The sequence below is a fragment of the Bufo gargarizans genome, chromosome 6 (assembly GCF_014858855.1).
Source record: "Bufo gargarizans isolate SCDJY-AF-19 chromosome 6, ASM1485885v1, whole genome shotgun sequence".
NCBI classification, from domain to species: Eukaryota; Metazoa; Chordata; class Amphibia; order Anura; family Bufonidae; genus Bufo; species Bufo gargarizans.
In genome coordinates, this window is record NC_058085.1 from 28,139,420 (window position 1) to 28,211,508 (window position 72,089).

Consider the following 72,089-nt stretch of genomic DNA (forward strand, 5'->3'; position numbering starts at 1 on the left):
GGTTTTCGCATGGACCCCGAGAAGGTCCGTGCTGTGCTTGAGTGGGAGCTTCCCGAGAATCAGAAGGCGCTGATGCATTTTTTGGGCTTTGCCAATTATTACAGGAAGTTTATTTTGAATTATTCCTCTATTGTTAAACCACTTACTGATATGACCAGAAAGGGGGTAGATTTTTCTTCCTGGTCGGCAGAGGCGCGTAAGGCCTTTTCTAATATCAAGGAGAGAGTTTTGCTTCCGCTCCCATCTTGGTACAACCTGATATTTCTCTACCCTTCATAGTTGAGATTGATGCTTCTGAGGTGGGTGTGGGTGCGGTCTTGTCTCAGGGTTCCTCTCCTGCCAAATGGCGACTGTGTGCCTTTTTCTCGAAGAAACTCACCTCCGCAGAGAGAAATTACGATGTGGGAGATAGGGAATTGTTGGCCATCAAGTTGGCTTTTGAGGAATGGCGCCATTGGCTAGAGGGAGCCAGACACCCTATTACCGTGTTTACAGACCATAAAAATCTGGCCTACTTGGAGTCAGCCAAGCGTCTGAACCAGAGACAGGCCAGATGGTCTTTGTTCTTTTCAAGGTTTAATTTTGTTGTCGCGTTCCGCCCTGGGGTTAAGAATGTGAAGGCAGATGCCCTGTCACGTTGTTTTCCGGGAGGTGGGGATTTTGAAGACCCGGGTCCCATTTTGGCTGAAGGTGTGGTGGTCTCTGCTCTTTTTCCTGAATTGGACGCAGAGCTGCAGGCAGCCCAGTCAGAGGCTCCTGATCTTTGTCCTCCTGGGAGGTTGTTTGTGCCTCTCGTTTTAAGACAAGATTTTTAAGGAACACCACGATACGGTCCTTGTTGGGCACCCGGGGGCAAGAGCCACAGTGGATCTCATTGCTCGGAGATTCTGGTGGCCTGCGCTTCGTAAGTCGGTTGAGGGTTTTGTGGCAGCCTGCGAGACTTGCGCTCGTGCCAACGTCCCTCATTCACGGCCATCAGGTCCTCTCCTTCCCTTACCCATTCCTTCCCGTCCTTGGACACATCTGTCCATGGACTTCATAACTGTCATGGAACCATGAACCAGACGTACAACAAGAGATAAGTGGAAATAAGAAGGCTTTATTGAAAATCAAGCTGTAAGGCAAAAGTCCAAACGGATGGCTAAACCGAAGCAGGGTCTTGCGAAGCCAGAGGTCAGGAACCAGAAGGGTAGTCAGACGAAGCCTGGATCAGGAACCAGCAGGGTATTCAGACGAAGCCTGGATCAGGAACCAGCAGGGTAGTCAGACGAAGCCAGGATCAGGAACCAGAAGCAGCAGCAGTCTTAGAAGCATGTGAACACAGGAGGACCAAGCAAGGAACTGAAGCCACAGACCTATATATATGAGCTAGGCATCCAGCTCCTCCCAGTGGGAAGGAGAAGCCGCAGGGTGGGAGGCTACAAGAAACCCAGAAACCAAGATGGCCGCCAGCACATGTCAAACAAAGGAGGACAGCAAGAAGGTAAGACCATGACAGTACCTCCCCCTCAAGGGCCCCTCCTCCGCGGAGTAAAGAACGGTTTCTGAGGGAAGCGTGCGTGGAAGGCTCGGAGCAAGGCAGGAGCATGGACATCTGCGGAGGGAACCCAGGAACGCTCCTCTGGACCACGCCAATAACCACGCCAATGGACCAAAAACTGCACCCGACCGCGGACCAGGCGTGAGTCCAGGATATTGCTCACCTCATACTCCTCACGATTGCCCACTTGGACCGGACGAGGCCGAGGAACCGAGGAAGTGAAACGATTACACACCAGTGGCTTCAACAGGGAGACATGAAACACGTTGGAGATCCGCATGCCAGGAGGAAGCGCAAGGGCATAGGCTACCGGGTTTACCCTGCGAAGCACTCGGAAGGGACCAACAAAGCGAGGCGCCAGCTTGGGAGTGGGCACTCGAAGGTTGAGGTTGCGGGTGGACAACCATACGCGGTCTCCGACCTGGTAGGAAGGAGCGGGCGCTCGTCTGCGATCAGCCTGGAGTCTCTGGCGCTGCGCAGAGACCTCAAGGGACCTCTGGATCTGTACCCAAGAAGCACGTAGGACGGAAAGGTGATCCTCCACAGCCGGAATATCCTGGGGAGAGAATACCTCCGGTAACACGGCAGGTTGGAACCCATAATTGGCCATGAAGGGAGACGTCCCAGAGGAAGAGTTCACCGCCGTGTTCCTGGCAAACTCAGCCCAAGGCAGGAGGTCAACCCAATTGTCTTGGTGATCGGAGACATAGCAACGAAGGAATTGCTCCAAGGCCTGATTGGATCGTTCTGCGGCCCCATTGGACTGAGGGTGGTAGGCCGAGGAGAAAGAGAGATTAATCCCCAACTGGGAGTAAAAGGAGCGCCAGAACCTGGACACAAACTGACTCCCCCGATCCGACACAATCTCCTTGGGCAAACCGTGCAACCGGAAGACCTCCCTGGCAAAAATCGTGGCCAACTCTTGTGCAGAGGGTAACTTCTTGAGAGGAACACAGTGGCACATTTTGGAAAACCGATCCACAATCATGAGAATGACCGTATGGCCTCGGGATGCAGGGAGGTCCACAATGAAATCCATCCCCAGGTGTGACCATGGACGCTCCCCGGTGGCTATGGGTTGCAAAAGGCCCAACGGACGGTGCCGAGGGGACTTACTCTGGGCACAAACGGAGCATGCCGCTACATATGCGGCGATGTCGGAACGTAGAGAAGGCCACCAGAACAGACGTGAAACAGCCCAGGACAGCTGATTCTTTCCAGGATGCCCCGCGGCCTTGGAGTTATGGTAGGTTCGCAACAACCGAGTGCGCAACTCCTCAGGCACAAAACATCTGCCGTTGGGTCTCCCAGAGGGAGCACCAGATTGAGCCGCCAAAATCTGCTCACCCAGGGGAGAGGTCAGGCTGGTGCGAATGGCGGCCAGGATCTGATTCGGAGGTATGACCGAAGTCGGAATCGACTCCTCCCCGGACAGCTCGGAGTACTGCCGTGATAAGGCATCCGCTCTGATGTTCTTGGAACCGGGTAGGTAGGAGACCACGTAATTAAAACGTGACAAGAACAGAGCCCATCTGGCCTGACGTGGTGTCAATCTCTTGGCCTCAGAGAGGTAGGTCAGATTCTTGTGGTCAGTCAGGATGAGAACCGGAACCACCGAGCCCTCGAGCAAGTGCCTCCATTCTTTAAGGGCCTGCACGATGGCCAATAACTCCCTGTCACCAATCTGATAGTTGCACTCCGCGGAAGACAGTTTCCGGGAGTAAAACCCACAAGGAAGCAGAGGACCCTCTGGTGTTCTACGCTGAGACAGAAGGGCGCCTACTCCCGTCTCAGACGCGTCCACCTCGAGGACAAAAGGCAACCCAGGGTTGGGATGCGACAGAATCGGAGCCGACACAAAGGCGGACTTTAGAGCCTCAAAAGCTCGGATGGCCTCGAGCGGCCAGACCTGGGGATTACTGCCCTTCCTGGTCAGATCCGTGAGAGGCTTGGCTAGCATGGAAAAGTCCCTGATGAACTTCCGATAATTGGCGAAGCCCAAAAAGCGCTGCAGGGCACGAAGACCACTGGGCTGGGGCCACTGTAAGACAGCCGAAACCTTCTCAGGATCCATGGAGAACCCCTCAGCGGAAATGATGTAACCTAAGAAGGTTACCTGGGATCGGTGAAATTCGCATTTCTCAAGCTTACCGAACAGCTTGTTCTCTCGTAACTGTTGCAACACTCGTCTGACATCCAGAATGTGGGCCTCCATGGATTCAGAATATACCAAGATGTCATCCAAATAGACCACCACACACTGCTGCAACAGGTCACGGAAAACATCGTTGATGAATTCCTGGAAGACTGCGGGCGCATTGCACAACCCAAAGGGCATAACCAAGGATTCATAATGACCGGTCCTGGTGTTAAACGCGGTCTTCCACTCATCGCCCGCCTTGATCCTTACCAGGTTATATGCCGCCCTCAGGTCGAGTTTGGTAAAGACCGTGGCCCCTTTGAGGCGATCGAACAGCTCGGAAATCAAGGGTATCGGGTAAGCGTTCTTGATCGTGATGCGATTGAGACCCCTGTAATCGATGCAAGGCCTCAACTCACCGCCCTTCTTTTTCACAAAGAAAAATCCAGCCCCTGCCGGGGACGAGGATTTGCGAATGTGTCCGCGTGAAAGCGCCTCCCTCACGTACTCCTCCATGGCCTCATTCTCCGCTACCGACAGTGGATAGACTTTGCCACGAGGAGGAACGGCACCAGATTGTAACTCTATGGCACAATCGTATGGGCGGTGCGGAGGTAGGGCAACCGCGCGCACCTTATCGAATACATCCCGGTACTCCTCGTATTCAGGAGGCAACAGAGAGTCCGAGGAAGTACACAGCAACTTGACAGACCCATGGATGCAACTAGCCCCACACTGCGGTGACCACGAGAGGATCTCGGCCGATCTCCAATCGAAAGTCGGATTATGCTTCTGGAGCCAGGGGTACCCCAAGACCACCGAGTAGTGTGGAGATGAAATAAACTGGAGACAGACCGACTCTCTGTGAACGGCACCAATGGCCATCCCCACTGGAAGGGTCTCATGAGTCACGTGTGGCGGCAGAAGGGGTCTGCCGTCTATCGCCTCAAGAGCCAGTGAGGAACCTCTAGGCTGCAGAGGAATGGAATTGGCAGCAGCGAACACACTATCAATGAACAAACCACCAGCACCAGAGTCCACCAACGCCTGGGTCATCACCGAGCCCCCGACCCAGGAGAGGACAACAGTAATCAGTGGTTTGTCAACACGGGAAACCGGGGACGAGGAGACTCCACCCAAGATCTGCCCCCGACAGGATCTCAGGTGCGAGCATTTCCCGGACGGTTCGGGCATGCCAACCGAAAATGCCCACCGAGACCACAGTACATGCACCGGCCCTCGCATCTCCGGAGTGCCCTCTCCCCCTCGGACAGGCGAGCAAACCCCAGCTGCATGGGTTCACCCCCAGACAAGTCATCCCCAGGAGGCGTGGGAGGAGAGGGAGGCACGGGTGGGACAGCAAACGTAGGCGCCAATCTGTTAGAAGGCCTCCGCAGGCTCTCCTTAAAGGAAGGTCTCTCCCTGAGTCTGGTGTCAATCAAAATCAGGAAAGAAATAAGAGACTCGAGCTCCACTGGTAGGTCCTTAGCTGCAACCTCATCCTTCAAGGCATCCGAGAGACCATGAGAGAAAGCAGCGACCAGAGCCTCATTATTCCAGCCCACCTCTGCTGCCAGGGTACGAAACTCAATGGCGTATTCAGCTACGGATCGTGAACCCTGTCTGATGGACATAAGGAGCTTCGCAGCAGAGGCAGCACGAGCCGGCACATCGAATACCTTCCGAAGAGAAGCAACAAAACCGGAAAACTCGGCAACCACCGGATTGTTGTTCTCCCATAAAGGGCTGGCCCAGGCCAAGGCCTTGTCCGAGAGCAGCGAGATCAAGAAGCCCACCTTTGATCTCTCAGTAGGAAAGGCATGTGGCAGCAACTCGAAGTAAATGCCCACCTGGTTAAGGAAACCTCGGCACTGAGTTGGCTCTCCCCCAAAGCGCTGTGGAAGGGGGGCAGAACCGGTCATACCCCGAAACACCGCAGGCGCAGCAACAGGTGTCGGGGTAGACTCTGGCGCAACAACCGGAGCGGCAGTAGGAGCGGGCCCAGGAGCGACAACCGACCCATCGGCAACGGAAGCTAAATGAGCCGTGCGTTCAAGCAGGGTTTGCAACGCCAAAGCGAACCGACCCAACAGGTGATCCTGCTGATCAAGTCTGGCAACCAGCGTAGGTAGCGAGGATGGCCCTGTACCGTCAGAATTCATGGCTTGGTCCTAATGTCATGGAACCATGAACCAGACGTACAACAAGAGATAAGTGGAAATAAGAAGCCTTTATTGAAAATCAAGCTGTAAGGCAAAAGTCCAAACGGATGGCTAAACCGAAGCAGGGTCTTGCGAAGCCAGAGGTCAGGAACCAGAAGGGTAGTCAGACGAAGCCTGGATCAGGAACCAGCAGGGTAGTCAGACGAAGCCTGGATCAGGAACCAGCAGGGTAGTCAGACGAAGCCTGGATCAGGAACCAGCAGGGTAGTCAGACGAAGCCAGGATCAGGAACCAGAAGCAGCAGCAGTCTTAGAAGCATGTGAACACAGGAGGACCAAGCAAGGAACTGAAGCCACAGACCTCCTATATATATGAGCTAGGCATCCAGCTCCTCCCAGTGGGAAGGAGAAGCCGCAGGGTGGGAGGCTACAAAAAACCCAGAAACCAAGATGGCCGCCAGCACATGTCAAACGAAGGAGGACAGCAAGAAGGTAAGACCATGACAATAACGGACCTGCCTCGTTCCTCGGGGAAGACTGTGATTCTGGTGGTGGTTGTGGACCGTTTTAGCAAAATGGTGCATTTCATCCCTTTTCCTGGTTTGCCCAATGCTAAGACGCTGGCGCAGGCATTTATTGATCACATTGTCAAATTGCAAGGTATTCCTTCAGACATAGTCTCTGATAGGGGCACGCAGTTTGTTTCCAGATTCTGGAAGGCTTTCTGTTCTCGCTTGGGGGTTCGGTTGTCATTCTCTTCTGCTTTCCACCCGCAGTCGAATGGCCAGACAGAGCGCGTCAATCAGAATCTGGAGACATATCTGCGCTGTTTTGTGGCGGAGAATCCGGATTGGTCGTCAGGAGTCCTCTGATAAGTCACCATTTTTTGGTGCATATGGGTTTCATCCGCAGTTTGGGACTTTCTCGGGAGAGGGGTCTTCTGGTTTACCTGATGAGGACAGATTCTCCTCGCCTTTGTCTTCTATTTGGCAAAAGATTCAGGATAATCTAAAGAGCATGAGTGAGAGATATAAGCGTGTGGCAGATAAGAGACGTGTGCCTGGTCCGGACCTGAATGTTGGTGATCTGGTGTGGTTGTCTACCAAGAATATCAAATTGAAGGTTCCCTCCTGGAAGTTGGGTCCTAGGTTTATTGGGCCTTACAAAATCCTGTCTGTCATCAATCCTGTTGCCTACCGTCTTGATCTTCCTCAGACTTGGAAGATCCATAATGTTTTTCATAAGTCCTTATTGAAACCTTATGTTCAACCCATTGTACCCTCGCCTTTGCCTCCTCCTCCGATTATGGTTGATAGGAATCTTGAATTTCAGGTCTCTAGGATTGTGGATTCTCGTCTAGTCCGCGGTTCTCTCCAGTACCTCATTCATTGGGAGGGTTATGGTCCTGAGGAGAGGATGTGGGTCCCAGTGACGGACATTAAGGCCACTCGTCTCATCAGGGCTTTCCATAGGTCCCATCCTGAGAAGGTGGGCTCTGAGTGTCCGGAGTCCACTCGTAGAGGGAGGGGTACTGTCACAACCAGACAGCTGAGAAGCTCTGACAGAAGCCTTTCAGAACCTCCTCCTTGAGTTTCCTTTGTTTTGAATTTCAGTTCCTCATCTCGTTAGCCTCTCTCAGCTGTCATGTAGTTGGACTGATTGCATCCCTTTAAATTCCTCCCCATAATGCATTAGTGTGCGACTTATACAATTTCCTGGAGTGTGTGTGCATGCTGATCCTATCTTCCAGCCTTCTACAAGATAAGTGCTGTACATTTATTTGTGATTTTCTGTTTGCTGGATCCCAGGTGACCCTGACTCCCTCCGTGTCTAGTGTAGGGAGCCGGTGGTCGTGTCCCCTCACTATTGTAGGGTGTTCAGGTGGTATATAGTGAAGGTACGTGGATATGCGATCATCCACCATTGGGATTTTCGCATAGGCTGAGCAGACAGGGAGAGAGCCAGGTCTTATGCAGGGGTCTCCCTTTTGTTCCTTAGTTTTGGATCCAGTGAGTCATATATTCATTTTGCATGGTCTTGTTTCCTGTACACCTTCCGTGACATATTGATTGCCTATCCCCAATATAAGTCTAGTACACAGCCTGCTTTCCCTACCTACTTGCAGTACAAGCCCTAGATAGCTAGATGGCAACTGGTTGACAGTCCCTACGCTATATAAGTGCAGAGACAGACTGACAAATAAAGACAGACAAACACAATACAGGGTAGTACGTAAATCGGTCAGTACTAGTCAGTCTATGCAGTATCAAATGAGAAGCAAAGAGTAATCAGAAGATAACCCGAGATAAGAACCAAACAAGTAAAAGAGAGAGGAGAGAAGACAAGCAGGTGCGAGAAGCATGAACAATCCAAATAAGCACAGGAATAAGAACCAGGAACACAGCTAGTGAGTCAAAAACTATCACTGGCACTGATATATGGCCAGGAAGGGATTTAAATAGAGCACCGAGTCCCAGGATCAGAACCTAATAGGTCCATTGACTCAGTGCTCCATTAGTACTCAGTAATAGAGCAGCTGAGCAATCAGCCCATCGTTAATCTCCCATAGCACACGCCTGTTGCGGGAGAAACAGAGCATTGCATCCTTTTACTAAAGATGAAGTCACACCGCTGGAGACTGGACAAGCAAGTTTCTCACAACAGGTGAAAATTTTATTTATTTCACAAATAATTCATTTTAAAAAGTGTTTACTTTGTACAAAAAGTGCTCCAGATAAAAAAAAATGACCTAGGGGCCTTTGGCTTCTAAATGAAGAAATTACTATTGAGCGAAGCGTGTTTCAGATGCTTCAACCAAAGTCGCTTTGTTCAAAACTTTGGAATAATACTGTACATAGATTAATCTCCATACAGTATTAGAATGTATAGGTGGAGGGGCGAATCTGCACGCCAACTGAAATGGCTGCCTAAGCGCTCGGCTCCTGCCTGCACCTCCACTACTTGGCTACCAACAACCGCACGAATGGACATATGGGAATAAAACCGCACCTCGCAGGTCTTCTCCTCCAACCCAATCCTCCTCACCGCCCAGGACGCTGCAAGATGCGCTGCGCAACAAGGAGCCTCCCACCATTGCTCCCCTCTATCCCAACATAGCGCTCGTGCGGGAGCACAGGAGATCACAGGGGAGGGAAGAAATCAACCACCCACCATCAGTGAGGTGGGCCAGCCGCTCAGGGACCCTGTATACCAGAGAACCGGCTTAGAGCTCTCCTCTGCAGCAAGGGAAGGTACTGTGCCCTCACCCATACCACAGACCCCAGCCTTTTTATGCTCCCCTGGAAGACCACATGTGGACCCTTCTGGAGATCCTAGGCCTGCCCCCCTGGAGGGTATCCCACCTGCCCTTGTCACTAAGTGCAGCAGGCCCACACTCTATACAGATACATGGGCTAGCTCACCCAGCCCTCCCCGCTGGCTGCAATATCCTCCTCTGCGGCTCCTGACCCACCACACCCATGGGAAACATACCTCAGCCAATTCCCTACAAAAGAGAATTTTAGGCTGCTCATATCTGAAGTTAAATTTCCGCTGTCTGCACCGATATTAAGCATATTGTCGACCGTGAAAATGCACGATGACACCAGACAATATATCTCCACCCTACACAAGTCTGTTACAGCCAAAACGGCGGCTCTCAGTGAGATGGGTCGGCACCTGGAGGACCTTGACAATAGGGGTCATAGAAATAATATCAGGGTCCGGGGTCTACCGGAGGCAACTGGAGACGAATACCTCTGTCACACTGGAGGCTATTTTTAATATGATCCTTGGAGAGCCTCCCTTGCACAAGATTAAATTGGACAGAGCCCAAAGAGCACTCAACCCCAAGGTTACCGCTGCTTGACTATACCCTTAAAGAGTCCATCATGGCGAAGGCCCGGACCCTACACAATTTTGAATTTGATTGTGCCCTCGTACAGCTTTTTCCTGGCCTCTCCTGGCTTACCCTGCAAAAAAGGAGACCACTACATCCTCTCCTTACATTGCTCCGAGACAGTCAGATACCATACTGCTGAGGATTTCCATTTGCCTTGTCAGCGCACTAACAGGGAAAGACAGCAACCCTTCGCTCCTTCCCGGACCTGTAGCCTTTCTGTGAGATGTTGTGACTTCCTGTACCAGAAATGACGGAATGGGAGATTGAACACACCGTTCTTCCACCACCTTGGGTATGGTTGCAGGTGGAAAGGAAGATAAGAGCAGAACCAAACGGGGGCCCATCCTAATCTCCATCAGAACATGGACCAACAGACGGATTGGATACGGCATAATCCCCAATGCAAGTCAGTGGGGACAGATCTGTTTTCAATCTGTCACAATAGAAAAGAGATCCGTCCTCCATTGACTTTCAATGGAGTTCATGACGGATCCGTTTTGGAAATGTTAAAGATAACGCAACCAGATCCGTTCATAACAGATGCAGAAGGTTGTTCTCTGCCGGATCCAGCAAAAACACTAGAGTGAAAGTAGCCTTATGCAATAAAAATCACATTTTTTTTAATGCTGCTTCCCCCAAACTCCTCCTTATCCTTCCTCCTTCACAGCTTCGTAGTCTCTGAACCAACGAGCGCTAGTGGGTATGCTTCTCACGCAAAATCATAATCTTGAACATCACATGGAACATATGATAAGGCCCGACCTGGGTTTTGCTCCTGCTTCGTCTGGGGTGTTTCACTTTCACTTTTGGGTATGGGCAATATTTATTACCATGTCACATCCTCTCAAATGCCCTTATAACATTTCTTCATTATTATGGGCCTGTATTCAGTATTGCTCAATCATTGAAATACTAATATGCGTATACTGTATGTAAAACACTCATAAATAAAATAAAGTAAAACAACGATCAAAACTTTCTCTTCGTTTAGGCTACTTTCACACTTGCGGCAGGACGGAACATGCTGTTCATCCTGTTGGATCCGTCCGTCTGTTATTTTGCCATGCCGCCGCTCCGTCCCCATTGCCTATAATGGGGACGGGGCGGAGCTCAGACGCAGTACGGCAGTTCGCGGCTGCCAGACTAAAAAGTCGGAAATGCAGGACTTTTAGTCCGGAGCTCCGCCCTGTCCCCATTATAGTCAATAGGGACGGAGCGGCGGTCCGGCAAAATAGCGGAAGGACGGATCCGACAGGGTGAACAGCCTATCGGATCTGTCCTGCCGCAAGTGTGAAAGTAGCCTTACATGTTCACCTGACTATGAACAAAATTAGCAGTTCTGTGCAAAGCGATACTCCTAAACAGATCAATGATGTGGGTATTGAGGACAGCAATCAGAGCCCCTAGTGTTCTGCAGTTAGGGAAGATGCTGAGACAGGATACTCTGCCAGACTGCATGAGTGACCAGAAAAAGACGCTGAGACGGGATACTCGGCCACAGACCCTGGGACTCCAGCCTTTAGCCAGGTTACCAGCCTTCTGAGAGAGATGGACAGCTAGCTCAGGTCTTTCCTTAGCAAACCCTCAAACCCTTCTGTCAGGGAGGAGACTGGAGAAGACAACCCTATGCCTTGCCTGTATTTTTTTGCACCTACTAGTAAAGAAACACTCTGGTTTACTGCAGACCCTGACTCTATGGACTTAATTCCCATTGGGGTGCATCTTACCATCCCTTCTGGAGAGCAGCAACACAAGGCAACACTTTGACGGAGTCTGGGGGATACAGAGTTGCAGCGCTACTGCAGTGCCAGGTATCAGACCCTCAAACTCATCCAATCTGATAGTTATGGCCTATCCTGATAGTAGGCTATCAAGAAAACCCCTTTAATGACATATGCATTTATTTAGAGCATGTGGTGATTTAATGGACCAATCTTAAAGGGGTTGTCTGGGTTCAGAGCTGAACAGACATATCCCCTTCTTCATCCAGGCAGTCCCTCTGAGGGAAGCATCAGACATTTATCGCACAGGACAAGGGCTTTTTCTGCAGATCCGGTGACGTTACAGGGTTTCTGCTAGGCGGAGGCTTCTGCCTAGCAGCTTTGCAGGTGACATCACTGGCACTAATGGACAGGCTTTACATAACACTTTTTTTTTATTATTATGTTTTTCAGAGATTTATTTTCTTTTTTAATTCAAACTCAAGCTCTATATTCTTTAAATATGCAGATTGACACCAAAATACAACGGTTAAAATTGGTTCCTGTTTTGGTCATATTGATAGATTTTAGTTTTTTTTTTGTTTCATGCAAAAAGAGAAACTATGCAGACATTTTTTTCTAATTTATTCTTACTTGTATTTTATTATATAGTTTGATATTTTAAAAATATATTTTGGCAGGTGGGACAGTTACACATCACTGATCATCCAAATGTGACAAGTCACGCTTCTGCACCAAAACAGCCCTGCCTGGCAAGGTAGAAACCACTATGTGCACAAAACAAGCAATCACCGACAGAATATATTAAGGGGCAGCATCCAAAACCATCCATAGAAAAAGTAAAGGATCACTACCCCCTCTCTCCATCCAAGGTATGGTCAATACTTCTACAAGTATATGTAGAACTGTAACTGCGCCCATGGAGTTCATGAACAGCCTGAATATTAGAGATCCTCAAAGTAAAACATATCATCTCCGTATCACCATACAATAATAGGAATGAAAATAGTCATAGGAAACAAAATGATCAAAAATGCAATATATCCAATAAAAATATTTTATATCAAGTCTTCAGCCAGAATTCTGGAGGACTCGGATCTGTATTTAGGCATCAGGGTTGGCAAGAAGAGGTCAAATTGGCATTATACGCTAATGACCTATTAACATTTATGTCCAATTCTCAACAACATCTGTGCCCCTTGATGGATTACCCCCACATCAGTCAAACAACATATAACTTGGGACTAAAAATAGGAAAACTTCCTAGCTCATTGTACAATTTAAACTATCCGCCACTCATAGGGAAGATAGTGGCGGAACTAAAGCAATGGCACACACTTCCTTTGTCATTTCTAGGACGATGCCATTTGATCAAAATGATGAGTTTCTCCAAATTGCTATATCCTCTTCAAACTCTCCCAATACTGTTAAAACATACAGATGTAAACACACTCAATAAAGCGGTCACTAAATTCATATGGTCGAGGAAGCGTCCCCGGATATCCCTACAAAAACTGATGCTATGGAAGCCTGAGGGAGGAGTGAAGTTTCCAAACACACAGGGATACATTGCTTGCCTAATGAGACAGATTATGGACTGGCTTTCATGACACAGATCACATCTCCAACAAAGATCTGGAACAAAACCTAGTGGCTCCTTGGGGCCTGGTGTCTTGCCCACATTCCAACTTGGCTGCTCTTCCCCTCAGAGGTCAAGTACTGATAAGAGATACAGTGGTATCATGGAAAGTCATCAGGAAAGCATTCAGACTTCCCCACTCAATCTAAAAAAAATGCCGCTTTGGAATCATCCTGAGTTTCCTGAAGGGAAACATGCAAGATTATCTGAGGACTGGAAATCCAGAGGGATAGTTAGGGCAGTACATCTGATGCACGTGGAGGAGAAACAAAAAGGTTGTCTCCGCGGGACTAAAGGAAAAATACCAACTCCAATACCAGACTCTCACTTTCTTCATATAATGCAAGTGCTAGGATTTTGGAGGCACAAAGTTCGTGACTTATCCAAAAAAGCACCCACAAACACCTTTGATAATATTGTGGGAAGCTCTCCATGAATAGTATCACTTTTGGACCTTTACAGAGCCATGTCCGAAAACTTCACGAAAAGTTTTACCATCCAAGCTTTTCTACAAATCAGTGAAAAAATCCTTGAAGGGTGCGCAAAAGTTCGCTCCTGTGTCATAAATGAGAGATGGTGGAATCTTACTTCAAAATGATGCATAATGCCATATATGGCTTTAACTTTTCAGCCTCTTCCAGGTTCCCAGATCGCATCATTTATTGTCCCAAATTTCACCTATTATTTTGGCTAAAAGGACCTAGGAATTTTAGTGAACAGCAAACTAAGCTGTAAAAACTAGTGTCAGGCAGCTGCTGCCAAGGCCAATAAGATAATAGGTTGCATCAAAGGGGCTAATGCCCGTGATGAGAGAATAGTTCTACCACTTTACAAATCAGACCACACATGGAGTATTGTGTACAGTTCATGGGCTCCTGTGAACAAGGCAGACATATCAGAGCTGGAGAGGATTCAGAGGAGGGCATCTAAAGTAGTAACTGGAATGGGGCAACTACAGTACCCTGAAAGATTATCAAAATTAGGGTTATTCACTTTTGAAAAAAGACAACTGAGGGGAGATCTAATAACTATGTATAAATATATAATCTATTTATCCCCAGGACTGTGACTGTGATGAGGGGACATCCTCTGCGTCTGGAGGAAAGAAGGTTTGTACACAAACATAGAAGAGGATTCTTTATGATAAGAGTAGTGAGACTATGGAACTGATGATGATGGCGAGTTCACTAAAAGAGTTCAAGAGGGGCCTGGATGTATTTCTGGAGCGTAATAATATTACAGGCTATAGCTACTAGAGATGGGTCGTTGATCGGGAGTTATTCTGATTGGAGTCGGGAAGGAATTTTTTTCCCCTCTTAAGTGGGGAAAATTGGCTTCTACCTCACAGGTGTTTTTTTTTTCCTTTCTCTGGATCATCTTGCAGGATAACAGGCCGAACTGGATGGACAATTGTATATTTTCGGCCTTATATACTATGTAACTATGTACCAAGTGGTATACCTATCACTAACACTTCTATTCCACTAGCACCTCAAGTTCTTCTTTTATTTTGGATAAATCATTCCCTAGGATCTGATTTACCCTTGCTCTTTACTCTTTCTCCAAATGTAAAAAGCCAGCTTCAGATTTTTGGCATGGCATATGGTCATGCCGTCAGGTCTCAAAATTTTGGGAAAGTCTGATAGTATGTCAGGACATACTGGTCGATCAACCTCCCCCTCAAACATTGTTGTTTTACTATATTCGCTTTCCAACACACCAAGCTACTCGCCCTCAAAATGTTCCTCTCTTCCTCCACTCAATATTGCTGGTGGCCAAAAGAGTAGTATTACACCACTGGCTCTCCAGCTTAATGCCAGACGTATCAACAGTGATTTCACAACTGAAGATACAGTTCTGTATGATCAGATCGAGGCAAAAAGGCACAAAAAGAGCTCTGCTACTAAATTCTTTCGAAAATGGAAGACTTTTCTGACCACACATTTCATCCTCTCTGAAATAGTCAAACCATTTCAGTATACCTCCTGGTACATTATCTCCTCTTTATAAAAGGTACTTTGAGCGCTCTTCAAACTTAACCTTCCCTTTCCCTCCCCTTTTTATGTTTTTTCTTTTATCATACTATTATTATATTTTATAATATGCTGATTGCTAGAAACCCATTTTTATCAGTTGCTTCATGATATAGATGGACTATTTCAAACAATGTATAATTCCAGAAATCTTGTTATAATTCCCTCCCCTTTTTTATTTCTGTCCCTGTTTTAAAAATGTAAAATGTTTCAATAAAAAGAATAAAAAAACAAAACACATAAGGGAGGTCACTAAAGGGCTAAGCATGGAGATGGCTTCTCTCTGTGAGTTTTTTTATGTGTAACAAGAGTTGATTTCTGCTTAAAACATTTTCCACATTCTGAGCATGAAAATGGCTTCTCACCAGTGTGATTTCTCTGATGCATAACAAGAGCCGATAGCTGCTTAAAACATTCACTGCATTCTGAACATGGATATGGCGTCTCTCCTGTGTGAATTCTCTGATGCGTAACAAGAGCTTGTTTATGCTTAAAACATTTCCCACATTCTGAGCATGAAAATGGCTTCTCTCCTGTGTGAGTTCTCTGATGTACAACAAGATATGAATTATTGCTAAAACATTTCCCACATTCTGAACATGAAAATGGCTTTTCCCCGGTGTGAACTCTCTGATGTACAACAAGAGCCAATTTATGCTTAAAACAATTTCCACATTCTGAACATGAAAATGGCCTCTCTTCTCTGTGAGTTTTTTGATGTGTAACAAGAGTTGATTTCTGCTTAAAACATTTTCCACAATCTGAGCATGAAAATGGCTTCTCCCCTGTGTGATCTCTCTGATGGAAAACAAGAGTCGATAGCCGCTTAAAACATTCACTGCATTCTGAACATGGATATGGCTTCTCTCCTGTGTGAATTCTCTGATGCGTAACAAGAGCTTGTTTATGCTTAAAACATTTCCCACATTCTGAGCATGAAAATGGCTTCTCTCCTGTGTGAGTTCTCTGATGTACAACAAGATATGAATTATTGCTAAAACATTTCCCACATTCTGAACATGAAAATGGCCTCTCTTCTCTGTGAGTTTTTTGATGTGTAACAAGAGCCGATTTCTGCTTAAAACATTTCCCACATTCTGAACATGAAAATGGCTTTTCCCCGGTGTGAACTCTCTGATGTACAACAAGAGCCAATTTATGCTTAAAACATTTTCCACATTCTGAACATGAAAATGGCCTCTCTTCTCTGTGAGTTTTTTGATGTGTAACAAGAGCTGATTTCTGCTTAAAACATTTCCCACATTCTGAACATGAAAATGGCTTTTCCCCGGTGTGAACTCTCTGATGTACAACAAGATGTGATTTCTGAGAAAAACGCTTACTACATTCTGAGCATGAAAATGGCTTCTCTCCTCTGTGAATTCTCTGGTGTTTAACAAGAGATGAATTATTGGTAAAACATTTTCCACATTCTGAACATGAAAATGTCTTCTCTCTTACATAAGCTGTTGGATGTTTAGCACCTCTGCTGTGACTTGTATTCTGTGTTACAGTCTGTGATGAATCAGAAGATCGGACCTGTTTAAAAGAATCAAATGATGCATTGTTGCTGAGATTGGATGAAAATATATCTTGGATATTGGCATGCTCTTCAAATGTATCTCGTGTGATACCACGTTCATCTACTTCAAAATCCGAAGATACCAGATGTTTCTCTAAGTTCCTGGTACAGTCATCTGCCAAGAACAAAAGACATTTTATTATTGATGAATAATATACCAAAATATTCTATTGAAATTTTATTACATTTCAGTATAAAAAAATCCACATAAAAGGTATGGCACAAAATACAAGAATTAACTGACTAAAACAGTGGTGGCCAAAAAGATCACAATCTAATAGTAGACCGAGGGGCATAACAAGGCCAGGTTGGCACCCATCATGAGTAGAGTTGAGCGAACACCTGGATGTTCGGGTTTGAGAAGTTCGGCCGAACTTCCCGGAAATGTTCGGGTTCGGGATCCGAACCCGATCCGAACTTCGTCCCGAACCCGAATGCCATTGAAGTCAATGGGGACCTGAACTTTTCGGCACTAAAAAGGCTGTAAAACAGCCCAGGAAAGGGCTAGAGGGCTGCAAAAGGCAGCAACATGTAGGTAAATCCCCTGCAAACAAATGTGGATAGCGAAATTAATAAAAATAAAATAAATAAAAATTAACCAATATCAATTGGAGAGAGGTCCCATAACAGAGAATCTGGCTTCACGTCACCCACCACTGGAACAGTCCATTCTCAGATATTTAGGCCCCGGCACCCAGGCAGAGGAGAGAGGTCCCGTAACAGAGAATCAGTCTGCATGTCATAGCAGAGAATCATGCTTCACGTCACCCAACATTGGAACAGTCCATTGGCATATATTTAGGCCCAGGCAGAGGAGAGAGGTCCCGTAACAGAGAATCTGGCTTCATGTCAGCAGAGAATCAGTTTGCATGTCATAGCAGAGAATCAGTCTTCACGTCAGCCACCACTGCAACAGTCCATTGTCATATATTTAGGGCCAGGCACCCAGGCAGAGGAGAGAGGTCCCATAACAGAGAATCTGGGTTCATGTCAGCAGAGAATCAGTCTGAATGTCATAGAAGAGAATCAGGCTTCACGTCAGCCACCACTGTAACAGTCCATTGTCATATATTTAGGCCCAGGCATCCAGACAGAGGAGAGGTTCATTCAACTTTGGGTAGCCTCGCAATATAATGGTAAAATGAAAATAAAAATAGGATTGAATGAGGAAGTGCCCTGGAGTACAATAATATATGGTTAAGGGGAGGTAGTTAATGTCTAATCTGCACAAGGGATGGACAGGTCCTGTGGGATCCATGCCTGGTTCATTTTTATGAACGTCAGCTTGTCCACATTGGCTGTAGACAGACGGCTGCGTTTGTCTGTAATGACGGCCCCTGCCGTGCTGAATACACGTTCAGACAAAACGCTGGCCGCCAGGCAGGCCAGCACCTCCAAGGCATAAAAGGCTAGCTCTGGCCACGTGGACAATTTAGAGACCCAGAAGTTGAATGGGGCCGAACCATCAGTCAGTACGTGGAGGGGTGTGCACACGTACTGTTCCACCATGTTAGTGAAATGTTGCCTCCTGCTAACACGTTGCGTATCAGGTGGTGGTGCAGTTAGCTGTGGCGTGTTGACAAAACTTTTCCACATCTCTGCCATGCTAACCCTGCCCTCAGAGGAGCTGGCCGTGACACAGCTGCCTTGGCGACCTCTTGCTCCTCCTCTGCCATTGACCTTGGGCTTCCACTTGTTCCCCTGTGACATTTGGGAATGCTCACAGTAGCGCGTCTACCAACGTGCGCTTGTACTCGCGCATCTTCCTATCACGCTCCAGTGCAGGAAGTAAGGTGGACACATTGTCTTTGTAGCGTGGATCCAGCAGGGTGGCAACCCAGTAGTCCGCACACGTTAAAATGTGGGCAACTCTGCTGTCGTTGCCCAGGCACTACAGCATGTAGTCGCTCATGTGTGCCAGGCTGCCCAGGGGTAAGGACAAGCTGTCCTCTCTGGGAGGCGTATCGTCATCGTCCTGCGTTTCCCCCCAGCCACGCACCAGTGATGGGCCCGAGCTGCGTTGGGTGCCACCCTGCTGTGACCATGCTTCATCCTCATCCTCCTCCACCTCCTCCTCATCCTCATAGTCCTCCAGTAGTGGGCCCTGGCTGGCCACATTTGTACCTGGCCTCTGCTGTTGCAAAAAACCTCCCTCTGAGTCACTTTGAAGAGACTGGCCTGAAAGTGCTAAAAATGACCCCTCTTCCGCCTCCTCCTCGGCCACCTCCTCTTCCATCATCGCCCTAAGTGTTTTCTCAAGGAGACATAGAAGTGGTATTGTAACGCTGATAACGGCGTCATCGCCACTGGCCATGTTGGTGGAGTACTCGAAACAGCGCAACAGGGCACACAGGTCTCGCATGGAGGCCCAGTCATTGGTGGTGAAGTGGTGCTGTTCCGCAGTGCGACTGACCCGTGCGTGCTGCAGCTGAAACTCCACTATGGCCTGCTGCTGCTCGCACAGTCTGTCCAGCATGTGCAAGGTGGAGTTCCACCTGGTAGGCACGTCACATATGAGGCAGTGAGCGGGAAGACCGAAGTTACGCTGTAGAGCAGACAGGCGAGCAGCGGCAGGATGTGAACGCCGGAGGCGTGAACAGACGGCCCGCACTTTATGCAGCAGCTCTGACATGTCGGGGTAGTTGTGAATGAACTTCTGCACCACCAAAGTCAGCACATGCGCCAAGCAAGGGATGTGCGTCAAACTGGCTAGTCCCAGAGCTGCAACGAGATTTCGCCCATTATCGCACACCACCAGGCCGGGCTTGAGGCTCACCGGCAGCAACCACTCGTCGGTAGTGAAGGTGTGTGGCTGACTGGATGAGCAGGTGGAAGAAGAGGAGGAGGAAGCTGAGTAGGAGGAGGTGGCAACAGGAGGCAAAGAATGTTGCCCTGCGATCCTTGGTGGCGAAAGGACGTGCGCCAAACAGCTCTCCGCCTGGGGCCCAGCTGCCACTACATTTACCCAGTGTGCAGTTAGGGAGATATAGCGTCCCTGGCCGTGCTTACTGGTCCAGGTATCTGTTGTTAGGTGGACCTTGCCACAGATGGCGTTGCGCAGTGCACACTTGATTTTATCGGATACTTGGTTGTGCAGGGAAGGCACGGCTCTCTTGGAGAAGTAGTGCCGGCTGGGAACAACATACTGTGGGACAGCAAGCGACATAAGCGACATGAGCTGTTTGAAGCTGTCTGTGTCCACCAGCCTAAATGACAGCATTTCATAGGCCAGTAGTTTAGAAATGCTGGCATTCAGGGCCAGGGATCGAGGGTGGCTAGGTGGGAATTTACGCTTTCTCTCAAATGTTTGTGAGATGGAGAGCTGAACGCTGCCGTGTGACATGGTTGAGATGCTTGGTGACGGAGGTGGTGGTGTTGGTGGTACATCCCCTGTTTGCAGGTGCCAACGTTCCTCCAGAGGTGGAGGAAGAGGCCGAGGCGGCGGCAGCAGAAGAGGCCGAGGCGGCAGCAGCAGAAGAGGTAGCAGGGGGAGCCTGAGTGACTTCCTTGTTTTTAAGGTGTTTACTCGACTGCAGTTCATGCTTTGCATGCAGGTGCCTGGTCATGCAGGTTGTGCTAAGGTTCAGAACGTTAATGCTTCGCTTCAGGCAAACCACTCGGGTCTTGTCGTCAGCACATTGTTTGAAGAAGTGCCATGCCAGGGAACTCCTTGAAGCTGCCTTTGGGGTGCCCGGTCCCAGATGGCGGCGGTCAGTAGCAGGCGGAGTCTCTTGGCGGCGGGTGTTCTGCTTTTGCCCACTGCTCCCTCTTTTGCTACGCTGTTGGCTCGGTCTCACCACTGCCTCTTCCTCCGAACTGTGAAAGTCAGTGGCACGACCTTCATTCCATGTGGGGTCTAGGACCTCATCGTCCCCTGCATCGTCTTCCACCCAGTCTTCCTCCCTGACCTCCTGTTCAGTCTGCACACTGCAGAAAGACGCAGCAGTTGGCACCTGTGTTTCGTCATCATCAGAGACATGCTGAGGTGGTATTCCCATGTCCTCATCATCAGGAAACATAAGTGGTTGTGCGTCAGTGCATTCTATGTCTTCCACCGCTGGGGAAGGGCTAGGTGGATGCCCTTGGGAAACCCTGCCAGCGGAGTCTTCAAACAGCATAAGAGACTGCTGCATAACTTGCGGCTCAGACAGTTTCCCTGGTATGCATGGGGGTGATGTGACAGACTGATGGGCTTGGTTTTCAGGTGCCATCTGTGCGCTTTCTGCAGAAGACTGGGTGGGAGATAATGTGAACGTGCTGGATCCACTGTCGGCCACCCAATTGACTAATGCCTGTACCTGCTCAGGCCTTACCATCCTTAGAACGGCATTGGGCCCCACCATATATCGCTGTAAATTCTGGCGGCTACTGGGACCTGAGGTAGTTGGTACACTAGGACGTGTGGCTGTGGCAGAACGGCCACGTCCTCTCCCAGCACCAGAGGGTCCACTAACACCACCACGACCATGTCCGCGTCCTTTACTAGATGTTTTCCTCATTGTTATCGTTCACCACAACAATAAAAATATTATTTGGCCCAATGTATTGAATTCAAATTCAGGCCTTTTTTTAAAGACACCTAACACTATCTGGCTATCTATTTAGGTACCGTATTACACTAATACAGGCACAGCAATAACGACAGATTTGGATGACTATAAATTTGAGGCCTATTATTTAGGCGCTGGGTGACAGGTATACGTTTACAGACAGAATTAGACTGGGATATGCACAGTAGCGTGTGTGTGAAGTTATTGAGAATGACCCCATCTGCACCTTGAATCTAATATTCCCTTTTAGGGATAAATTTAAAGTAGGCCTGATACAGCAGAAACCACTAATTTAGAGAATTGCTAAATTGGGAATTGTATTTCAACCCAGAACAAAAACTGTGCTTTGACGGACACTAAATAACTTGCCCAGCCACAGCAATAACCACAGATTTAGCAGACTACAAATTTGAGGCCTATTATTTAAGCGCTGGGTGACAGGTATACGTTTACGGACAGAATTAGACTGGGATATGGCCAAAAAATAACCACACTATTGAGGGTTAAATGCACTTGGTGTGACAGCTTGACCAACCACACTATTGAGGGTTAAATGCACTTGGTGACAGGCTCAGCTTGCCCCTGATGTAGTATATGGCCAAAAAATAACCAGACTATTGATGGTTAAATGCACTTGGTGTGACAGCTTGACCCTGATGTTGGATTTAGCCAAAAAACTTGTTGGCAGCTTGTGCTGGCGCACCACAAGACACAAAATGGCCGCCGATCACCCCAGAAAAAAGTGACTGAAAAACGCTCTGGGCAGCCTAAAAACAGTGAGCAATTCAATAGCAGCAGTTCAATCATCCATAGCTGCAGATCGATCTCTGAATGAAGTCTTTTGGAGGAGTTAATCACTGCCTAATCTCGCCCTAACGTCGCAGCTGCAACCTCTCCCTATACTGATCAGAGCAGAGTGACGTGCGGCGCTACGTGACTCCAGCTTAAATAGAGGATGGGTCACATGCTGCACTGGCCAATCACAGCCATGCCAATAGTAGGCATGGCTGTGATGGCCTCTTGGGGCAAGTAGTATGACGCTTGTTGATTGGCTGCTTTGCAGTCTTTCAAAATGCGCCAAGAAAGCGATGAACACCGAACCCGAACCCGGACTTTTACGAAAATGTCCGGGTTCGGGTCCGTGTCACGGACACCCCAAAATTCGGTACGAACTATACATTCGGGTTCGCTCATCCTTAATCATGAGCAAATTCCCTGCAACCTCCACCCAATCAGTAATTTTAAATACATATAAATAAAACATTTCCTAGCACTGGACAAGAGGCGCTGAATGTCCCCTTAGTTTCCCACACCATAGTTATCTACCCTAAGAGTCCCTTTCACAGTAGAATTCCTGTTTAGTGTATTCAGAAGAATGCCCCCTTGATGTCTCCAAAAAAGGTACTTATGCCCCCTTAGTGCCCCCACACAATAGTTATGCCCCTTACAATAATACTTCTCCTTAGTGGCCCGACAGCTATGCCCCCTTTGGGCACCTCCTGCAGTAGTACTGTCCCTTAGTGCCCCCCTTTATATCAGTGAAGCTCCTATACTATGAATAAAATTAATAAAGTAATACCGAGCACATCATGCTCTTCCCAGCAGCAGACATGATGTGATGACGTCATCTCTCCTGCTGAGCTGAGGAGAGTGCACAGGCCGGGGGATTATCTCAGGTCTGTGCGCTCTCCCTCTCAGCCCAGCAGGTGCAATGACATCACTGTATCACACCTGCTGCTGGGGAGAGTGCAGGCCGGGGAATGAGACCTGGACTATAATGGATGACAGATACAGCAGCTGGACTCGGAGGGAGGGAGTAGAATGGACAGTAGGAAGCACAGTCCTGTCACTCTCAAGTAAACAAACTGGAAGGCGCGCTCCATAAAATCATCTTTTTTTTCGTGGATTAATATTAAGGGCCTGCGATTCAGATATAAACACCATCCAATGATAATGAAGAATTCTATCACTACAGATGAACTATTTCTTGAAATTTATTTCAGGTGTAATTCTGATGAATCAATCAGAAGAGTCAATTAGGGAATGTTAAATAATATGTGATCCAGTATTACTTGGTGTTTAATGTAGAAGATTTATTATACTGCACACGGACACCATTTATACTGATACAAAAGGGCGATGGAAGGTCCCACCAGATACCAACGGCCATCTGACCAATGATTGCTCATAAAATCTGTCAGATAATCTGTTGGTGTAAATGCATCTTTAGATTTAAACAGCAGATCTTGATGGCTTGCTTGCCCAAATGCATTCAGCATGGCAGAACATTCCTCAGACCATCATTAACCCCTTAGTGACCAGCCTGTTTTGGGCCTTACTGCCCAAGGGTGGTTCTTCCTTTTTTAATTGTCGCGTTCCTTATAATTTTTTGTATTTTTTTTTCAGGGATCGATCGATTAGCGGTTTGGCCGATATTATCGGCCGATATTCATGTTTTTGCAAGTTATCGGTATCTAAACTACCGATACCACCGATAATGCTTATGGCGCCCGCCGCATGTGCCCGTCCGAAGTCTGAGTCCGGCCATGTCTTTCGGCTGCCATTGCCAACTATCGCGGGAGTACAGGAGAGACTACGCTTGTGGGCGTGCCTGCCTGCAACGTGCCGAACGGAACTCCATAGCAGACGCTGACGTCATTGGAGGAGGTCAGTGTGTAGGGCAGAGGCGAGAACCAGAGTGCCTGCGTCTGCCACCATTACAGTCTAGACTCTATACAGTTGTGCCATGGTAAAATAAATACGTGTGCCGTCATAGTTTGTTACCTACAATCTGAATCACCTTATATACCTCAGGCTTATATACTATTATACAGTGTGTTATATCATGTATTCTATACCTCGACCGTGCTACATCATACACAGTGCCACATTATATAGTATGTAATTGTATTGTAATGTGTGCATGATGTAGTATGAGGTATATATGATACATATACAGGGAGTGCAGAATTATTAGGCAAATGAGTATTTTGACCACATCATCCTCTTTATGCATGTTGTCTTACTCCAAGCTGTATAGGCTCGAAAGCCTACTACCAATTAAGCATATTAGGTGATGTGCATCTCTGTAATGAGAAGGGGTGTGGTCTAATGACATCAACACCCTATATCAGGTGTGCATAATTATTAGGCAACTTCCTTTCCTTTGGCAAAATGGGTCAAAAGAAGGACTTGACAGGCTCAGAAAAGTCAAAAATAGTGAGATATCTTGCAGAGGGATGCAGCACTCTTAAAATTGCAAAGCTTCTGAAGCGTGATCATCGAACAATCAAGTGTTTCATTCAAAATAGTCAACAGGGTCGCAAGAAGCGTGTGGAAAAACTAAGGTGCAAAATAACTGCCCATGAACTGAGAAAAGTCAAGCGTGCAGCTGCCAAGATGCCACTTGCCACCAGTTTGGCCATATTTCAGAGCTGCAACATCACTGGAGTGCCCAAAAGCACAAGATGTGCAATACTCAGAGACATGGCCAAGGTAAGAAAGGCTGAAAGACGACCACCACTGAACAAGACACACAAGCTGAAACGTCAAGACTGGGCCAAGAAATATCTCAAGACTGATTTTTCTAAGCTTTTATGGACTGATGAAATGAGAGTGAGTCTTGATGGGCCAGATGGCTGGATTGGTAAAGGGCAGAGAGCTCCAGTCCGACTCAGACGCCAGCAAGGTGGAGGTGGAGTACTGGTTTGGGCTGGTATCATCAAAGATGAGCTTGTGGGGCCTTTTCGGGTTGAGGATGGAGTCAAGCTCAACTCCCAGTCCTACTGCCAGTTTCTGGAAGACACCTTCTTCAAGCAGTGGTACAGGAAGAAGTCTGCATCCTTCAAGAAAAACATGATTTTCATGCAGGACAATGCTCCATCACACGCATCCAAGTACTCCACAGCGTGGCTGGCAAGAAAGGGTATAAAAGAAGAAAATCTAATGACATGGCCTACTTGTTCACCTGATCTGAACTCCATTGAGAACCTGTGGTCCATCATCAAATGTGAGATTTAGGCCTCTTTCACACTACAGTATTTTGCGTTCCGTATACGGTCCGTTTTTTGCGTTCCGTATACGGTCCGTATACGGAACCATTCATTTCAATGGTTCCGCAAAAAAACGGAATGTGTTCCGTATGCATTCCGTTTCCGTATTTCCGTTTTTCCGTTCCGTTGAAAAGATAGAACATGTCCTATATTTGGCCGCAAATCACAGTCCGTGGCTCCATTCAAGTCAATGGGTCCGCAAAAAAAAACGGAACACATACGGAAATGCATCCGTATGTCTTCCGTATCCGTTCCGTTTTTTGCGGAAGCATCTATTGAAAATGTTATGCCCAGCCCAATTTTTAATATGAAATTACTGTATACTGTATATGCCATACGGAAAAACGGAACGGAACAACGGAACCACAACGGAAGCAAAAAACGGAACAACGGATCCGTGAAAAACGGAACGCAAAACACTGAATTCAACATACTGTAGTGTGAAAGAGGCCTTACAAGGAGGAAAAACAGCACACCTCTCTGAAAGTGTCTGGGAGGCTGTGGTTGCTGCTGCACGCAATGTTGATGGTGAACAGATCAAAACACTGACAGAATCCATGGATGGCAGGCTTTTGAGTGTCCTTGCAAAGAAAGGTGGCTATATTGGTCACTGATTTGTTTTTTGTTTTGTTTTTGAATGTCAGAAATGTATATTTGTGAATGTTGAGATGTTATATTGGTTTCACTGGTAAAAATAAATAATTGAAATGGGTATATATTTGTTTTTTGTTAAGTTGCCTAATAATTATGCACAGTAATAGTCACCTGCACACACAGATATCCCCCTAAAATAGCTAAAACTATAAACAAACTAAAAAGTACTTCCAAAAATATTTAGCTTTGATATTAATGAGTTTTTTGGGTTCATTGAGAACATGGTTGTTGTTCAATAATAAAATAAATCCTCAAAAATACAACTTGCCTAATAATTCTACACTCCCTGTAACACACTGTATATGTGTTATATGAGGTATATAACACAGTATATGATAGTATACTATTATCAGGTATATAAGGACTCTAAGGAGTGCATGATAAAAGTATGACCGAGGTATATGATATATAACACTGTATATGTGTAATATAATGAGGTATATAAGGACTCCTTATATACCTCATTATATTACACACATACAGTGTGTTATATTATATCATATACCTCGCTCATACGTCATCATACACTCCTTAGAGTCCTTATATACCTGATAATAGTATACATATACATAACATATACTGTGTTATATATACCTCATGCTATTATACATATATACAGTGTGTTATATATGTATTATAATATTATATACCTCATACTACATCATACACGCATTACAATTACATACTATAATGTGTGTATGATGTAGTATGAATATGAGGTATATAATACACACGGTATATGTATAATAGTATGAGGTATATATATAACACACATTATACACTAACCTAAAGAATTATTAGGAACACCATACTAATACAGTGTTGGACCCCCTTTTGCCTTCAGAACTGCCTTAATTCTACGTGGCATTGATTCAACAAGGTGCTGATAGCATTCTTTAGAAATGTTGGCCCATATTGATAGGATAGCATCTTGCAGTTGATGGAGATTTGAGGGATGCACATCCAGGGTACAAAGCTCCTGTTCCACCACATTCCAAAGATGCTCTATTGGGTTGAGATCTGGTGACTGTGGGGGCCATTTTAGTACAGTGAACTCATGGTCATGTTCAAGAAACCAATTTGAAATGATTCAAGCTTTGTTACATGGTGCATTATCCTGCTGGAAGTAGCCATCAGAGGATGGGTACATGGTGGTCATGAAGGAATGGACATGGTCAGAAACAATGATCAGGTAGCCCGTGGCATTTAAACGATGGCCAATTGGCACTAAGGGGCCTAAAGTGTGCCCAGAAAACATCCCCCACACCATTACACCACCACCACCAGCCTGCACAGTGGTAACAAGGCATGATGGATACATGTTCTCATTCTGTTTACGCCAAATTCAGACTCTACCATTTGAATGTCTCAACAGAAATCGAGACTCATCAGACCAGGCAAAAAATTTTCAGTCTTCAACAGTCCAATTTTGGTGAGCTCGTGCAAATTGTAGCCTCTTTTTCCTATTTGTAGTGGAGATGAGTGGTACCCGGAGGGGTCTTCTGCTGTTGTAGCCCATCCGCCTCAAGGTTGTGCGTGTTGTGGCTTCACAAATGCTTTGCTGCATACCTTGGTTGTAACGAGTGGTTATTTCAGTCAACGCTGCTCTTCTATCAGCTTGAATCAGTCGGTCCATTCTCCTCTGATCTCTAGCATCAACAAGGCATTTTCGCCCACAGGACTACCGCATACTGGATGTTTTTCCCTTTTCACACCATTCTTTGTAAACCCTAGAAATGATTGTGCGTGAAAATCCCAGTAACTGAGCAGATTGTGAAATACTCAGACCGGCCCGTCTGGCACCAACAACCATGCCACGGTCAAAATAGCTTAAACCACCTTTCTTTCCCATTCTGACATTCAGTTTGGAGTTCAGGAGATTGTCTTGACCAGGACCACAACCCTACATGCGTTGAAGCAACTGCCATGTGATTGGTTGACTAGATAATCGCATTAATGAGAAATAGAACAGGTGTTCCTAATAATTCTTTAGGTGAGTGTATATTATGTATACTATTATCAGGTATATAAGGACTCTAAGGAGCGTATGATGTAGTTATGAGCGAGGTATTATACACTGTATATGTGTAATATGAGGTATGTATAAGGCCTCATGTACACGACCTTGGTGTGTTTTGCAGTCCACAAATCGCGGATCCGCAAAACACGGATGGCGTCCATGCACGTTCTGCAATTTGCGGAATGGCACGGACACTCAGCCTTTAATATAACTGCCTATTCTTGTCCGCAAAGCGCAGAAAATAGGACAGGTTATATAGTTAAGGCTGCAGCGCAGCCTGTAATTGTGGGAGGCCGGCACTCACCTCCTCTCCAGCCTGACGTTCCAGCGGCGTGCAGTACAGTCCGGTCCTGAGCTGTGGCCTCCTCCCTTCCGGGTCCGCCCCTCAGCTTCCTCCTGCTGCTTCTCCAGCGTTCGGCTCTCCTCAGCTCCCGGCGTCAAGGACACCACACGTGCAGTGCGCTCCGGTCCTCAGCTGTGGCCTCCTCACTTCCAGGTCTGCCCCTCAGCTTCCTCCTGCTGCGTCTCCAGCGTCGGCCTTCTTTCGCTCCCGGCATCTCAAGGTATGTCTAGCGCAGCTCCTGCCTGCCACCTCACGCTGCCTGGGTGAATCGGCCGCCAGGGTCTCGCTTCTTGTGTTGTTCACGAATATTCGAGTTGCGAATTTTACTCGCGAATATCGGCACTTCGAGAATTCGCGAATATTTAGATTATCGCAAAATATATTCGTATTTGCGAATATTCGATTTTTGCGAGAATACTAGTTCAGTTTTTATGCAAAAATTTGTATGCAAATTTTCGCAATCACTACTCGCTTCCCGCATCTGTCTGGTCTGAATGCCTGTCCCTTACCCTCCCTCATCTTTTTTCTGTCTGCCCCCCTCTGTCCACTGGGGCTTGGTCTTTTCTCTGCTTCCCTGGAGGTACTTGCGTGTCTCTGGGGCTATTGTCGCGCGTTCCCATAGTCTGGTGGGGCGCACAACAATAAACGCACGCTTGTTCTGAGGCTGCACCTGTTGGACGCCTGCGGCTTGCGCCTACAGAACACAACATGAATGCTCAGGTCCTAACCCATCGGGCCGTCCCCCAGCTGCAGCATGTGTTTCCTCCAGCCACTGCGGAGTCTTGTTCCATGCTCCGAGTATGTCGGCCTCCGCAGTCGCTAGTTCATGTCTCTGGGCCTCATCTCTGGTTGTCCTTTTTCTATCACACCACCTTTTTCCATTACACCACGGCCCTCGGTCTCTCCGAGTGTTCCGCATCACAGCATTCTCGCCTTATTTTCTGTCATGGCTTATTCTTCCCGGGTCCCCGGGCTCTCTCCCTCGCGGTGTTCGTCCTGTCTCAAGCCTTGGATCGCCCAGGGTCGTCTCTTTTCCGGTTCGCCCGGTTCGCGTGTTTGTCTCCTGGATCGCCCAGGTCCCTTCCCTAGTTCGCCTGGGGTTCTTCTATCTCCTGGATCGCCCAGGTCTCTTCCCTAGTTCGCCTGGGGTTCTTCTTTCTCCTGGATCGCCCAGGTTTCTACCCTGGTTCGCCTGGGGTTCTTTTTCTTTCTCCTGGATCGCCCAGGTCTCTACCCTAGTTCGCCCGGGGTTCCTCCTTCCTCCTGGATCGCCCAGCTCTGTTTTTCAGTTCTCAGTTACCTGGTCTCTCTGCTATTCACGGGTGTGGGTTGTCCATGCTTCTTGCTTCCAGTCGGCTGTCCCTTGTACCCCTGGGTCCTGTCTCAGGCTCTCCCATCTCCTGGGCCAGTCTGGTTGACTGCTCCTCTTCTGGCGTCTTACCTGTCTTCGCTTCCTTTGGGGGTTCGCCTCCCATCTCGCTTCCCAGCTGTCGCTCACCTGGTCCTCATATGCATTATCTTCAGATCGCAGGTTCGGTCCGTTTTTTCGGCTCGCGTCAGTCAAAGGTTTTAAAATCTTTCCTAAGGTAAGTTCAGGTCTTGTTCGGTCCCTCTGAGGACCGTATTTTTTGTTTGTCTTCCTCTTCTGAAAGTCTGGATTTTTCTTTAGCTTACCGGTTCGCATTCGGATTCAGATCTCCTTTTCCTTGGTCTTGGGCGTCTTCTGGTAAGTATTTTAAATAGTTTAGTTTCCCTCGCTTTTCATCTTCATTTTCGGCTGCTCCTTCGCGTCCGCAGCTTCGTTTTTCCTCTCATTTACATTCTTCCGCAGGTCAAGGATGTCGCACGTATCTGAGATGGAAGACAATATTTCCCTTCCTGGAACATCGGCTTCTGGTCACTCCGTCAGCGCTTCCTTACAGAGCTGGACCGTGCCTAGACTGATCACCGAGCTCAACCGCAGAGGGATTAGTCATCCCGCGTCAGCCCGCAAGGCGGAATTATACCGCTTGCTGATGACGGCCCCGAGTTCAGTGGAAACTCAGTCTAGCTCTCCTTCCATCCAGCAAGTCTTGTCTCAGATCCAGTCCTCTATCAGCGGGCTTGCCAGTTCTCTGTGCGACATTCAGGCCAGGGTTGCAGCCCTAGAGTCCAGACCCTCGGCAATCCCACTCTCCCCGGTGGTGGCTCCCTCCCCACCTCCAGATGTGGCAGGTAGGCCAGCTTCTGGTCCTCTGATTGCCCCGTCTCACTTCATCCCCGAGCATATCAAGAAGGACATCTTGGCTGGGAAGGATGTGAATTTAGCCTCCATCCTTATCGCCTCCCAGGACATCTCGGAGAATCTGATCATTAATTGCGGGGAGGTTTCGGTGGTCTTGAAGGCCAAAGACGCCAGACTTAACCGCAAACTGTCCATTCCCGAGTTTGTCCTGGCCTTTAGCCTGTATCCGGACATTGTTTGTTCTGCCAATCCGTCCAGGAGGGAGGAGCTTGATACCTACCTGTATCGGGTGTCGGACCTGGGCCACAAGTACGGTGGCTCAGCGTTTTACGATTACCACAGGTCCTTTTCTGCTAAGGCGGCAGCAGCCCTGTCGCAGTTTCAGTTCATGACTAATTGGGCTGATCTTGACATGGAGCTGTTCTGCCGTCATTTCGCCGGTCTCAGAGCTCCCTCCTGCACCTCTTGCCAGTCCATATTCCATTCTGCTGACTGGTGTCCCGATCAGGCTCATCCTTCCCAGCCGGGAGCTGCTCCTAGTACTTCCGGGGCCACCAAGCCCTCGGCTACCATGGACAAACTAGGCAGACCAATCGTCTATTTAGGTAGCAGCCAAGTCTGCAACAATTTCAATGCGGGGGGTTGTGCCTTTAACTCCTGTCGAGCTCTTCACATCTGCTCGGCATGTTTTCGGGCCCATCCGCGTTCGGCCTGTACCAGGAAATCGTCTAAGAGCTCCTGACTAGCCGACATTGATGTAGACATTCTGGCTGTTCTGCTGCAGGATCACCCAGACCGTCTCTTCGTAGCCTTCCTCTTGGCCGGGTTCAAGGAGGGCTTCCATACAGGGCTCATCACCCTGCCTCACGGGTCATGGGAGGGTCCCAATTTGCGTTCGGCGTTCGGTGACCCGGAGGCCGTGGATGCCCTCCTTCAATCCGAAGTGGAAAAGGGTTTCATCATCGGTCCCTTTCTCCACATTCCGTTTCAGTCCTGGCGGATCAACCCTATCGGGCTGGTTGTGAAACAATCCTCCAATAAAAAACGCCTCATCTACGACCTGTCAGCGCCTCATATGTCATCCACCCCAAGCCTGAATTCCCTTATCCCCTCTGAGGAGTATTCCATGCAATACTCGTCAGTTGAGGAAGCCATTCAGCTCATTCTCCAGTCGGGGGTTGGGTCCTGGCTTGCCAAGGTAGACATAGCTGATGCCTTCAAGCTTCTCCCGGTCCACCCGCATCTTTGGAGGTACTATGGTATCAATTGGTCGGACAGGTTTTATTTTGCCAACCGCTTAACCTTTGGGTCCAAGAGCAGCCCCTGGCTGTTCGACCAGTTTGCCAGGGCTCTCCATTGGATCCTGGTGCATCACGGAGGTCTTCCCATGGTAATTCATTACCTGGACGATTTCTTGCTCATTGAGAATCCTCATCCGGTCCCTTCAATTCCCGCTACCCTCTTGGAGTTCTTCTCCCTCCTCCAGGTGCCCGTGGCCTCCTCCAAGACCGAGGGCCCTGCCACCAGGGTGACCTTTCTGGGCATCACATTAGATTCCGTCAAGATGGAGGCCAGTCTGCCACCTGAAAAGTTGACCAGGATCCGCTCTGCCATCTCCCGGGCGGTCAGCGCTCTGTCCCTGACCAAGGCGGAGCTTCAGTCCTTACTGGGTCTGCTGAATCACGCCACGAAGATCATGCCCCAGGGCCGGTCTTTTCTGGCCAGCCTGTTGCATCTTCTTTCCACAGTTCGTGACCAGGATTCTGTTGTCCACCTCGACCGCCACGCCATCTCGGATCTTGCCATGTGGAACACCTTCCTTTCAGAATGGAACGGCATTTCCCTCTTCGTCCCCTGCTGGGACTCTGCTTCCCCGATTATTTTCTCGGATGCAGCCGGTTCCATCGGCTTTGCCGCCATCTTCAGGTCCCACTGGCTGGCGACCAGGTGGCCCCCGGAAATCCAAGCAGACCAAGCTGCCATCGGGTCTTCTCCTTTCCTGGAATTATATCCCATCGTGGCTGCCGCCTTGGTCTGGGGCAGCTCCTGGTCCAACTTGCCAGTCTTGTTCGTCACGGACAACCAGTCCCTGGTCGATATTATCAATTCCGGCAGGTCCAGATCTCTCCGGGTAATGGCTCTACTGCGGAAATTAGTGTGGCTATCCCTCACCCACAACTTCCACGTCCGTTGTGCTCACATTCCAGGGGATTCCAATACTGCCGCTGACGCCCTCTCTCGTTTCTGTTTTTCCACTTTCTTTCAGGAAATGCCCGAAGCAGATCCTCCACTCAGCTCATTCATTAGCATCCCTGGTGGTCCAGGCAGAGAGACTGGTCAAGGGTTCTCTTTCCCACAACACAGCCAGGAATTATCAGGCCGGCTTCACAGCTTTCAGCAAGTTTGCTCGAGAATTCCCAAGGGGTCAGCTGGAGGAAACCTCATATGTCTTGGCGTTCATTGCATTTTGCCACACTCGCCTCTCCTTGTCGCACAACACCATCAAGCTATATTTAGCAGGGCTCCAGCATTATCGCATGATCGCCAAGCCAGATGGGGGTTCCATCCTTGCTTCACAAGCCGTCAAGGCAACACTCAGGGGTCTGCAGAAGAAGGGGAAGTGTCCGCGCACCCGTAGACTGCCGGTGTCGGGGGAATTGTTCAGAGCCCTATCCTCGGCCTTAGACGGCAGTCCTTTTGGGCCCTCTCTCAGCACGGTTCTGAAGGCGGCTATTTACCTCGGGTTCTACGGCTTCCTCAGGCCTGGTGAATTCACGTCGGGTTCCGGGCGTCATAGCTTCCTCCAGAAACGCCACCTAGTCTGGTCCACAGACCATTTTGTCCTCCTTCTCCCGTCCTCCAAAACCAACCAGTCTGGTCCTCCCACGGAGATCAAGTTCTTCCCTTCAGGTAACCGTTGGTGCCCGGTCAAGGTTCTGTGGCAATTATCGTACTGCTTCACGGTCTCCCCACAAGACTCCCCTCTTCTGCCTTGCGTGGGTAAGCCACTCACCACATCAAAATTCATGTCCCTCGTCCGGTCCCTGATGCAGGGGTTGGGTCACGACCCCAGTACCATTTCAGGTCATTCCTTCCGCATTGGGGCTGCGTCGGCAGCTTCCAAGCATCAGGTCCCCGCACATGTCATCCGCTGCATGGGGCGTTGGCGTTCGTCCTGTTTCGCCCGCTATATACCAAATCCCCAGGCAGAAATCTCTCAGGCCTTCCGTACACTGGCTTTGTGATATTCAATAAAACTATGTTACCCATTCAGAGTCTTTGGCCCCTTTTCTTGGCGTACCCGCGACCGTGGCTCCCGGCACACCCCAGCCTCTAGGTTCAGGGTTAAGGGTTTCCCCTTTCCCACTTCCACCATCCTAGCCCTGACCACAAATATATATATTTTTGACTCCCCCCTCAATTCCACATATTTCTTGCGCGCTGTTCCTTAATCTGTACTGTTCCTAAAAGGCTAATAGCACTAGTAGTCATGTTACCCTCTTCTTTCAATGCAGGTGGATGCACAAAGAAAAAATTAAAGTTTAGTTTGAGACTATTTCAGTCAACCCACCCCAGGATGGGCAATGTGCAACACATGCAAAATCAATGTGAGCATGGGATCTGCAACTGCAAAAACAAAGAGTACATCAAATCTTTGGACCCATCTAAGAATTAATCATGTTGAATTATTTAATGATGCAGAAAAAGAAAGGGAATCATCTCAAACACCAACTTTACTCTAGCCAAAAATAAAAGACCTATTTCAGAAACGCACAAAGTGGCAAAAGTCCAATGAAAGATCCCAACTTCTGGACAGAGCAATCACAGAGATGATGGTTACGGATAACCAGCCATTTACAATGGTGTCTAACTCTGGCTTTAGGCGCTTAATGTCCATAGTTGAGCCAAGGTACACACTGAAAAATGAAAAGTTTTACAGAACAGAAATGCTGCCAAAGATTCATCACAAGGTGGTTCAGAAAGTGAAAACAATGTCACAACCAGAGGACGCTGGCAATTCACTCTCATTCACTACTGACTGCTGGTCTGGATCAACAGAATCACTAATGAGTCTTACGTGTCACTTCATTGATAATGGATGGACAAAAAGGCAGTTGGTGTTGAACACAAAGGCGATGCAAGGATCCCACACTGGCGAGTACATTAGAGAAATGTTTCTAGGCATGCTTGATGACTGGGGGATAACCAAAGATCGAGTGCTGCTTGTGCTTTGAGACAGTGGAGCAAACATGGTGAAAGGAATGAAGCTTGCTGAAGTGTCAGATCTCAGCTGCATGGCACACACCCTGCAACTTGTAGTAAATGATGGTCTGTCAAGCCAGAGAGCTGTGATCGACATAATTGCCATGCTAAAGAAGTGCACAAGTCATTTCCACCATTCATTCATTGCCAAGCACCGAATGAGGTGCATTCAGTCAGACCTTGGCCTGCCCCAAAACAGCCTGATTCAGGCTGTTCCAACACGGTGGAACTCCACACTCCATATGCTACAAAGAATGCTGGAACAAAAGCAAGCTCTTAGCATCTACGCTGGTGAACATGGAGGATATTCTTGCCCTAATGCTGATCAGTGGGAGATTGTAGCAAATCTGATTCAGACCCTCCTCCCAATAGAGGAAGTGACCAAAGAGGTTAGCCATAACGACTCAAGTGTGTCATCCGTCATTCCATGTGTGAGAGTGCTGAAGATGCTTCAAGAGAATGAAGGGCTCACTACATGAGGCATTAAAACGCTTAGGGAGGTCATGAAGGAAAGCCTCAACAAACATTTTTTGAAGTATGAAGAGAATATAAACGTAGTGTTGGCATGTCTTTTAGATCCTCGATTCAAACATCATGCTTTCTCTTCTGATAATGTATTGAGCAAGGCAAAAGAATGGCTGACAGAAGATATGCGAAAGGAGTTGCAGGTTCCAGAAAGGTCACATCTGGAAGAGCCTGATGTTACTAGTCTGGAAGAGCCTACTACTAGTACTACTAGTCTGGAAGAGCAGGATGAAGATGCAACAGAAACCTATAAATACCCAAAAAGGAAACACATGGAAAAAAGGCTTAAACATGGCCAAATTGATGCCATGTTCAGCCTTCTATTGGGGCCTCATGTAGAGAATTCTCTAACTATACCAAAAGTCTGCCTTGATGATGAGCTTCATCTTTATTTGAAAGAACCAGTGATCAATAGAAAGGACAATTCACTTGAGTGGTGGAAAGAAAATGAGGCACGCTTTAAAACCCTTGCTTCTTATGCCAGAAGATACCTTTGCTCTCCACCCTCCTCTGTACCTAGTGAGCGTGTATTTAGTGAAGTGTCAGCAATCTACGAAAGAAACAGAAGCCGTTTAACAGGAGAACATGCAGAAATGTTGTGCTTCTGCACTACAATGTACTCCTTCTCAACTGGAAGTATTAAAGAAATTCTAAATATTCTCTCATTGTGTACCAAGGCGGGTTCTCGGCACATAAATGTGAAAGGATAAATTCCAGCACTGGATAAATCTACCGTTGCACTTGCATTGTATTTATTTTTAATTTTATATCACAGGTTTCATCTTGTGGACATCACCTCCCACCATAACAGGTTGACATGTTTCGAATGTCCAGGAGGTTACAACTTAGGGTACTTTCACACTTTTCTTTTTCTTTTCCGGCATAGAGTTCCATCACAGGGGCTCTATACCAGAAAAGAACTGATCAGTTTTATCCCCATGCATTCTGAATTGACAGCAATCCGTTCATGATGCATCAGGATGCCTTCAGTTCAGTCTTTTTGACTGATCAGGACAGAGATAAAACCGCAGCATGCTACGGTTTTATCTCTGGCCAAAAAAACTGGCGACGGAACTGCCTACCGGATTTCTCTGCCGCAAGTGTGAAAGTAGCCTAAGAATGCTACAGTTTGAAACATGTCAACCTGTGGTGGTGGGAGGTGAATCAGGTGATGTCCACATTTGAACATTGTTGTTCTTTCTTGTTAGTTGTTACCTTTTGACTGATATTTAAAAAAAAAGAAAAAGAAGTGGTACAATTTGTTGTATTTGACTCATATCACCAATGAAAAAGAAAGATTTACAAAAAAATCTAAATGTTAACAATAAACATGTTAATCTAACAGCAGATTTGTGTAGGATTTTTTTATTTAAAAATAAAATAAAAATGCACAGAATATCGGTATCAATTATCGGCTATAGGCCTGAAAGCTCCAGATTATCGGTATCGGTCCTAAAAAATCTATATCGGTCGATCCCTATTTCTTTCTATGGAGTTGTGTGTGGGTTTGATTTTTGCGGGACGACTTCTATTTTTAATTGGTATTATTTTGGAGCAAATGGCGTTTTTTGATCGCTTGTTATTACGTTTTTTTCCGTGGCAACTAAGAATAATTAGCAATTATGGTTTTTTTTTGTTTTTTTTTACGGTGTTCACCGTAGGGGATAATTTATGTAATATTTGTGAAATATGCGTCATTATGGACATGGAAATACCAAACATATGGAGGAGATTTTTATTTTTGCTATTTTTATTTACTGAAAAGCGTATTTTCAATGGAAATAAAAGCATAATTTTTTAATGGGATTTTTTTACTTTTTTAATTAATTTAATAGTCCCAAAAGGGGACTATAACAGACAGCTTTTTGATAGATTTTAAAATGCAATGCATTATCCCTATAGTGAATTGCATTTTAATGTCAGTGCTATTCTGACATTGACCAGCAGCGCGCCAGAGAGGAGCAGCCTCCTGGTAATTACTCTAGCCTAGTCTGGGGCCTACACGAGACCACAGCCAGCCTTCACACACATCGGCATTTACGGGGTGCCGATGGGAGACAGAGGGAGTCCCCTCCCTCTGTCAGCACTTTACATGCGGCAGGCCCACGGCATATAAAGTGTTAAACAGCCTGGATTGGCACTGCTTCCAGTCTAGGCTGTTAGAGCAGGGCCGGGGCTCTCTTGTGAGAGCAGAGATCCCACTCCCCTCTGAACGGGGGAACCGTGCAGCAATTAGACTGGGCAGCCGTAAAAAAAATGGCGGCTTAGCCTAAGGCCCTTTAGTGACCGCTGTAAAAAGGCATATGGGTGGACACTAAGGGGTTAATAACCCCATTGATAGCATGTCAAGGCGTGTAGGTGAATTTATTCATGCACATGTAAGAAATAAAGATTTTTAAGAATTTTTGGGAAAATGATGTAAGCCATATATTGTATTGGTATCCTGTTCTCAGCAACTTCCTGGTAATTAGTGCCTATACTTGTCCTCTCAAAGCCAGTGTGAGCGAGTACTGTCTGTCTGGACAACCGGCCATTAGCATCAAAGGTACTGTACTGTACTGTAAATTATCTAAAGAATGTCTGACAATTGTCCAGCAGGAGGTACATGGCTAGTGGGGCAGGAAATTGCTAGAAAACCATGAGGAACAACCAAAAAGATGTGTCCAAGCCATATTCTAGACAATGCTAGGACTGGCTGTTAGGAAGGAAGGAAGAAGCGAAGAGGCAGAAGAGAGAAGAGAAGAGAAAAGCGCTACAGAAGAGGAAACCTGGAGGGGCCAGAGCAAAGACCGGGACTGGAGAGACATGAGAAGACCTCTGTATAGTAACTACACTGTACTGTAGAGGGATAGCAATTTGTGGTTTAGTTACCAAATGGTCCTGGGAGTAACTTTATTAGTAGTAGTAATTATTAGTAATTGTTATTGTGTACAAGTCTCTCCGTATGTGAGATTTATGTTTCTTCCTTTATACTTTCATATATACTCATCAATAATAATAATAATTGTAATATCATTATTCCCACATTGCACAATATATCTATTTTTTGTATTTGTATAAGCAGAATCTGTGAGTCTTCTCTGCTTTACTTAGTGGTCACTACTCACCCGGGCGGTTATCTGTAGGAATGTCCTCTGTACTCTGCTCATTGCCCCTCACATCTGTCTCTGTAGGATTAATATTGTTCAGATCTTCACCCGGATTCACAAGCTGTGAAAGAAATATTGTAGAAGTCATCAGACGGTTGGAGAAGTCGTGTGGAAAGTTTTATATGACCTGAAAAGATCAGTAATTAGAATGAGGACCAAAAATGACCGTACAGCAGGACTTATCTGACCCAAATATCTTCAGGTCTCCTGTATAAATCCAATCTGATTGCTTCATTATTCCAACCAGTTTACAATGCAGGGAGAGCAGCCCTTATATTCCATCCCTAACATTACATTGTGTGTATATAACATTACATTGTTTGTGCACCTGTTGCCCTTGATGGCCGCCCCAAGGCTGTGAAGCCGGTAAGCCAAAGTTCTTTCGATCCGTGGCTTGTTTACCTCCTCGGAATGGGCATAATAATCTGCTCTGCTGCAGCCAATGACTGGATTCAGGGGTAAGATGTCCACAAGAGACACATCACCACTAAAGCCAGTCATTGGCTGCAGTAAAGCAGGTGACCATGCCTGAGCCGGCGAGGGAGCAAACAACATTTACTGGAAGATGGACACACAGGAGCTGGCACACATAACCGGAGCTAAGGGTAGCAGGTACGTATGAATCTTTCCATAGTAGAGGCTGCGGACACATGTAAGAAGTTACTTATTCCTGAACAAACCCTTTAATGCTGTCTTCCTGTTCTGTCTAGAAGTTTTGGTATGTAAAGGAATCCCAGCGGACCAGAGTTTCTTCAATCAATATTCTTTATATTTATTCCATAAGTAGGTACAATAAAGGACGCGTTTCGGCCCGTCCAGCCTTCATCAGCAAGCACAGGAGAAATGATACAAATCATGTTTTAATGTTTAAATGGTGATTTCTGTCCTGTTGTCTCCACATGTGTATTGGTGATTTCCCTTTGTCCTGAGAGATAATTGAATTGCTCCTCGGGTGTCTCCAGGGCAGAGAGGAGGAAACCATGATGCATTGTGGGGATGTATTGTGTCTGTGCATCCTGCTGCATATCTGTGCTGTGTCACAGTCTTCCTTCTGGTCCCCTAGGGGCGTGTCCACCAGATGGGGACCTGCATAAATACGGGCGGGTAGCCCTCAATAAAGGGTTCCTGTTTTATACCTTCATGACGTTTTGGCTCATGTTTGGGGAATGCGATAACTACACTCTTGGGGATTGCTATATCACAATACTCCCCTAAGTATAAGCTCTTGTAAGAGCGTGTTCATGGTTCCTGCCGTCTGGATGTAGGAGAGGTTCACCCACTGGAAGCTGAAGCCCGGTCTTGGGTCCAGCGTGGGTGGAGGACGGTGAGACCCCAACCAAGCTGCGGCGGTTCGTGGGGTCTGCAGTGCGTACGGTGTCAAGTGGAGTGCTTGGAGTCCTCGGAAAGCACTAGGAGCATCGATCGACGGAGATACCCGGTCGGGGTGCTAGGAGATCCGTTACAGATGCCCTGTATCTTAAAGGATTTCCCCGTATATGGATGATGGAAGGAATGGGTCGTCAGTATAGTTTGTCACATACTTTTTTTAAAGGGGCCAATATCCGCCCTTGCCAGGTGGTCACGATAATTCTTCAAGCGCCTATTACATATTAACGGTGGACTGTTAAACTCCAATATTTGGGGGTACGATCTACCTAACAATGACCAATGCTTACGAACAATGTAATAAATATTCTTATTAAAAGGATGGAACCTATGTACAAAAGCCACTCTAGGACCTCTCTCAGTTTTTTTTGTCTTTCACCAGCGTAAGGGCAGCCTCCGTTAAGATCTTCTCAGGATACCCTCGTTCTCTGAATCTGTCCATCATTTTGTTAACTCTCATGTCTTGGATATCCGGATCAGAAATGATCCGTGTTACCCGTTCTATTTGGGATGGAGTTTTTCAAAGAAAGAGGGTGGGCACTAGAATAATCTAATACACTATTTCTATCTGTTTCTTTTCTAAACAGATCTGTATGTAGATAGCCATCACTAACCTTAATTAGCATCGTATCAAGGAAGCTGACCTGCGTCTGACTATATGTGATAGTGAAATTCAAGCCAGGTATCAAATTATTGATATATTCGTGGAAGACCAGGAAGGCCTCAAGTGGCCCCGCCCACACGCAAACGATATCGTCAATAAACCTTTTCCACAATAAAAAGTTTTTTTGATAATTCTAATTTGCTCTTGTCCCGTGCAGTATATTAATCGAGTGTCGATCTTTCCGATCCTTCTTATAGAAGTTTTGGTATGACTGCAGGCATGAAGATACTGTACCTCGTATAAGGACAGGGGAGAACACAGGAGAGGTGAGAACTGATTATCTATCACCACTAGAACACCCTGCTTATCACTGTATATAGTATAAGGACAGGAGAGAACACAGGAGAGGTGAGGACTGATTATCTATCACCACTAGAACACCCTGCTTATCACTGCTTATAGTAAAAGGACAGGAGAGGTGAGAACCGATTACGATTATATTATATGATTATTATTACTATTATTAGTACCTTCCAAAACACACTGTACTTTTTTTTAACAAAACGCTACACGACTAGATTTATCGCATGCATCATTCAGGGAGCATGTGTTATTTCTCCCAAACACAAAGCAGCCACAAGGTTCCTGCAATTGTCTCTGACCTCCTTGCCCAGTTGGAGTTAGGTGAGGACACAGTTAGCGCGGTTGTTTGCTGCTTGATGCACTTTAGAAAGTATTTGGCTATGTGGCTACTATCACCCAGGGAGATCAGCTCTAAAACGGCATGGCAACACTTCACATGACAGGAAGGAGGGGGAGTGGGAGCGATGTTCTGCCTTGCTTCTGTTTGGGACAGGAGGATAGCCATGGAGGAGGCCGATAAGTAACTGGTGTCGGAACAAACGTGGAGGTGTCAATAGGACCTGGCCTTCTTGTTACAGTGCTAATGTAATGATCTAACGGGCTGTGAAAGGCATGAACTGTTCCAGTTCGTAACCGTTGCTCCAGGTGTCCATTGTGTGCACCGCCTACATTCACCGCCACTTGAGAGTACAAAGCAGGGATGTTTTTTTTTGTTTTGTTTTTAAATGCTAGCTATATAATTTCTAGTGAGGCTGAGCACATGCCATTAGCCCCCTAATAGCAACAGAATCCACAAAGTGATACCACAGACACTGCACCACCAGCAACTTGTGCAAGCAAAGTGGTTTTTTGGCCACACTTTCTTTTATTGATGGCTGATGGTGGGACAGAATAGGAGGAGACAGTCTGAGCAGGAGGAGCAGTAACTGATGAGGACTTGGACACAGTACTGCAAGTGGATGCCGGCTGGCTGCCACAAAGGAGACCGGGAGAAGGAGGAATCTCTTGTTGTGGTAGCTGGCAGACACCTCTGTCACTCCCATGGCTTATTGTAATCTGACAGATCTTGCACAGGGGATTGCTTTTGTTTTCCAAAACCGTGGAGAAGAACTGCCAGACAGGAGATATATGCACACTCCACACAGAGCTAGCTGCAGCCGGGCTTGTTTTAGGTCTGGCCCGTTTTCAGCCTGCGACCACAGTATCATCAGCATCACCAGTTACCAAGCTGACAATATTAGAAGCAGATCTGGCCCTGGCAGGTTTTGGGAGGTTCTAACTGTATGTTGCCTTCACTCTGTATTGCTGCCACTGCCACCATCCTCTTCCTCTGATGTTACCTTCTTCTCAGCACCCTGATCCTGTCCAACACACAATCATTGTAAGGCCTCTTGCACACGAACATTTTTTTCTGTTTACGTTCCGTTTCTTACAAAACGTATACGGAACCATTCATTTCAATGGTTCCGCAAAAAAAAAACAACTAAGGTACTCTGTATGCCTTCCGTTTCCGTATTTTCGTTCAAAGATAGAACATGTCCTAATATTGTCCGCATAACAGACAAGGATAGTACTGTTCTATCAGGGGCCAGCTGTTCCTTTCCACAAAAAACTGAATGCACACAAACGTCATCCGTATTTTTTGCAGATCCGTTTTTTGCGGACCGCAAAATACTGAAAAAGCCATATGGTCTCAACCTCTCTGCCATAAAATCTGCGATATGTCATCATAGGCTTCCTAGCCCCCTTCAGATTACCTGCTTTATACTTGCCTTGAGTTCCACTGCTGCTACCTGTCAGGGTGGGGAGTGGGGGAAACTGACCACCGTACAATGGGGAGCAGACAGGATAGAAACTAGGCCTGGATGCCAGGATCAGGGAACAGGTCACCTCCTATAGCGTCCCTAATCTTCGCCCTAACTCCTAACCGTATGAGCAGACCTGGATGGTAGGACGGCTCATACCCAGGAAACCTAGCAACCTGAGTCGCCCTGATAATCCCTCAAATAGCGTTTATAGACAACAAAAAGAGAAGGCGCTCATAGGGTAGGTATGTAAAATATTAGGTGGAATTAATTGGTGGAAATAAAATAAATTAAAATAAAAACGATGATAAAAAATAGAAATAGATAATATGTCTGAGAAGTCGTAGCATGGGTATACATGTATATACATGTATAAAAGAATAAATATGTAAATATATAATCATGTAATAAATTATAGGGAGAATTTAAAAAGTATAAATATATACATACATACATACATATATTCTGAGGAGACTAAATGTTCATAATAGATACATAGTAAAAGGTAAATTGATAAAAGTATAACAGTCTCCCAAAAAATTCATTAAGAACATCTTTGGCGTTGGCATTGCTATATGCGCCTATCACTAGCTTTATACTAGTTTCGCTATAATTGGGTGTCGCAACAATGTGGCAAAAATTGCGTGATTTGACCATGTATAAGGGTGATTAGTTCATGGAAATAAACAAGAAAAAAATGGGAAAAAAAGAGGGGGAAGATCATGAAAATAAAAATAGATATAAATGTAGGGAATGAAGATAAAAATTATGAATAAAAAATATATATGTGTAATCATGACGATAGGAATTACTTGAGTCGGGAGATTACATAATGATGAATGAACACATGATAAACCTATATGCGCCTGGGTCCCAATACTAGAGGACCAACTTATATGTGTGGCCGAGATAAAAGTGTGGGTGATAGCAGGTGATATGTTTCATATGCTGGCGTTGGGAGAAGAGGTGCTGGCCTGGATAGATGTACCAGGGGGAGAAAACCTACCTGGTGGATCACAGTGGAGGCCGCTCGTTTCCCAGCACGTGGGACGTCTGGTGCGCTGTGTGTTCACAAAAGCGCGCGCACTGCCGGGATTTAAATAAGCCGGCATTTTGAGCGCTGGTCGGGTATCGCAGTGTGGGCGGGGCTACAATGGTGATGCTGGCCGGAGGGCGGGCGGAGGGCGGGGAAGAGCCGAGGCACTGCCGGGGTTTAGATGAGCCGGCATTTGAGCGCTGGTCAGGCATCGCAGGGTGGGCGGGGCTACAATCAAAGTGCTGGCTCCATTGCAAAAAAAATCCTTCAAACTTGCTAGAGATAGACATGATTTTCTCAATGGTGACATAAAATTTTGGCTTAAAGATAAGCCCAAAGTTGATCCTACCGCCAAACATCGACTCACCCCGCTCATGGCTACTGAGATCTACCCGGCCTCTCACCCCACTCATGCCACACCACACGGCCGTCACCCCCACAGTTATCGGTCCACCAGAGGGCCGGGACCACATTCCCCTGCGCCTGCTAATAAACCACGCCCCCCACCCATACGAAATATTCCAAGACAAACTAAGCCCCCTCCCATCATTATCACCAACATACCTGCCCCCGATATCAGTTCCCTTCGTACCTTATTTCCCCCGGATACAGATGCTGTGACACCTCTTGCCCATGCTCCCAGTACTGCTACCCCCACTCGACTGACCATTACCACTACTCCCATGCAGTCTCCGGCATCTACCAAATCCCCCCATCCCCCATTCCGGTCTCCCCCCTTCTCCCCCTCCAGCCTCCCCCAAGGCTGCCCACTTAACCTTCCCCCCACCTCTTTCCCATCAGTGCCCTCAACCTCACCCCCCGCCGAGACCCACTCTATCATTTTTGAGGACTCACTATTCACTACCCATGACGAAAGTCTCTCAGAATCCTCCTCCACACTCCTTAATCTAACAGCGAATCACTCGGTGTCTTTTTTACCGCTGCCTGGGGCCCTAACCCCGGAAGCGACATACACCCTAAGACAACCTTCAGGCAATACCACAATAATCACGGACTTCTTCAAACCAGCTCCAAAAAAACAGAAGGGTCAAAAAAGAAAAAATGCCGCAGAGGACGGAGAGGAGGAGCCTCAAACAGAAGTAAAAACGGAGGGAAGAAACAAGAAAGCGAACATACAGAACCACCAAGGTCTAAAAATCTTCAATCTCTCCAAATTTAGCCTTAGTGCCGCACAAATTTCCGTACTGCAAAAAGGCCTATCATTTTGCCCAGCAGAGAAATTCAACGAATTCAAATTGTTTGTGGACCTGAACACCTTCATTAGGAATGTCACCCTGCAGAGACATTTCGCCCTCGAAGCTAAACATTGCAAAAACAATAAAATATCAAATAGTCCATTAGATTCAGTTCCTCCACCCACTACTCATACAAGTTTAAAACCAAGATCGACGTTTAACCCCATCCATCGTAGGGGGAATCATATTAACACTTTCTTCTCACTAGTGTCTGACGATATGAGAAAAATTAATGTTAACACTAAAACAAAGAAAAACCTAACAAAAGAAGAAAAACAGGCAGTGAAGGAACTCAACAGTAACGACTCTCTGGTCATCCGAAACGCGGACAAAGGCGGAGGAATCGTATTGCTAAACAAAGAAGACTACATCAAAGAAGCTAATAGGATCCTGGGAGGTGCACTTTATTACGAACCCCTCCCCTATAACCCATCATCCGACGATAAAAAGAATCTTGATAATTTGCTGAAACAAGCTGAAGAAAAACAGATTCTAACAAAAAAAAGAGAAAGAATATATAACAATAGACCACCCCAATACAGCATTGTTTTATTATCTACCGAAAATCCACAAAGACGTAAAGAACCCACCAGGGAGACCCATCATCTCAGGGATAAATTCACTTACAAGTAATTTGTCCCACTATGTAGATATATTTCTACAAAAATATGTATTGAATCTCCCTTCCTTCCTACAGGACTCCTCTCAGCTAATTACACTACTCAAAGATATCACCTGGGAACCCTCGTATAGCTGGCTTACCCTGGATGTGGTAGCCCTATACTCCAACATCCCCCACAAAGCAGGAATCAAAACGACGGGCTTTTATTTGGAGACAGACAGCCTCCTCTCCAAGACACATAAGACCTTCATCTTGGACGCAATCAATATCATTTTAAAACACAATGTATTTTCTTTTGAGGGCAAGATATACAAACAGCTGAATGGTACCGCGATGGGGACGCGTTTTGCACCGAGCTTTGCGAATTTATATATGGGCCGTTTTAAGGAGGAATTCATCAACAGCGAGCACCCGTGGAAAGAAAACCTCATCTTTTATAAAAGATACATCGACGACCTGATCCTTATCTGGAAGGGAAACACAGAAGAGGCTAGCACTTTTATTTCTCATCTAAATACAAATACGTGGAATCTCAGACTCACAGCAAACAGTTCAATCACCTCGATCGAATACTTAGATCTGAAGCTCTACCACAGCGACAAAACAATAATGTCCAAAACTTTCTTCAAAAAAGTAGACAGCAACAGCTACCTGGACTACAAAAGCGCTCACCACAAAAAATGGAAAGACAATATTCCCTTCAGTCAGTTCAAAAGACTAAGAAGAAACTGTACCTCCACGGAGGATTTTATCTCACAAAGCCAAATCTTACGCTCAAGATTCACCAGTAAAAAATACCCTAGAGGGATTATCGAAGGTGCTTACAAGCGAGCCAGTAAGCAAAGTCAGGAGGAGTGCCTGACAAAGAAGGATAAAACCAAAGAACCAGAGGTAACAACCAAATTCAAATCCTCCTTCATCACTACGTTCAATTCAAATCACGATGCCCTGAGGAACATTCTCACAAAACATTGGAAAATTTTAAAAAATGACCCCTTCCTCAAAGAAACCATTCCGACCAAACCCCAGATTATCTTCAGAAGGGCGAGGACATTGAAAAATATACTAGCTAAGAGCAAATTGAAAAAGAAAAAGCCCACAGTGACAACTACTCCAGCCCTTTTTCCAGACCTGATAGGAAGCTACAAATGCAATCATGCCCAATGCAAATGCTGCATGAGTATTGCCAATCGAACTAAAAAATTCTAAAGCAATGCCACAGGAGAAGAATTTCAAATAAAGAGTTTTATGAACTGCTCCTCTTCATTCATAGTGTACCTGGCCGAATGTGAATGCGGCCTACAATATGTAGGTCGCACCATACAGTCACTTAGGGAACGTTTAAACAAACATCGGTGGAATATTGTACACGGATTCCAGAAACATAGCGTTTCAAGACATTTTTTATTACGTCATGACAAAGACCCTGCCAAACTCCACATCATACCAATCGAATCCATCAATGAAACTTGTCCGGATAGATTTAGAACACTACAAAAAAGGGAGATGTTTTGGATTTTTAAATTGCAGACGCTAGAACCATATGGTCTAAACGAGAGTCTAGAGAACAGGTGCTTCTGACTCTAAAAACCTGTTTCCCTTTTTCTTTTCCTTCTCCCCCCCCCCCCCTCCCCTGGCACTATCCCATAATATTTTACCCCCTTCATCCAACAACCATTTAATTCTTCCCCTGATCCCATAATCCATAATATAATATTTTATCCCCCTTTTTTACACAACAATCATTTAATCCCACACCTAACTATCACACATATGACAATTTGATCTTTTTCTCTACGACATTGCATGCAATTTTATATATATTATTTTTTTGCCGTCATATTTTTTTGCTGTCATATATTTCTCCATACACTTTTGCAGCATTTGCATCACCTTGATTCTTTCCCATCATCAGCCCCTGCCAAAGGTCATTTAGTCCTTACTATACCGGTATGATCACACCATATCACTATCGGTAATCTCGCCAGTGGTCCCTCCCATTTCCAACCATTCCTTCCTTTCCCTCAGCCCCTTCCCCGCCCTCCGCCCGCCCCCCGGCCAGCACTTTGATTGTAGCCCCGCCCACCCTACGACGCCTGACCAGCGCTCAAATGCCGGCTCATCTAAACCCCGGCAGTGCCTTGGCTCTTCCCCGCCCTCCAGCCAGCATCACCATTGTAGCCCCGCCCACCCTGCGATACCCGACCAGCGCTCAAAATGCTGGCTTATTTAAATCCCAGCAGTGCGCGCGCTTTTGTGAACACACAGCGCACCAGACGTCCCACGTGCTGGGAAACGAGCGGCCTCCACTGTGATCCACCAGGTAGGTTTTCTCCCCCTGGTACATCTATCCAGGCCAGCACCTCTTCTCCCAACGCCAGCATATGAAACATATCACCTGCTATCACCCACACTTTTATCTCGGCCACACATATAAGTTGGTCCTCTAGTATTGGGACCCAGGCGCATATAGGTTCATCATGTGTTCATTCATCATTATGTAATCTCCCGACTCAAGTAATTCCTATCGTCATGATTACACATATATATTTTTTTATTCATAGTCACATTTAGGCTACTTTCACACTAGCGTTCTGCTGTCCGCTCGTGAGCTCCGTTTGAAGGGGCTCACAAGCGGAGCAGAACGCCTCCGTCCAGCCCTGATGCAGTCTGAATGGAGCGGATCCGCTCAGACTGCATCAGTCTGGCGGCGTTCAGCCTCCGCTCCGCTCGCCTCCGCACGGCCAGGCGGACAGCTGAACGCTGCTTGCAGCGTTCAGCTGTCCGCCTGGCCGTGCGGAGGCGTGCGGATCCGTCCAGACTTACAATGTAAGTCAATGGGAACGGATCCGCTTGAAGATGACACCATATGGCTCAATCTTCAAGAGGATCTGTCCCCCATTGACTTTACATTGAAAGTCTGAATGGATCCGCTCAGGCTACTTGCGCACTTAGAAATTTTTCTAAGTTATTAATGCAGACGGATCCGTACTGAACGGAGCCTCCGTCTGCATTAATATGATCGGATCCGTTCAGAACGGATCCGATCAAGCGCAAGTGTGAAAGTAGCCTTATTCATATTTTTATCTTAATTCCCTACATTTAGATCTATTTTTATTTTCATGATCTTCCCCCTCTTTTTTCACAATTTTTTCTTGTTTATTTCTATGAACTAATCACCCTTATACATGGTCAAATCACGCAATTATTGCCACATTGTTGCGACACCCAATTATAGCAAATCTAGTATAAAGCTAGTGATAGGCGCATATATCAATGCCAACGCCAAAGATGTTCTTAATGAATTTTGGGGGGAATTTTTGGGAGACTGTTATACTTTTATCAATTTACCTTTTACTATGTATCTATTATGAACATTTAGTCTCCTCAGAATATATGTATGTATTTATACTTTTAAAATTCTCCCTATAATTTATTACATGATATACCCATGCTACGACTTCTCAGACATATTATCTATTTCTATTTTTTATCATCATTTTTATTTTAATTTATTTTATTTCCACCAATGTATATACTCGATATATTTATTTCTGTAGAGTTGATAAAGGGGTCATGTACCCCGAAACGCGTTGTCCTGATTAAACCGAATTGATTTCTACCATTGGTTGTGGATTTGCGCCCTTCACTTTGTCCGCTCTTCTTGGACTTTCTTGGTCCACCAAACCCACAAATCCCTCAAATAGAGAAAGGGGCTGAGACAACCTGTTCATCCCAGACACGGATGAACAGGAGTCTCACTGGCCTAGCTGCCAGAGAAGGGACAGACATTGCACCGCTAATAAATCGTTAGGCAAGAGCCAACAGACAACACGCACTTACCTGCCGCGACAACAACGGCAACCGGACCCCCATGTATACAGGATGCATGGTGGCCCCCGGCAGAGCTGCACACTGAATTGTGCCTCTCCCTCTGGGGAACCCTGAGACCCCCTTCTGGAGGTATACAACACAGGGGACATGTCTAGCAAACATGCTGGGCTACAAACACCAACAGACCAGACATATAACAAGAACAACTAGACAAGACAACAACCACCCATACATAAACATCACCAAACATATGCAATGGTAGTGAGAGGAAGGAAGACAATGGGATGACATCAGAAAAACTTCGGGGATACATCGATGTCCCACTAGGTGGCCCTCAAGGACTGGGCAGATAAAACACCCAGGACAGGAGCAAGCTCCAGCACCAACTAAGGCTGGATTACAACTGACTCTAGCCTGGAAGCCACACCCACCCAGGAAGTTAACCCCTCCAGCACCAGACAGGGGAGGAACCAGAAGGGGAGCAAAGCACATACATGCTGCGACAATGAGTTGCCTGTGGCAACCAGCATGCACGGGAATGTGTTACAGCGCACAACACCGAGGCCGTGACACTACCACTGCCCCTACCACCACCAGTACAGCTACAGGTGCCACTACTCCTACCACCACAAACACAGCTATGCATGGGGGGCCCCTCCTCCCCCGAATCACCTCCTTATGGTAGTCTAAACGCTGAGCCATCCAGTCCACAATTCCATCCTTTGAGTCCTCAATAATATTAGGAGCCAAGTAGAATTGTGGCCAACAACTACGACTCCTGGCAGGTACTGATACTACTGGTACTACATACATTCTGACTCTGGGAGGAAGAAACATGGGTCTTTTGTTTTGCACTCTTCCATTTCTCAGACATTTTATTATGAGACTTATGAAAAGTCAGGGGTTTGGTACAGACACATTATTTAACCCTTTAGGAACAGCATGTTTCCCGAGTCCTTAAGGACACATGACGTACCGGTGCGTCATGTGTTGTTCCGATTACCGACGCCCGGCGGGCAGTGATTGGAACAAGGTGCCTGCTCAAATCATTGAGCAGGCACCTCAGCTAAATGTGCGGGGGAATCCCGTGACATGTGGTTTGCGGCTTTTACGTGGTTGGGCGGCGGTGCCATCGGGTCCCCATGGGGCTGTGGGGGGGGAATCAATGGCATGGAAGGCAGTGCGATGCCATCCTGATGCATCTGCGCTGCCTTCCGGTAAAGAGCCTGTGAGATTCAGCCCCCTGGATCTCACAGGCCCCGGAAGCTGTATGAGTAATACACACAGTATTACTCATACAACCAATGCATTCCAATACAGAAGTATTGGAATGCATTGTAAAGGAATATACACCCAAAAGTTCAAGTCCCAAAGTGGGACAAAAAATTAAGTGAAAAAAAAAGTTGAAAAAATAAAGTTTTCCCCCCCAAAAAATAAAAGTTTCAAGTAAAAATAAACAAAAACGTAATTTTCCCCAAATAAAGTTAAAAAACTTTATTAAAAAAACCTATATAAAAACTTACATTAATAAAAAAAAAAAAAGTATACGTATTAGGTATCGCCGCATCCGTATCGACCGGCTCTATAAAAATATCACATGACCTAACCCCTCAGATGAACACCGTAAACAATTTAAAATAAAAACTGTGCTAAATAAACAATTTTTTTTACCTTACATCACAAAAAGTGTAATAGCAAGCGATCAAAAAGTCACAAGCACCCCAAAATAGTGCCAATAAAACAGTCATTTCATCCCGCAAAAATAATACCCTACCCAAGGTAATCGCCCAAAAACTGAAAAAATGATGGCTCTCAGACTATGGAAACACTAAAACATGATGAATTTTTTTTGCTTCAAAAATGAAATCATTGTGTAAAACTTACATAAATAAAATGATCTAACCTGTCAGATGAATGTTGTAAATAACAAAATAAAAACGGTGCCAAAACAGCTATTTCTTGTTATCTTGCCTCACAAAAAGTGTAATATAGAGCAACCTAAAATCATATGTACCCTAAACTAGTACCAACAAAACTGCCACCCTATCCCGTAGTTTCTAAAATGGGGCCACTTTTTTGGTAGTTTCTACTCTAGGGATGCATCAGGGGGGCTTCAAATGGGACATGGTGTAAAAAAAAAAAACTGTCCAGCAAAATCTGCCTTCCAAAAACCGTATGGCATTCCTTTCCTTCCGCCGTGTGCTTGTACAGCGGTTTACGACCACATATGGGGTGTTTCTGTACACTACAGAATCAGGGCCATAAATATTGAGTTTGGATTGGCTGTTAACCCTTGCTTTGTAACTGGAAAAAAATTATTAAAATGGAAAATCTGCCAAAAAAGTGAAATTTTGAAATTGTATCTCTATTTTCCATGAATTCTTGTGGAACACCTAAAAGGTTAACAAAGTTTGTAAAATCAGTTTTGAATACCTTGAGGGGTGTATTTTAAAGAATGGGATCATTTTTGGGTGGTTTCTATTATGTAAGCCTCGAAAAGTGACTTCAGACCTGAAAAATTTCTAAACCTTGTAACATCCCCAAAAAATAAAATATAATTCCCAAAATGATCCAAACATGAAGTAGACATATGGGGAATGTAAAGTAATAACTATTTTTGGAGGTATTACTATGTATTATGTTTCAATGGTGTTTATTACGTTTTTTTCACACAAATGAGATACACATTACAATGTGCATAAAATAAGAGGCAAAGAGCCCAATCAATTGGACCCTCCAGACAAATAAAATAACGAACAGAAAGACTTACAGAGAATTAAGCATAAATAAAAAGACAAAAATTAAAAAAAATAAAAAAAAATAAAAAAAAACATCAAAAGATCAGGGGTAATAGACATACCGCTTCAGGGGGCATGATTTAGCTAACAGGAGGCGACCCGAAAGTCGAGGGTTAGACCTCACATCCATCACTCAGGGTACAACAAATCCAGGATGCCACCATCAGAGTTCATGATAGAGGGAAAGATCAGTCGAGTGGGGAGAGGACGCCCAGGGCTCCCAGACTCCTTCGAAGAAAGCAAATGTGTCTGAGCGGATTGCCGACAGCCTTTCAGATTGATAGATCTTATTGATTCTATCAATCACAGCTTGATAGCTCAATGACAAGGATCGCCACTGAGAAGCAATGTGGATCCTAGCTGCCATCAGGATAAACTGGGCCAGTTTAAATTTAGCATTTGCTAATTTAGACGGTTTGTCTCCAAGTAAAAAGACCGAGGGTGTGGGGAGGAGGGCGCGCCCCAGTAAGGCTGATAGTAAGTCACAGATGCGACCCCACAACCTAGAAGCTACGGGACATGTCCACCAAATATGGAGCATCGTGCCCTCCTCATCACACCCCCGAAAGCAGGCAGAGGGGACCTTCGGGTAGAAGTGATGCAATTTGGCCGGTACAAGGTATGTCCGGTGGAGTATTTTAATGGAAGTCTCCGCCAGAGTAGTCTGCCATGACCCTCTAGTCAAAGTCTGGGAGCGCTGGTGCCATCTGGATACACTCGATTCCTCCGACAGATCCGCCTCCCACTCCAACATATAGTGGAGTTTGGTGCCCTCTGGGGGTGCAGTGAGGATAGAATATATCCTGGACAGTAGGCCTTGTTTATATAGGGAGAAGGCCATTAGCCTTTCAAAAGGAGCATAGTCAATTTTGAGAGAACCAGTCTTCAGGGAGTGGAGGAAGGAGAATACTCTCCGGACATTGAATTGTTCACAGGCCGGGGGGGTGAATTTCTCAAGAAAAGCTGGCATGGTTACTAGTTTGCCCCGCACAAGGAAATCCCGGAGGGAGCACAATTTTTTTCAACCCACCATGAAAAGGCCCTAGAATGAAGCCCTGGGGGGAAGGCAGGATTGCCCCAAAGACATTCCAAGGGGGACGGTTTGGATTGGAGAGAGCGTTTGAACCTGATAGATCTCCACAGGATCAAGGCATAGTAGGAGAGCTGGGATCTGGAGCGGAGGGAAGAGGGCAGAGAGGATGCGGTCCAAATAAGGGCTCTCCAGGAGAACGGACCAAACAGCGACTGCTCAAGGGTAACCCATATAGGTTGAGCCTGTGCAGAGAGGTGTGTCAGGAACAGTTGCGCTAATCTGGCAGCCTTGTAGTATTGGGCTAAATCCGGTACTGAAAGGCCACCATGAGCCTTGTGGCGACACATGACCAGTTTAGAAATACGAGCCCGTTTATGGGCCCAAATAAACTTAAGGATGTCCGCCTGAAGAGCCCTTAGATCAGACATTGGGACTGGGATAGGGATAGTGCGGAACAGATATAGAAGCCGGGGGAGGACTACCATTCGTACTATATGTATCTTACCCACCCAGGATACTGGAAGGGATTCCCACGACTGTAGGTCCTTCCGCACCCGCGTAAACATGGGGAGGTAGTTGTGTTTATATAGGGTGTCGAGCGTTTTGGTCAGCGATATGCCCAGATATGGGAGAAAATGTTGGTTATGAAGGAATGGGAACCCGCTGCGAAGTATCTCGGAGTCCCGAGAGGAGACATTACTCAATAGAAGTTCGGATTTGGACTGATTGATTTGTAGGCCAGACGCAGCTGAGAAAGATTTGAGTACGGACAGAAGGGATGGAAATGAGATGACAGGGTTGGTGAGTGTTAACAAAAGGTCATCGGCAAAAAGGCTCAATTTATAGTCCACACCCCCAACCGAGATCCCTTTTATGTCCGGATGAGATCTAATCTGAATCGCTAATGGTTCCATAGCTAAGGCAAAGAGGGCTGGGGAAAGGGGGCAACCCTGACGTGTTCCCCTAAGAATTGGCATGGAGGATGGGCGCGAGGAAGGCAATTTGAGGCTGGCCCGAGGCGAAGAGTATAGTGCCTGAATGGCGGAAAGGAAGGGTCCCCTGATGTTAAAATGAGAGAGAGTCTGCCAGAGATAGGTCCAAGAAACTGTATCAAAGGCCTTCTCTATATCCAGTGCTAACAAAGCCACTGGGGTCACAGTCCTGTTCGCCTCATGCACCAGACCCAAAACCTTCCTAATATTATCTGGAGCTTCCCTGCTGGGGATGAAACCAACCTGATCCTTGTGAATCAGATCAGGGAGAAGTCCGTTAAGTCTGCGCGCCAGAATGGAAGTGAACAACTTGTTATCTAAGTTTAGGAGTGAGATAGGCCTATAGTTGGAAGGTAGAAGGGGATCTTTGTTTGGCTTGGGAATTACCGTTATCTTGGCCGCTAGGAACTCGGCTGGGGGTGTGGAGCCCTGTAACAGATGGTTACAGTATTTAGTGATGAAAGGTATTAATTGGTCTGCAAATTTTTTAAAATAAAGCGCCGTATAGCCATCCGGGCCTGGGGCTTTTCCCAGTTTCAGGGCTTTGATTGAGTAGGTCACCTCCTCCGCCGTAATTGGACTATTAAGTTCCGCCAATGCAGCTGAAGAGACCCTAGGAAGGGGAATGGGAGAAAGGAAGTCACCCACCCTGTTGCTGGGGTCACCATTGCGCTCGGAATATAGCTTCTTATAGAAAGATTGGAAGGTGTCATAAATGATGTCCGGGTGAGTGGTGGTTCTACCAGTCCGTGTGCGGATTTGGTAGACTTGGTTTATTCTCTGCGTGGCTTTAAGTTGGCGGGCCAACATCTTATCAGGTTTATTAGCATATTTGTAATAGTAGGAGGCAGTCCAGCGAAGTGCTTTTTCTGTATTATTTGAAAGTAGGGTATTCAGTTGGGACTTGGTGTCCTTTATTTCCTTCAGTAGGTAAAGGGATGGGGTTTGCTGATGAGCCCTCACTAGTTTAGCCAATCTAGACTCTAGGGTGACTTGAGCTGAAGATCTGTCCTTTTTAAGTCTTGACGCCACCTGAATGAGCTTGCCCCGCATGAAGGCCTTGTGGGTCAACCACAGGTTCATAGGATCAGTATCCGGTGTGTCATTCAACTGAAAGAACTGTTTAAGTTCATCCAATAGCGCATCAAACACAGCCGGACGGGTCAGTAATGACTCATTCAGGCGCCAGACAAGAGGAGTATTGGAGCTATCGGTAAATGTGAAATCGGCTATGACCATGTCGTGATCCGAGAGTGAGGATACAATATGTCTGGAATAAGCTAGTGAGGGTAGGCAAGAGGAGGAAACTAGGATTAAATCTATCCGAGTGTAAAGTTGATGGGAAGGAGAATAGTAAGAATATCCCCTTTGTGGGCCATTGTGCTCCCTCCAGGTATCCGCCAAAGACAGGGATTCCAGTACATGTTTAATTTTAACATTATGGGATAAAGGGCGCGGTTGGGCCGGGGGGGCGGATCTGTCGAGAACAGGGTTGGGCACAAAATTAAAGTCACCACACCACAGTATCTTGTGGTACGTAAGGGGCGCAATAATGGAGTGCATAGAGGCAAAAAAGGGAATAGGGTCCTCAGTAGGTGCATACACGTTTACAATACACAGGGTCTCTTCCCTATACGTGCCTAGGAGAATGACATATCTGCCATTGGGATCAACCATTGAACTCTGTAGAGTAAAGGGGAAAGAGTTACGCAATAGTATAATAGCCCCCCTACTTTTCGAGACATAAGTAGATGAGTAGAAACGCGAATAGTGTGGATGGAAGTATTTAGGATGAGAGGTGGGCGTGAAGTGGGACTCCTGCAGGCAGATCACATCAGGTGCATGTTTGATATAAGTAGAAAAGGCCGACTTACGTTTTCTGGGAGAGTTAAATCCCCTCACATTGTGTGAAAGCAACTTACACATGGTAGGATAATAAGGAGGATGTAGGGAAGGCTAGGCAAGCCTGAGTGATCCGCCACAGGAGCGCCACCTCTAACCGCCACCTGAACACCAAAGCAGCCCGATCTTCTCCCCTGACACAGACAATAAAACAACAAAAAAGAAAGGAAAAAGAATAAAAGGTTAAAAGAAACTGCAAACATATAAAACAATATGGAATTAAGCCTAAACAGGCTTGAGAAAAATAGGTGGGTGCTGCTAAGCGGGGTGAGGACAAAGCCTCCCAACCCAGCCCAGAGAACCCAAACATGGGGTCAAACATGACAGTCCTTCACGCCGAGTCCCAGCTAGATGTTAATGTTCGGGAAAATATCAGCCCATACTGAAGGGACTATAAAAGAAGGATAGTGTCCCGCAACATTAGGGATGGGAAAAAGGTAAGGGTTGGATTCGTTGGGAAAGTAATGACAGCCTGAACGTCACAGCAGGTTAGAATGAACAGGAGCAGAAGTCCCAGGCCTAAACCGGAGGTGAGGAAGTAGGTTTCCGCGATGATGAGGGCACCTTCGTCCAGATCCTGGCTGGACGATGCGGTTCTGAGGCGGCTTCTGGAGCTGGATCATGGTCGCATGGGATCCCCGCCTTCCTGAGGATCTCGGTTCCCTCTTTGGGTGTGTGGATCGTATGATCCCGGGAGTTCAGTCGGAATGAAAGGGAGAAAGGAAATCCCCATTTGTACCGCACCTGGGCGATTTGCAAGGCCGAGGTCACCGGTCTCATATCCCTTCGTCTGCGGAGAGTGGAGGGAGCCAGGTCGGCATACAGATGCACTGATGAGGGTACACCGGGAAGTTCAGTGAGGTTGCGGGCAGCCGCCAAAATTAGATCCCGAGTACCTGGATGATGAAATTTCAGGATAACATCCCTCGGTGAGGCATCTGGGCGAGGTCTCCCTAGGGCTCTGTGAACCCTATCCATCAGGAGCCTCGTTGGTTCTGTTTGCGGCAGCAGGGCCTGGAACAGCGCCGATAAAGTGGCCTGGAGGTCTGTAAAGGTTTCAGGTAGGCCCTTGATCCGGAGGTTGCCCCTCCTGGTTCTATTCTCCAGGTCCTCCAATTTGAGCTCCAATGCTGCAATCTGGGCAGCTTGAGACATTATATCCGCTTTGTCAGCATGTAAAGCGTCCGACAGATCGTCGGTGCGTGTCTCCAAGTCAGAGACCCGGGTGCCCAGGTCGTGAATCTGGCGGGAAAACTCGTCCACCGCTTGGGACAGTTCTGAGCGGAATAGGGAAGCAATATTTTTATAGAGTTCAGCCTGACCTGGATCCTGTATGTCCGAGGGCTGTGAGGCAATGCTGGCCTCTGAGGACGCAGGGCTCCTGGGAGCAGTGGCCGGGTCCGCCATATTGCTGCGGCCTGAGTTCCTGAAGAGCTCCGGCAGGGTCTGAGAAGGCGCGGGTGTTCCCATCGATTTTGTCCTTCCCTTGTTGCGGGTCATCATAGGGGTCCCTTGCATGAAGAAACGGGCCCGTGGAGCCGACGAATCAGCGCTAAATGAGGGTGAAGTTCGGCGCTAGGAGCGGAGCTCAGGGGAACACGTCCGCCATGCAAGCCTCGCGCATGCGCCTCCCTATTACTATGTATTATAGAAGTAAAGAAATTGAAACTTGGAAAGTAGCAATTTTTTACAAATTTTTGGTAAATTTGGTATTTTTTATAAATAAAAATGATTTTTTTTTAACTTCATTTTACCAGTGTCATAAAGTACAATATGTGACGAAAAAAACAATCTCAGAATGGCTTGGATAAGTCAAAGCGTCTTAAAGTTATCAGCACTTAAAGTGACACTAGTCAGATTTGCAAAAAATGGCCTGGTCCTTAAAGGGAACCTGTCACCAGTTTTATTGTGTCCTAACTAAGGGCAACATAAATAAGTGACTGATTCTCTTAGCAAAATGCTGGGTCACTTTCTTTAATTGACCAAGTCAATCTGCCAACATCTTGTATTGAAAAGCATGCATGAAAATCGCACCGCATCCGCACTTGCTTGCGGATGCTTCCGATTTTCATGCAGCCCCATTCACTTCTATGGGGCCTGCGCTGCGTGATAAACGCACAATATAGAGCATGCTGCGGTTTTTAACTCAACGCACAAGTGATGTGTGAAAATCACCGCTTATGTGCACAGCCCCATAGAAGTGAATGGGTCCGGATTCAGTGCGGGAGCAATGCGTTCACCTCACGCAATGCACCCACACGGAATTCTCACCCGTGTGAAAGGGGCCTTAGGCTACGTCTACACGACGACAATAAGTCGTGCGACAGGTAGGGCACAACAACACTGCAACATGTGTCGCGCAACATTTTGTTGCACCAATGTTGGCGGACAATTTTTATAATGGCAGTCTATGGTGCCGCACTGCAACATGCTGCGACTGCGACGCAACAGTCGCAGAAAAATGCATCTCGAATGGCTTTTCTGCGACTGTTGCGTCACAGTCGCAGCATGTTGCTTGTTGCAGTGCGACACCATAGACTGCCATTATAAAAATTGTCGCGCGACATATGTCGTCGTGTAGACGTAGCCTTAGAGTCTAAACCTTTGCTCTTCTAGTGTAATGGATAATGTAGAGATGAGATCTTCAGCAGCATGATATGTTTAGGGACATACAGAAGACAAGGAGGAGTAGCTGGTGGGGAGGGAGCTCTCCAGAGGGATCTGATAAATGATGCTGTAATCTTGTAGATCACAGGATGTCGGCCACACAGGAGAGAGACCGCAAGCCTCAGACTGGAGGTCAGACTAGAGATCACATGACCAGGTGTCCATAATCAAAGGTTCAAAATGGATGGATGCATCTGAGCAGCTAGAAAATTGTGCTGATGAAAATAACCCTATATAGCTTTTCCAATAATCAACTTCCAATATTATCAGGGGAGTAGCTGTAAGACAGGGGTGGGGAACCTCTGGCCCTATGCAGCCCCTGGCCCCTGCCAGTACATATTGTGAAAATGATAATGACCGCTTCCATTATGGAAGCGGTCTATAGCATGTGGGAGGCACAGGAAGGTGAGAAAAGCACATTGCTAGCTGTACTCACCTTCCCTGATCATCTTCCGGCCCCAAGCTGTGTCCTGACACGTACAGTTCCAGGACGTAGAGCATGTAGATGTGCACTATGACCTGACGCTGTGCACTGAGGCTGGGGGTCCTATTGGGGGTCTGATCTGAGGCTGGGGCGGTCTGATGAGGTTCTGATCAGATGCTCGGGAGGGTCTGATAGGGGTCTGATCTGAGGTTGGGGAGGGTCTGATCTGAGGCTGATGTAGGCTAGGGGGGTCTGATAGGAGGGTGATTTGAGGCTGATGGAGGTGGGGGGCAGATCTGAGGCTGAGAAAGGGACAAAGGCAGGGACAATTGCGTATAAAGAGGCAGGGACAGTGGCAGGGAGAGTGAAAGCTGGACGAACCCTTCTTTCAACCCCTCTGGGTTTAGCTTGGCTGCCATTAATGCAAAATAAGAACTAAATATATAACATTCTCAACTTAAAAATTACACTGCTATATGTGGTCAAAATGGCGTCTGTACTATTTGTGATACATAGCGCAGGCGCCATTTTGTGCTGAAAAAATAAAGCGCTCTAGATTTTTTTTATTGAAGCGCAATTTCTGTAACTTACCCCTAAGTCACATATCTTTGACCAAATATAGCCGTAAAAACATTTTAAGTTTAGAATTTTGTTTGGCCCCCGAACGATGTTACAAATATCCAAATGGCCCTCGGCAGCAAAAAGGTTCCCCACCCCTACTGGGCCTAGGAGCCTGAGGGGCCCAAAGACCCTGGAGCCACATAAGAAGACACCGGTACTATACAAAGTTCATGCAGGTCAAGTTACATCTCTGGCTGGAAGGGGTAAGGTCAAGAATTTGGCATGGAGCAGGGAATACAGTTTCAATTTTCGCCTCAGACAGCACGAAGGCTATGTGCTTCCCTGCCCCTGGCCACAAAGCACTGAGGGAAGGGTCCCAAGCTGAGCTCTTGCACTAGGGCACAACCCCGGAATATTATTTTATACTCCATGCGAGTAAGAAGGATGACTTGCATCTACCTGTGCTAGAATATAATCCGTGGTATGATCTTGGTACTGCCATTCTTATGTCAAGGAGACTGCAGCCTAGACTACAAAACCTTTGAAGATAATGATGAATTTATCTGCCGATGTTGTTCAAGCTGACAATCTGAGCACAACTTTGGTTGACCATTTGTAGTAGAGCATTGGCCCGGCCTTGTGCAACCACAAAAGATCTGCAGCAGTTGACAGAGAAGGCCGTCTAAAAAGTCTCTACAGGGAGAAAATAGTGAGAAGATCCTGACAACATGTAACGTCTATGGTCAGCTGTAATCCTGCCATCTCCATCTTTCTCATTAATACAAGGATAAATCATGTAATACTGAAGGATAAAACAAGACTGAACACGACCTTCACAGTCTTCTACAGATCAGAGGTGACATTTCATGAGATCTTATCTCTATCTACCTGATCATCCTGTGGGACATTGTGAGATTCTTCTGAACCATCCTGTAGAAGAAGAGGACTGGGACATCTCTCTGGTGTTCTTATCTCTTCCTTAACTGTAGGAAACACATCCGGTGACTGAATTCATTTCTTACATACAGATAATGAGAGGACGTGTGTATTTAGTCATGTCTACTACCTGGTGATATGAGGGGCCGGTGATCATCCATCATGATATCCTTATATCCATCTACCTGATCATCCTGTGGGACATAGTGATGTTCTTCTGAATTATCCTGTGGAAGATGTGGACTGGGACATCTCTTGGGTGTTGTTCTCTCTTCCTTAACTGTAGGTGTTTCAGAATCAGGATTAGATTGGATGGTCAGCCATCTTGTCTTAGGTATACATCTTGAGGCACATTTATTAAGACCGGTGTTTTAAATGCTGGTCTTAAAGCCCTAAGCAGGCGGGGGTTCCGCCGTCCATGCTACACCCACAATTGTAGACCTGGCATGAGCAAAGCGAAGTTGCAGATAGCGGCACTACTAACTGTTGCACCAACATCTGCCCCTTGAAATACGCTTAATTTAGGATTATTTCAGCATAGTAAAGGACCCCCTTGTGTTTACACCTCAAAAAGGAGCTTAGCTAAAGAGTTAATCACCATTTTTAAGTGAATACTGAGTACTTTTAATACTAACTACTTTTGCTAAGAAAAAAAGAGGCCTTTAAGTAATCAAAAATGTTATGATAGAATGGTTACCTTTAGAAAGCAGATAATAAATATCTGCACTAGAAGTGGAAGCCTTGGCCAAGATAAATGTATTTGTCTATTAAAACTAACCATTTTCATGTTTATGATCACTATCGATCCTTGCTGTTGGACCGGTGATAAATCAAAGAGCCTATCTTGGTTTTATGGACCATGGGGCTCTTGGGAAAGAGAAATGGAGATTGGTACCTGAATTGGAGAGGATTACACCGATAACAACTTCTAATTGGATAAAAGGTCCTTATCACAATCTCTTCTTGCATAAATAATTTGTTCCTGGGGCCTTCACAATCTCTTCTTGCATTTGTTCCTGGAAGGCCCCAGGAACAAATTATTTATGCAAGAAGAGATCGTGATAAGGACCTTTTATCCAATTAGAAGTTGTTGTCGGTGTAACTTGTGTAGATCTATGGTTACATAGAAATGATGATGGAATGAGGTAATCTGTGTGTAAAACATTGAAGTCTACGTACAGCGACACACTGCAGAAAACTTGAATTAAAATATTAAATTATTTCTTTGTTCTCTGAGATATAAAGGACGGTGTCCAGGACTTATAACAAAGTGCTGCCTTTTACCACGGCTGTAATTCACTTCCATTTACGTCTTATGCCATAATCTGCCTAAATTTTACATTGACTTCAATGCTGTCTTTCTGCTCTTATCTCTGAATAAGGCCTCATTCACACGTCAGTGTTCGGTCAGTGATTTCCAGCAGAGATTTTGAGCCAAAACCAGGTGAGGCTCTAAACACAGAACAGGTACAGATCTTTCCCCTATACCTTGTCATGAAACCACTGTGCCACGTGTCCTACCTCCTCTAAGTGAGCCCCTCATTATTTACAGTACCCCTAATGAGAAGGATTGACACACGAGGCAGCTGATCAAGGTACCAGAGGTACAGATGTAGTCAGCAGGCCAAGCTGTAACCATGAGCAACAGTGCAGGACCAAATGATGAGGCAGAGGCAAAGTCAAACAATTTTGTCTCGGCAGGCGGCACAGGAATAGGTTAGGCAATCCGGATTGGCAACAGGAGAATCAAGGCAAGCTGGCAGGGATCAAACAGGTAGCGGAGTCCAGCAACACAAGCGTGGGTCAGATACACAGGAAGATGAGCAGAGATATCAGCAACCTTTGCAGGACACAAGGACCTTGACGCTCAGGCACCTGGGAAGGGGGCTGAGCCACTTATATATGTGCAGGAGGGCTAGGATTGGTCAGCAAGGTCATATGAGCTAACCCATAAATCACAGGAAGTGACGTGCGCTAAAGGAACTGCTACAGACGACAAGCTGTAACCATGCTGTGCTTAGGGCTGGAAGGAAACTGCGGAGCGGATCCCAGGACAGACAATGCCTGTAAGGACAGAGCCCAGGACTGCAGTGATGAATGGGGAAACACCGGCAGCAGATCAGCGCTGAACACGGAGCTTGCGGCGATAAGCAAGGGGACATTGGCTCATAGCAGCCGCTGTTACATAACTTATGTCTGTGGAGGCTCAAATCCTGGTTTTGGCTCACAATCACTGATGGAAATCACTGACGTGTGAATGAGGCTTAAACGAAAGAATCTTCTGAGGAAGAAGTTGCTTCAAAAGGTTTATGTTGCAAATTTCCAACAGTAGGAAAGACATCCAGTGACTGAATGAATTTCTCACATACAGATAATGAGGACATGTGTATTTAGTCATGTCTATTACCTGGTGATGTGAGAGGCCAGTGATCCACCATCATGATGTCCTTGTACTGATCTTTGTGTCCTTTTACATACTCCCACTCCTCCATGGAGAAATAGACGGTGACATCCTGACACCTTATAGGAACCTGACAACACAATGATACAGTCATCACCCAGATCCCTGTATAGCGTTCTTATATAATGTTCCAGCATTCCCAGCAGTGTCACCTCTCCAGTCAGCAGCTCAATCATCTTGCTGGTGAGTTCTAGGATCTTCTCTCTATTGATTTCTTCATGTATCAGAGGGTGAGGTGGAGGCTCCGTGATTGGGCTCAGGGTTCTTCCCCATCCTTCAGACACAGGGGCCTGACAGCGCTCACTAGAGGTCTTCTTCACTACTGTGTAGTCCTGGTTATGGAGAGACACAGTAATAAATATCACTCCATACATCTCCAGAGTCCCTCACCTCTCCAGTCATGTCCATCTGTTAGTAACATAGATAAGATGATGTAATGTGACATCATCAGCATCTCTCACCTCTCCAGTAAGCCGGAAGAGGATCTCTAGGGTGAGATTTATTATCCTCGCCGCCATCTTGTCCCTGTCCATTCTTGTGAGGTCAATCAGGAGAAGGATCTTATATAGAAGATCTCCACTGAGCGGGTCCTATATTGTAGGAACCTGAATGGAAAGAAGAATAGACAATGGAAAATCCTATAAAATCCCAAGTAAAATACAATAACTGGAGATAAGAGGAGACATGGGAGGAGATAATAAAGTGTAGATGTTGTGTTCTCTCTTTTTATATAGATTGAAACATGTGTGAGGTCAAGGCAGTTTCATGGTATGTCACATCTTCACATGACCCTACAGCCAATAGAAGACGTCATTAGTGATACCAGTATGAACTGCATGAGACCGCTATAGACCATCATAGACCTCAATGGTCAGGTTATATACATACTGCCATAGGAGCTCCGAGCAATATTGTCGTTACAGTGATGTAAACAGACTGAAGGAGACCACAGGGGCCTCAGTGCTGGAGCAGTGGAGGATTCTACAGGTTCTATGTTATCCAGGTAATTGTAAAACGCTGTGGAATATGGTGGCGATACATTAAGATTATTATTGTTATCTAGACAGACGTTGGGTTGGAAGATTTATTTTTTTAGAGCTCCTCACGACCACACAGATGTTGCAGTTTAATAGATTTATCTTTAAAGGGTTTCTGTCAGCAGGAAAATGGTTATTAACCTGGCTGACATTAGTGATGTACTAATGTCAGCTGAACATAACTATATTAGTGCCATCTCACTGCGTGCCGCCGCTATTGAGAAAAAATAACTTTTATAATATGCAAATGAGCCTCTAGGAGCAGGGGGGGGGGGGCATTGCTCCTGCTCCTAGAGGCTCCGTTCTCCCATTCTGGCCACGCCCTGCTACACTTGATTGACAGGACCAGGCAGCGTTGGTCTCCGCTTGCCGGCCCTGTCTCCTGTGGAAATCTCGCGCCTGCGCTGTCCCTTTCAGTATTCAGCACAGTAAGTGAAGGACAATGGCCATCCAAACACCCCTAAACAAACAGCAGGTGGAGCTTAAAAGATACTGTAAATTTTTCATTACATGCCAATAGGAAAGTATTCAGATCCAGGTTCTGGTTTGAAAAATGTAGAATATTTTTAATGGGACAACACCTGAAAAATGTACCTGAGTTATCATAGAAAAGTTTGTATAATCGATGTGCTTCTCTGTACAATCATAACTGTGAATGAACAGGTCTTTTTGGGGCTTCCCTAATGTCTTTTTCAGACATATTCCCTGTTTCAGCTGCACACCTAGATGCAATTCACTCAGAAGCAGGGGGCGTTTCAATTCTGTAAAACCTGCCATTACTATACTTTTCCTTACTTCACACTAGGTTTGTTTTCAGCTTCGGAGTTCACAGAAAAAAAATAAGGAGAAAAAAAAAATCACAAGGCTGGAAAGGCCTAAGGGGCAATTGCCAAACAGCTTGGTGAAAATAAATCAACTGTTGGAGCAATTGTTAGAAAATGGAAGAGGCTAAAGACGACTGTCAGTCTCTCTCGGACTGGGGCTCCATGCGAGATTTCACCTCGATGATAAGAAAGGTGAGGAATCAGCCCAGAACTACAAGGGAGGAGCTGGTCAATGACATGAAGAGAGCTGGGACCACAGTTTCAAAGGTCACTGTTGGTAGAGCACTGCGCCGTCATGGTTTCAAATCATGCATTGCACAGAAGGTTCCCCTGCTCTAGTCATCACATGTCCAGACCCGTCTGAAGTTTGCCAATGACCATCTGACTGCTCCAGAGGAGGCATGGGAGAAAGTCATGTGGTCAGATGAGACCAAAATATAACTTTTTGGTCTAAATGTGGGCCCATTTGCCCACCCTGATTGATATATCTGCTTCCACCAAATACTGATTAAGGCCTGCGATACACCTGCTTCCACAAAATACTGATTAAGGGGTTTGATATACCTGCTTCTACAAAATACCAATTGAGGGGTGCGATATAACTGCCTCCACCGAATATTGATTAAGGGGTTCTATATACCTACTTCCATAAAATACTGATTGAGGGGTGCAATATACCTGCTTCTGCAAAATACCGATTAAGGGGTTTTTATATATCTGCTTCCACAAAATACTGATTGAGGGGTGTGATATATCTGTTTCCACCAAATATTGATTAAGGGGTTCTATATACCTGCTTCCACAAAATACTGATTAAGGGGTTTTTATATACATGCTTCCACAAAATATTGATTAAAGGGGTTATCCCATCAAAAGGATCATAGTTTAATTTGTCCACGCTGCGACAATGATCATTTTCCTAAAAATAATGTTTAAGCCAATTCCTACCCTTCTCACTAAAAACCTCCCCCTTTTACCTCATTGTTGTACTGTGTCCTCCCTTAGTGACAGCCACCTTTCGCCGGCCGAATGCAATGGCCGCGCATGCGCGGCGAGCGAAACCAACTTCCAGTGTGTGGCTGCATTTCTTCCATGAACGCGCACGCCGCCGGCCGCGCATGAGCGGTTCTTCATTCCCTTGTGCTACTTCTGAAACAGAGCCACGGAATGCAGGACGTAAGAGGGTAGAGAAAGCACTGCGGCGTCTCCCAGAATGAAGTTCGGCTATAACGGGAGCACGCACGCAAGTAAGGGAGGCAGAGTCAACTGATCAGCAGAGCGCTCATGAGCTGCCCATCAATAGAAAGGACAACGCCCCAGGAAATAGGCGTTAGTACAGAGCGAACAGGAGACGCTGCGATGAAATTAGAAGGTGGGATAACCCCTTTAAAGGTAGGGTTGAGCGAACCTGAACTCTAAAGTTCGGATTCCTTACCGAACTTTAGGATTTTTGGACCACGGGCCACGGACCCGAACATTTCAGTAAAAGTTCGGGTTTGGGCTCAGTGACTTAATGGCGCTTTTTGAAAGGCCAATCAACAAGCGTTTAACTCGTGTGCCCTTTTAAGCCATCACAGCCATGCCTACTAATGGCATGGCTGTGATTGGCCAGTGCAGTATGTGACCCAGCCTCTATATAAGCTGGAGTCACGTAGCGCTGCACATTACTCTGCTCTGATTAGTGTAGGGATAGGATGCTGCTGCTGTGAGGGAGAGAATAGGACAGAATCTTTAATCAGAAGTAGGGTTGTTGCGGGTATCGAAATTTCGATACCCAATGGATACTTTTCTCCTGATATCGATACAATACCGTTTTCCATTTTTCTTTTTCTGCGCAGTCTAGTATCACAGATCATGAGCGCACTGCTGTCGGCGCGCTCATGTTCTCTCAGCAGCACAGGGGAGAAGGAAGCAGTGTCTCACTTTCCCCGTGCTGCTGCTGCCGCTGCCACCAGTGAACGTAGAGAGGGGTGGAGAAGGGGCGGGCGCACTGCGCCACCAATGATAGGACTTTTCCTACACAGAACGGCGCCCAGCGATGTCCCAGCACATACTATTATTCCTTGGCACTGATCCATTCGCCCGCTGTGCCCCCATTACTGTCTCCTCTCCTGCTCCATATGCCAATTACCATTGGAGCAATAAGGAGGAGACATCAGCTTCTCTAGTGGGCGTTTCTTCTCCCTGCGCTGCGATTGGATAGCGCTACAGCCAGGGGAGAAGGAACGCCCACTAGAGAAGCTGCTGTATCCTCCCCATTGCTCCGATAGTAATTGGCATATGGAGCAGGAGAGGAGACAGTAATGGGGCACAGCGGGCGAACGGAGAGGCGCCCAGGAATAATGTTAAGTGCTGGGACATCGCTGGGTGCCGCTCTGTGTAGCCTAATACTTAGTCTGGACTCATATAAAGAAGTATTGAACACATAATACAGGAGGCAGGTGCCGGCAGCAGAATCGCATTGCCGGCACCCTGCATCTGACAGGGAGCTGCGATCAGCAGCAGTTAACCCCTCAGGTGCGGCACCTGAGGGGTTAACTGCCGCTGATCTGCTACCAGTACCCGCCTCCTGTATTAAGGGGTAATTATCATTGGTGGGGCAGTGCGTCCCCCCCCCCCCTCAACACCCCCCACCCCATTAAAATCATTGGCCCAGTGCCCCCTCCCCTCAGTATAAAATCATTGGTGGCAGTGGCCACAGGGTCCTCTCCCCTCCCCCTCATTGGTGGCAGTGGCAGCTTCTGATCGGAGGCCCAGCAGTGTAATCCTGGGGCTACGATCAGTTACCATGGCAGCCAGGACGCTACTGAAGCCCTGGCTGCCACGGTAACATCCCTGATGCTGTGTGCACAGAGCACAGAGCAGCAGAGACAGTGTGAGGTCCTATTCACCCTGATGGAGATCTATCAGGCTGAATAGGACAAGGGATGAAAAAAATCCCAGGTTCTGGCCCCTAAGGGGGGAAATACGGTAGTTATTTTAAAAAAAACACCAAAATATTAAGTATGAATCACCCCCTTTCCCAATTTCACATATAAAATATAAATAAAAATAATACATATCGCCACGTCAGAAAAGTCCAAACTATTAAAATATATAAAAAAAAAATCTATGCGTTGAACGCCGGAACAGAGAAAATAAATAAAAACTGTGCAATTCCTAATTTTTTTAAATGCGGAATGCACGTGGCTTTTTTGGTTTATTTTTTCGCGTGGTATCGAGCATCGCAATACTTTTTTATGGTATCGAAACCGAATCAAAAAATTTGGTATCGCAACAAATCTAATCAGAAGTACTTGTTAACTCAGAGATCTACCTAGATTTTGTTTTGTGGGTGCAGTGCACAATCTTTTTACCCTGCCCTGAGCCCGGTGACACAGAAAAAGAACTTTTATCCGTCTGTTAGTTAGGTGGGCGGCGGCGGACATATTATGCAAGTTCTGTGCAACAGCACAGCATACGTGCCTTTGTGACAGTCAAATAGAAGCTTGAACTACTGCAATTATATTCTGGGTTTAAAAAAAATCACCCATTTTTGGAAAGACCCTACATCTGTGGCCTTTGCAGCATTAGTCAGTGTGCAATTTAAGCTAGAAATACAGCAATAATTTTCTGGGTTTTAAAAAACACCCTTTTTGGGCAAAATACTCAATTTTACAGCCCTTGCTGCATCTGTACGTGTGAAATTCAAGCGTTATATACTGCTGTCATATTCTGTTATAAAAATAAAAAAAAACACCCTTTTTAAGCAAAATAATACATTTTGCAGCCTTTGCTGCATCTGTCATTGTGAGATACACCCTTTAGATACTGTTCTTCTATTCTGTTATAATAATAAAAAACATTTTTTTGGGCAAGATCCTAAATTTGAGAAATATGAGGACAGCGTCAAATAAAGGAGGTGGCCCTGGTAGTGGTGCTGCTGGTGGAGCTCCTGTTGCAGGGAGAGGACGTGGTCGATCTGTGCCAGCTACACGCACAAGTGAAACACCTTCCTCAGGTGCGAGTAGGCGACAGAACCTGCAGCCGTATTTGGTCGGGCCTAATGCAGCTCTACGAATGGTGAGGCCTGAACAAGTACAGGCGATAGTAGATTGGGTTGCTGACAGTGCCTCCAGTTCCTTCACATTGTCTCCCACCCAGTCTCCTGCTGAAAGACCACAGTTGGCACCTGCAGCCGATGTCCATCAGTCTTTCACCTCACCCTCTTGAAAATCAGCCAAGCAGTCTGAGCCCCAAGTCCTGCAGCAGTCTCTTCTGCTTTTTGATGACTCTGTCAGCAGGGTTTCCCAGGGCCATCCACCCAGCCCTGCCCCAGAAGTGGAAGAGATTGAGTGCACCGATGCCCAACCACTTATTTTTCAAGATGAGTACATGGGAGGACCACCGCAGCACGTCTCGGATGATGACGAAATACAGGTGACAACTGCTATGGCTTTTTAGAAAGTGTGCAGACAGACAAGGAGGGCAGGGGTGAAGACTGGGTGGAAGATGATGTGGAGGATGATGAGGTCCTCGACCCCACATGGAATCAAGGTCATGCGAGTGACCTGTGTAGTTCGGAGGAAGAGGCGGTGGTCACACAGAGCCACCAGCACAGCAGAAGAGGGAGCAGGGTGCAAAAGCGGAGCGGCCGTCCCCTAGACAGTACGCCTGCTACTGCCCACCGCAGCAAGGGACCGAGCACACCAAAGCCAGCTCCAAGGAGTTCCCTGGCGTGGCAGTTCTTCAGACAATGTGCTGACGACAAGACACGAGTGGTTTGCATGCTGTGTAATCAGAGCCTGAAGCAAGGCATAAACGTTCTCAACCTGAGCACAATCAGCATGACCCGGCATCTAAGCTCAAAGCACAAGCTACAGTGGAGTAGACACCTCAAAAACCAAGAAAGGTCTCTGGCTCCTCCTGCTTCCTCTTCTGCTGCAGTCTCGGCCTCTTCAGCCACCTCTGGAGTGACAGTGCCACCTGGCACCTCACAAACAGAGGATCTGCCAGCAACACCAACACCTGGGTCACCAAGCATCTCCACAATGTCCCATGGAAGCGTTCAGCTCTCCATCTCCCAAACACTGGAGCGGAAGAGGAAGTACCCCCCTACCCACCCGCGATCCCTGGCCCTGAATGCCAGAATTTCTAATTTACTGTCCTTTAAAATGTTGTCATTCCGTCTGGTGAAGAGGGACGGAGAGTTTTAAAAGCCTTATGGCGGTGGCTGTCCCACAGTACGTTGTGCCCAGCCGCCACTACTTTTCCAGGCATGCCATCCCTTCCCTGCACAACCAAGTGTGGGATAAAATCAGGTGAGCACTGCGCAATGCCATCTGTGGCAAGGTCCACCTAACTACGGATACGCAGACCAGTATGCGCGGTCAGGGAGGTTATATCTCAATAACAGGACACTGGGTAAATGCAGTGGCGGCTGGGCCGGAGGCGGATAGCAGTTTGGCGCATGTCTTTCCACCACCGAGGATTGCAGGGCGCTTCAGTTTGCCTCCTGTTGCTTCCTCCTCCTACTCCGCTTCCTCATCCTCTACCGGCAACTCATCCGGTCAGCGTAACACCTTCACCACCAACTTCAGCACAGCCAGGGGTAAACGACAGCAGGCAGTTTTAAAACGTATCTGTTTGGGGGACAAACCCCACACCACGCAGGAGCTGTGGACGGGCCTTGAACAACCGACCGATGAGTGGTTGGTGCCAGTCAGCCTCAAGCCCGGCCTGGTGGTGTGCGATAATGGGCGAAATTACGTAGCAGCTCTGGGACTAGCCGGTTTCACACACATCCCTTGCCTGGCGCATGTGCAGAGGTTCCTTAAAAATTACCCCGATATGTCAGAGCTGCTGCATAAAGTGCGGGCCGTCTGTGCGCGCTTTCGGCGTTCTCACCCTGCTGCTGCTCGCCTGTCAGCGCTGCAGCATAACTTCGGCCTTCTTGCTCACCACCTCATATGCAACATGCCCACAAGGTGGAACTCCACCTTGCACATGCTGGCCAGACTGTGCGAGCAGCAGCAGGTGATAGTGGGGTTTCAGCTGCAGCACGCACGGGTGAGTCGCTCTGCGGAACAGCACCACTTCACCACCAATGACTGGGCCTCCATGCGAGACCTGTGTGCCTTGTTGCGCTGTTTCGAGTACTCCACCAACATGGGCAGGGCCGATTACGCCGTTCTCAGCGTTACTATCACACTTCTATGCCTCCTTGAAAAAACGCTGCTGGCGATGATGGAAGAGGATGTGGCACAGGAGGAGGAAGAGGGATCACTTCATAGGTTTTCCGGCCAGTCATTCACAAGTGGCTCTGAGGGTGGGTTCCTGCACCCACAAAACGCCAGGGACACAATTGTCCAGCCAGGGCACAATTCTGTAGCATGACGAGGTGGAGGATGAGGAGATGGAGGAGGAGGAGGCACAGTGTTCACAGCAGGGTGGAACCCAAACCAGCTCATGGCCATCACTGGTGCGTGTATGGGGGGATACAGAGGACACAGACGATACACCTCCCACAGAGGACAGCTTTTCGTTGACTCTGGGCAGCCTGGCACACATGAGCGATTACATGCTGCAGTGTCTCCTCAACGACCGCCGGGTTGCCCACATTCTAACTTGTGCTGATTACTGGGTGGCCACGCTGCTGGATCCCCGTTACAAGGACAACGTACCGTCCTTAATTCCGTCACTGGAGCGTGATCGGAAGATGCGCGAGTACAAGCGCACGCTGGTAGACGCTCTGCTGGTGGCATTCCCACCTGACAGCGGGGGCACAGTGGAAGAACAAGGCAAAGGCAGAGGAGGAGGAAGAGGTCGCCAACGCAGCTGGGGCACCAGCACCTCATAAGGAAGGGTTTACATGGCCGAAATGTGGAAAAGCTTTGTCAGCACGCCACAACAACCAGCACCACCAGCTAATATGGAACGTCTTTACGCCTTGGAGGTGCTGGCCTGCCCTGCACCGGTGTATTGTCGGAACGTGTGTTTAGCACGGCAGGGGGCGTTATCACAAACAAGCGCAGCCGCCTGTCCCCAGCCAATGTGGACAAGCTCACGTTCA

General features: G+C 46.8%; 1 protein-coding gene across 1 annotated transcript; it reads right to left on the reverse strand.

Moving 5' to 3' along the window:
• Positions 1 to 14,445: 14,445 nt before the first annotated feature.
• LOC122941910 (zinc finger protein 3 homolog) lies at positions 14,446 to 55,465 on the reverse strand. Its single transcript, XM_044299408.1, has 3 exons — positions 54,614 to 55,465; positions 38,456 to 38,510; positions 14,446 to 16,832 (listed from the first exon to the last, which is right to left on the reverse strand). Exons 1-3 carry the CDS (start codon positions 55,463 to 55,465, stop codon positions 15,388 to 15,390), a joined length of 2,352 nt encoding a protein of 783 aa, XP_044155343.1. The 3' UTR covers positions 14,446 to 15,387.
• Between the last annotated feature and the right edge of the window lie 16,624 nt (positions 55,466 to 72,089).

Coding starts and splice junctions, on each gene's coding strand:
- LOC122941910 (XM_044299408.1), bottom strand. CDS start 55,465: ATGGTCATAGCCGATTTCACATTTACCGATAGCTCCAATACTCCTCTT. Junction 38,511..54,613: donor TCCTAGCGGCCAAGATAACG/GTAATTCCCAAG, acceptor CCTACAGAGACA/GATGTGAGGGGCAATGAGCA. Junction 16,833..38,455: donor TCCTACAGATAACCGCCCGG/GTGAGTAGTGAC, acceptor TGTTCTTGGCAG/ATGACTGTACCAGGAACTTA.